The 72,089-nt window shown below is 36.8% G+C and overlaps 1 protein-coding gene across 1 annotated transcript; it reads left to right on the top strand.

Annotated features, from left to right (window-relative positions):
- Window positions 1-40,536: 40,536 nt before the first annotated feature.
- HCRTR2 (hypocretin receptor 2) lies at window positions 40,537-71,570 on the top strand. Its single transcript, XM_015859165.2, has 8 exons — window positions 40,537-41,270; window positions 53,783-53,961; window positions 55,651-55,894; window positions 61,654-61,769; window positions 66,894-67,114; window positions 68,549-68,670; window positions 69,744-69,944; window positions 70,469-71,570. Exons 1-8 carry the CDS (start codon window positions 41,042-41,044, stop codon window positions 70,660-70,662), a joined length of 1,506 nt encoding a protein of 501 aa, XP_015714651.1. The 5' UTR covers window positions 40,537-41,041; the 3' UTR covers window positions 70,663-71,570.
- Window positions 71,571-72,089: the final 519 nt, after the last annotated feature.

Genomic DNA, 72,089 nt, shown 5'->3' with positions numbered 1-72,089 from the left:
AATGGATTGTGGCCCCTGGTTCCAGATAATGACCTGGTCTGAATTTCAAACAGATATATAAATTTATGAAATACACTGTGTGGAGCACACTGCTCCAAACTGACAGTCAGGACATGTACTCTGGCAGAGCAAGCTGTACCATGACTAAATGAAGTGTTACACAGTTATTCCAACTTCCCACAAAATAAATTCAAAGTGGGATTTTACGCTGAGCTAAAAATACCGTTTTAATGTCTACATAAAGTTGTGAACCAGATTATAAAGGCAGCTAGAGCTCAAAACACACTAAAATAATCTGTTCTTCACTGGTTTACAGGTGCAGAGCATTATACCCAACAAAAGCAATGGCAATCCAAAATTTAAGAATTTCAAAGCTGATTGGAAGATTATTCCTTGTGAGAACATTGTATGTAGTCACAAAGCAAACATGTGCATCCATTTTTAAAGATGGAGCTTGATTTCCAAATACATGATTGACAAAATAGTATAAATTCCTCAATTCTTTATCAAGCAGTGATTTAAAAGCATACGTTCCTCTCTGGTGTATGGATTTTCTTAAAGATAAGAGGAAAAAAAATGGAGGTGAAGAAGCAAGGCTTAAAAACTCCTTGAAAGTAAAGATTTTTAAAATAAGATTGCTTTTGCAGTACCTTAAGGAGGTAGGATTGATAGCAACATAGACTTGCCCGCATGTTGATGACTTGTTCAGCATTGTCCTCTCATTACCAAGCAAATATGCTCCATTTGCACATCCATGTTAAGTACTATCTGCTCTGTTCTGCTGCACTAAACTCAGCTCTGCAGATTAATTCAAGTGTATTGTGAGTTTTTCCTATTGAAAAAATAATACTATAGATTTGATTTAAAGTATATTTTAGGGCAGACATTTTATAAATAATTATTTCTTAATTCAATCATGTGGGGAAAGTCCACATCATATGTATAGACCCTTTACACAGATTCACTGTGGAAAAGAAGCACATCAATAAGGAAGTCATTGTCGTCAGTGCCATAGATTGTTAAATGCAGTAGCATAAGGGAGCAAACATGAATTAAATAATTAAAAACCCTCATAAGGTGCAAATTAAATAATTAAAAACTGTCATAAGTTAGTGCAATAAATCAGTGCAATTAAAATCACAAGCAATGCAGGCAGGCCGGATACCAATGATCCTGCATTTCATATTTGGCTGCATTTCAAATCTGTGTCATGAGTGCAAAAACACAGATGAATGTACAGTGAAACAGAGGAAAGTATCTGGTCTTCTGCTGTGACTTTGCTTTGCTCACTCACTGTAGCAATCTCACTTCACACACCACCTTACTGATAACAGTGATCTTTTCCCAGGTGTTAGTTGACACTGGCCTGTGGCTGGCTCACTGGCCACCTGCAGCATCTTTCTCTTATAGACTGTGAAAATTTTATTCTTTATGTATAACGTTACTATGTATTTAATGCTTCTGAACTCTGCTCACATCTGTTCTAAGCTTCTTGTCTTTCTGTAAAGTACAAATGTAGCTTTTGTCTCTTCCCTCTTTCATCCTGTGTCTTTTTGATAAGCCTCCTCCATGTATGCATTTACTTAATTCACCCCAAACTGAGCACAAAGAGAACGCTGAATCCCACAAAAGAGGCTGTGAAAATTAAGTCAGCTAGTGTACTGGTTTGTTATAAGTCATGTGGGCTGATACAGACCTATGTCCGTCCTTGTAATTTACTTCAAGTTCCACAGCACTCTGAAAGAGAAATGCAATTTTCCTAAAATTATATGACCTTCCCAGAAACAGATTATACCTGTGAGTGACACCATTGATTTTGTTCCTGTAGGTTTTTGCTGTTGTTGTTTATTGTTTTTTTTAGTCTTTGTTTGCAAGTAAATAATACTGCAAGGTTTGTCTTGATTTTGTATCTACACTCAACATGGGATGATATCTTGTTGTTTTGTTTTTTGTTTTTTTTTTTAAATTGATTGCTTTCAAGGTTGTGGCATTTTCTCCTTTATAAATACCTAAGATATCTCATCTAGACAATATGCTCAGCCTCTGTCCTGAAGCCTGAAGTCCCTTATCTATCCTTTCTGAGGAGGAAGGGAAAGAAGATTGAACATTATTTTTCCAGAAATCCAAACTGTGTACGTGGCAGTGCCTCCTGCAGTATATATATATATTGAGCAGCACTGCCTGGTTGTGCAGTGCTGAAAAGAGGTTCTGTAAATTCTGCACTGCTTTACATTCCACCTCACAAAAGACAGTCCAATGCAGAATGGAGACTTGATTTTCTTTTCTATTTCATTCCATAAAATATATTCCTAGGAATGAACAAGATTATATTCTAATCATGGCATGCAAGAAAAGACAATGGTGTTTGTCATGTTACTTGCTTCCCTCCACCCCACAAGCCAAAGCACTGCAGACAAGTGCTTTAGCTCCACCTAGGAGGCAAAAAGACTATTGCTGCATCTACCTAAAATCAAATTCTGCACGCTTTTCTTGTCTTTTTAACTGCATTTTGTAGGTTCTAACAAATAAATCCTGCTAAGTAACCCTGAGTCAGAATGGCATTTTCTCTCAAAGTTTTTGTGGATGAAATTCTGCAAGGCATAGAACCTTGCATCAGGGGTTTGCCCCAGCACAGGTGCAGTCAAGTTTACTCCGTAGGTAGCTCAGAGAAGATTAATGAAGTTAATCGAAAATAAGACATTATTTGGATGGAATAAATTCCCTTCAAAAAAGGGAGAAATTAATTCTAATTACATTATTGAAGAGAAAAGAGACATTTTGGTGGAAAAAGTGAAAAAAAATCTGAGAAGAAAAATTGGCTCTGAATGCTTCCTTCAAGTTCATACAGAAAATCATGCAACGAGGTGTCAATCCCCAAATCACCTTCCACCACTTCACCCAGCAGGCAACCCATCTCTTTTCAGTAAGTGGGAGTCTGCTGTGCCAAATGAGCAGATGAAGAAAAGCCTGGAGCAAATTCTGTCCTACAAAGAGACCAGATTTTCCATTTCTATTAAGTTCATTTTATCTTTGAAGTCCTGGGATCCCAACACAGGCACATGTGTATGCAAAGCCCAGCACACTTCTCTTTGACACTTTAACCAGATTGATGCTGAACTGTCATTTTACAGAGGAGTAGTAGGATTTTACCTGTTTACTGTAGCAGTTCTTTGGGAACAGAAACGCCTTCTTCCCATCAGTATGATGCTTCCCATCTTTGCAACACAGTCGATCAATTTAGTCAGTTCATCTCCTGTCATTCTATGCTTTTCTTACTTACTTCACCATACAGGTTCTACCTGCAAATATTTTCTGTTCTTTAAACAGCTAGCAGGCTGTTCATCTTCTATCCTTTTTTTTCTTCTTAGCAAACTCTTCATTCTGCAACTTTTTTTTTTTTTCAAAGCCTTCAAAACATCATAGAATATCTGCAACCCCTTTCATACATTGGTGAGCTAATCCAAATTACAGAATGTTTTTCTTCAAGCCCAAGAATGTGTCCACAGTTTTCCAGTGTCTTAATAGAATGTAATACATGACTTCTGGCATTAAACTCAGAGAGAAGCAAAAAAGAAAAAAAGGCTGTTACCATTTCCTGCCTGGGGCTTCTCTCATAGCTGTTCAGTTAAGCCTACTCTATTGCTATTTTTCATGCTATTCCATCTGTATACACAAAGTCAAAGGTATTTCTCAATTAAGAAGGTTGTTAAGGACCTACCTAATGTTAAGAATTTGTTGTTTCTTTGTTTTTCCTTTTATGCTTATAGTTTTACACTGAGCATCCCATTGCTCTCAAACCACGGTATTTTTGGAGCTCTGAAGAAACTTTACTGGTGTGTGTTTGTTTGTTTTTTTTTTTCTACATTATGCAGCATGGGTTTGTTAGCATGCAACTGCAGTACACTTCCACTGCACCCCAGTATTCTAAGTATATTCACTCAGCTACCATTTTCTTCACTAAGTGTGATGGAACTATTTATGACTAGCAAAGATATCATTGCTGCCAGAAGTGAGCTCTATATTTCAGATCTCTGTTTCATGACCATTCCCAGGCTCCATGTAATTACTATACTTTCAACTTCTTTTTACCACAGTATAGAAAGAATATACAAGAAAGTTAAATGTCACACATGACTAAAAGCAACATTTAAATGTAAGAACAACACTAAGCTGGAATAATTGCACTGCTTCCCTTTAATCTTTTCCAGATTTTAAAACAACACAGCTGAGGTAACAGTATAAACATAAATACTACCTGGAGAGCAAAAGTACATTGGATAATGGAGCTTTAATGTCACTCATACATAAAATTCTGAAGATAAAATATGATTAAAAATATGCATTTGGGAAACAGTGGTTGTAATTATAAACATTTACATGCTAGACTCTGTGGTTGCTCTGAAAGCAATGTGTATAAAACACAACTGACAATACCTATGCACTCTGTAATAGTTGCTCCAAAAGTAATGCCTCCTATTTATTTCCCCGAGAACTACAACAGTTGCAAAGAGCACAATAACAATATTTGGGAGAGCAAATTCTCAGCAACAAAGAATTATTTTTCAACACAGTCACCACCATTATTTGTACATTTTTGTCAGCAGTGAGCAACAGCCTGCATGCTGTACTCATCAAAACTTGTACCCACTTTTGCTGTTGCCACTGCTGAAATGCACCGCCCACCATCTCACTTTGCTCACATCCTGTGTTTCGTTTCTGTTAATTTTCTGAAAGTATCAACAAAGGTCAGTGGGTGCCATCTGGAGTAATTTAGTACCACTGGTTTGTTTCGTATGCACATCCATGTCAAATACCATCTTGCCAGACTGCCCCTCTGCTGCCACCCATCACACAGCAACAAAATGGAATGGAATTTTGTTGAGAAGGTTTAAATCTTTCTGTCATACCACCAACATCCACCTCTGATGTTGTGGGCCAACGTAACAAAATAGGAGGCATTACTTTTGGAGCAGCCCTTGCAAAATGCAGATGGATCCTTTAGGGCTCAGCACTACACAGACTCCACTGTACTGTGGAGTCTGAAAGTTATAAGATGCTGTAGGGATTAAATCAAAACTGCTCTAAACTCTCTGCATGGGAATTAATTGAGATATCTGCAGGCCAAACTCTTAGTTCCAAAATGTATACAAACAACATTTTATTATTTTATTATTGTTTTTTTTAACAAGAGCTCTGCATCTTTGCAGACTGAAAGAACTCTGATATAATCCATGGTTAAGCTTTGTTTTCAATCACTCTCATGCAATAACACTGTATGCCCCCGTACCTCTCCATACAGCCTTCTCACTCTAACCATTAGGGGTAATATCCATGTTTGTACATTAATATCTCTTTACAGCAGTTTTTAGTGAATGTTAGAACTACTGCTCTGGCACAGCGCTTTTTACAGAATATGAAGATAGAAGAGAGGTTAGACTTTAACTCCCTTGGTTTACATAACAAATATTTGATTTCTTCATGAAAGGCGGTAAGTAGGGCCCTTACTTTAAGATCTTATGTCCAATATCTAGAGAATAAAAATGGCTCATTATTAAAAATGTAACTGTGTAAGTTTGTTGTCTACCACATTTTTTTTAAACAAATATGATAATTTTTTTGTTGTTTTCCATCTTACATACTATTAAGGTTGAAAATTTTTAGTGATACTACACACTCTTAGGATCAGCATCTTTACAAATACAAGTACAGAAGAGAGTAAGTCACTTTTATCTTTTGAATAAATATCCTAATTATTGCCATTTAATCAGGAGATTAGACCTACATATGCTAATGCAGATTTTAAGATTTTCTATGAAGGTCAGAGTCATGGAAACGAAATATTGTAGCCAGATTAATCCTATGGTATGTGCAGACAAAGTTAAATGCTAAAAAACTGAGAGTTGTTAATTTGAATTTAATGAATTTATTTCTTTTTTCTCATCCAGCTATCCAGTCTTTCAAACTTTCCGATTTTCATTTTCAAAGAAATATTCTTTGATTTACAATGTTTTCTCAAAATACTACTACTACTAATAATAATAATCAGAATGAATATCAGTCTGATAAACAGAAATACTGAGAATGGACAAAACATAACAAGATCAAGGGCACAGGACTTGTTAGTGAGAAGTCACTTTTCTGATGATGCCATGACCTTTAGATTCATGCAGTAGGAGATCATATCTAACTCTCTATATGCTCCAAATTATCCAGGCCAGTAGAGAAAGAATTACCAAGCAAGAAGAGATTTTTCAGTGGGCTACAGCAATTTTAAAATCTTCTATCTGTCATATTTATGCGAAACCATTTTATTGTGGAACATCTGTGTAAATGTATATTTTGCTGTCTGAGATTTTATGCATTTGTTAGAATTAAACAACTGTACAGGCTACATTTCAACTGTTGTTTGTCACAGTGTGTGCTAACGTTTAGCTTTCTCCACCATATGACTGAAAATTTTCTATAAAATACTAAGCAAAATATTTAAGAGATAAATACTATACACAGAGATTTTGAGGATGCTCCACAGATGTTTGAATAACAGATTTTTCCCAAAATACAATCTGTTTCACTTACTTACTTGCGTGCAGTCACGATTGCCATGATCTGTTTGTTTTTCCTGACACAAAATATCCCAGATTGTTTTTCATAGGGAAAGACATCTGAATCCAATTTCAGGGATCATCAATATTCATTTAAGCATTGAAGAGGACTGCTTCCATAAGAACATATTTTGTTAAAGTACTCATTTCCATTTTCTTATCCTTACTGGGCCAAATTCTGTCTCCTCTGTAGTAGCCATGGTGTAAATCTGAAAGCAAGAGTTGTATTTGCTTTTCACCTTCTGCTACTTATTAGGGATCAGCTATCTGAACACCAAAAAGGAAGTCAGATGCCTGTTAATAGTTTTCAGCATGAAGAGAATACAGATAGGGAAAAGGGAAAGTGCAGCCACAGCAGTCCATCTGGCTCTGCATTGTGTGGTCCCCCACGGCCACTGGGAAGTGCCAAGGGTACAAAGACAAGTACATCCTTCCTCAGGATGCTCTCCACAACACTTCAGTGCTCTGTAACTCAAGAGTATTTTATTAAGTGGTGAATTTGTATTTAAAAAATCCTCAGTGAAATCTCAGTGAATCTTTCATGCAGTTATACAGTCACGCTTCTGACCTGTATAAAATTTAGCATTCACACCCTTCCATCATGTGCACATGGGAAGTTTCCTATCTTATGCCTGCATTGTTGAGAACTGCTTTCTCTTTCTTTCTTTCTTTCTTTCTTTCTTTCTTTCTTTCTTTCTTTCTTTCTTTCTTTCTTTCTTTCTTTCTTTCTTTCTTCTTTTCTTTCTTTCTTTTCTTTCTTTCTTTCTTTCTTTCTTTCTTTCTTTCGTTTCTTTCTTTCTTTCTGTTCTGTTCTTCTTTTCTTTTTTCTTTTTCTTTTCTTTTCCTATTTCCCTTCTTTCCTTCTTTCTTTCTTTCTTTCTTTTCTTTTCTTTCTTTTCCTCTTTCTTTTCTTGTCTTTCTTTTTTTCTTTTCTTTGTTTGCTTGCTTCTTTCGTTTCTTCTTCTTTCTTTCTTTCTTTCTTTTCTTCTTTTTCTTTCTTTCTTTGCTTTCTTTCTTTCTTTCTCTTTCCCCTTCTCCTTCCTTACCTCTCTTCCTCCCTTCTTTTTCCTCCCTCCCTTCCTTCCTTCCTTCCTTCCTTCCTTCCTTCCTTCCTTCCTTCCTTCCAACTTTTAGGTTTACTTGATTTTCTATATTCTTTTGATTGAATTAACAATGAGCAATTTTAATCTCTCATTGTGAGTTGGGTTGCTCCAAGTAATGCCCCTTCCATTACCTTTGTTTTGGCTCCTAAGGCCTGGTCAGGAGCACCCTGGAGAAGGCAAAGTCAGGCAAAGAGGGATGAGGAGATACATCAGTGGAGTTGTAGGAGTGCACAAACTTTCTAATGCCCAAAGAGTTAAATGGATTGAAGTTAATCTACAGCATGCCTCTGTTGCAGCTGGTAGTTCAGGACAGATGATAAGAAAAAGGAAGGTTCCTATTTTACAAGAGCAGTTTCCCATTCAAAACTCTTTATATTCTGTGGGTTGATATTATTTCCCAGCTGCTACTTTCATATAATAATGGTACTTTTATCTCTGAAAGATGTTTCTTATAGTATTAGTACTCTTCACTCTCATCTCAATTTTCTTTTTTACTCTTCTTCATTTACTTCAACTAACAAGCTATCTAGTCAAGAACTCGTCTCTAAAATCAATGCTTGCTTGCATCTCAGTTGTATGTTTTCTGTGCTCTGAATATGGACAGTTTTAAGGATACTCTGTATCCTTAAATCCTAATGCTGTATTGGATCAGCATTGCCTGCAGCTAAATATTTTACCACATCTGAAAATTAACTTAAAATCCTCTGATCCTAAGAAGTAAACAGTAGCAATATTTTTCCTGGTGAGAACACTAGTATGAATGTTAATTATTAACCTAATGATTAACAGGTGCTGATTGCACACTCATCTGAACATATGTAACTTGCTTTTCAAAAGGTAACATCAGATTTAGTGAGCAAAAAAAAAAATAATCTTGTAAATAATTTTAAGAGTTTAAGAAGAAATTTATAACTTAAGATTGTTATCGATTTCCACTCTTAATGCAAAAGTTTCCAGATCTTTTTCAGTGAAAAATATGTGTTATGTTTTAAGGTGATGTAGCAGAAGAGCAAAGAATGTGACCTGAGTTTTTTATGTTCACTGTGTTCCTTTGGCACATAGCCATTGCAAAGCAGAGGTGAAGGTGACCATGCTTCTCTCTCTATAGCTGAAGTGGGGATGAAATGTTTCCATAGTTCATGGGCAGAGTATAATTTGCCCTCATAAAAGACAGATTTTATAATAGACCTAGCTAACTTAGGGTCAAAAAATACAGACACTGGACAAGTTTTATAATTCTTAATTATTTTTTCCATTGTATAATTGTGTAAAGTGCTAAAAACAATTTGTTTCTCAAACTGATTACATTATTTCTGATGTTTATGGTTACTCAGTCATGAACCCTTTTCCACTATTCAGTGTGTGAAAGGGCTATACTATTTCCTCCAAAGTATTTGACAATAGTTTCTCAGTACTAAGTTTAATTTCCATATATTTCTCTGAACTTAGAATAAGAGAAAACTTCTCACTCATTTCTCCTTTAAGGTGACAATATGGGCACGACTCCCACATCTCCTTGCCTAGATCCTGCTTATGCATTATTTTGGTTAATTTGTTTATCCTTTCTTTGCTCATTCAGGTGTACATTTACTAAAAGATCACAGAAGTCCAGTATCTCAGGAGCTATTTTACTTATAATATCACTGAACTGAAATAAAAATTCTCTTCATTCTTTTTTTTTTTTGAAGTGGCAGCCTGGACTCTGCTTACGAGGTCCCTTCCCAACTTTTTGCTCCTTATTTTTGTTTATGGTTGTCTCAAATTGGTGTGTTGACACACTTTTTTATCAGATCATCTCTTCAGCTCTTTATCTTATATTTCATGATTTTGTGTCAATGAACAAATACTCAGAATGGAGTACAGACAAAAGAGACAGCTGTGTAGCACATTAAATGTGTTCACACTATCTATTCACCTTTTAGTATGTCTTCTGTCCAGAACCAGAGCATTATTTAATTTGGGGGCTCCTGCATTCAAATGGACAAATTCAAAACCATACTGGGTTTTATTACAGCACTGTAATGTAGAAGAGCCATGTTAATGCTGCTAGTGTTGTGCTGCTGATATACTCTACCTCCTTCTGTGTGTGCATTTAGCTCTTTATAAGGGCCACTGCACAGATCCAATCACTACATTGCTATTGTACTATTATTCTCAGCATTAATTTCTTAGCATTGTCCCTGGTAGGGCTGGACATAATAGCAGTCCAAAAGCACGTGAATGGTGTGGGGGAAGAGGGCTTGCTTGTTTTTAACAGACAGCCTGAGCAGTTACTTTTTGGCCATGCATGCAGTTGGAGATAAATGGGAGTATCCCAAGCTGAGAAGTCTTATTGTCCAAAGGCTAATGGCAGTGACAGGAGGAAATTCGAAAGAAGCCTATAGTGCCCCAAAATCAAGAGTGTTTGAAACAGTCTAGAATTAGGCTCCTTTGGGTTTATTAGCAGTGTATTAACAGTCCAGGTTGGGACTTGCTATGCCAGCTCCAGGGGGAATAGCTGGTATTGGGCTCTCAGGCAGAATGAGAGCGTAGGATATTCAGGACTCTGACCCAGGCTAATGTGCTGTGTCATTATACTGGGAAAGTTCAGTACAGACAAGTTCAAGTATTGCTCTGGGACTACATGGCGCACTGCTCAGGCTCACTTTGAACACTGGCTACTGGACTGCTCCCAGGAGGTGGATCAACGATTGGCTTTTAAAATGAAACTCAATATCTTTGTGAGAGCTTACCATTCCCCCAATTCTTTTGATGAATCATTCCAATGTTTAATTTTCATCCTCAGGGAGGCGGCCTGGATTCAACTTTTAGCAGCTGTGCTTTCTCATGCTCTCATCCTTTGGACTGAACTTCTCTACTTCCCACAAGGAGTAAGTACCTGTTATTCATGGCTAGTGACCTTCGTAGCTTCTTTCTGACTTGATAGATAGACTAGACAGTTAGAGTGTGATTTTCAGTCACCACAGCATAAGGCTCTATTTTTTCCCCTTTTTTTCTCTTTGAAGATTCTCTCTTGAGCCTCTTGCAAGGGTCAAACTTGATTGTATACTGTTACTCACTCTATGCTTGTCAGGTATGTGCTAATTTTTTGTTGCTAGCCCTGGATTAGCTATTTTGTTGCTTAAAAGTGATGCTCTGATTCACCCTTCTACTATATCTAAATGTTAGCTATGATCAATTTGTTAAATACGTGGCAAGACATCTTCTGGATTTTTGCAATTTGCAAAAAGTTAATTCCAGCTGTATCATTCATTAGTCTATGTGATGATTCAATAAGCTCTGATTATTTTCTTCAAAACCATCTTGTGTAATTTTTCTGGGTCATATGATGTCATGACCTGAAACTATATTTCTGCCACTTCATTTTTGCTATCTGCAAAACATAAATAGATAAAAAATTATTTTCAACGTATAAAATTAATTTGTTATGTATTTCAGATGTAGAACTAGGGTAAAGTCTTTTTACTTTTCTTATTTTTTAACAATTCCTTCTCCTGCGTTGCCCACTGGGTTTTGTTTTCTTTACTAGGCCTTCTCAGAGTCTGTATGCTCTATATTATAAAGTTAAGCAACATGGTGGAAGGACAGGCATGGGAACCTGACTTTTTAAACATGGCTGTCTTGACCAGAGCACAAATCCTGAGTACAATTAAGAATTTATTTCAGTCCAGAATCTGTTCCTGAGGGACAGCTGAATGCAATGGCTCTCTTCAGTGGTCTTAGAATAAATAATATGGATGTGACCAATAATGTTCTTGTTTACCTCTGAATGACAAAAATGTTTAGTTTGCTAGTTTGGAGGTGTAACATACTTGTCAAAAATCACCAGCTCCAAGCACAGGCTCAGGTAAGAGTCCCAGGCTGTGACAGGAGAATTTCAATTAGGATATTGTAAAGAGTTTCTTCATAGAGTGGGTGGTCCAGCATTGGAACAGATTGACCAGGGAAGTGGTGGAGTCCCCATTCTTGGAGGTATTGAGGAGTTGTGGTACTAAGGGACGTGGCTTAGTGATGGGACACAGTAAGTCAGGTTGATGGTCAGATAGATCTGATGATCTGATGATCTTGGAGATCTTTTCCTGTCAAAAGGATTCTGTGATTCTGTGAAGTTCCTCTTTTTTTTTTTTTAACTGATTTCCTGTGTGCAACAAAAAACTCACATATATTGTCACATACATTTTTTCTTTATTTCAAGATTTTCAGTGCTATCTTAGTGTGCTTCATAGCTGGTGTATTTAACAGTGTGGGTGTGTTTGTGAGCAAATGTCATCAAATGGGGAAAGAACAGAAACTGGAGGAAAAAAAAAAAAAAAAAAAAAAGCATAGTGTTCTTTTGTTGGTATTTCTCCAGATTGGACTGGTGAAGGAAAAAAGAATAGCAATTTCTGAACAGATTAATTTGTAGTTAGTGGAAATGCAACCGCCATCAGTGTTTCTACACACAAGGCCAAAATAATTTTCAGTGCTATAGCAGTCATATGGTTTAATGTTTTTCATAACAAGAAAATAACATTTTTGTTGACCACGGCACTCAACAAACCTTGACTGAAAATCACAGCTTTGTGGGTCTTTTGAATTTTTCTATTTTCTTTGTATTCAACACAATGTATAGAGTAAGAGCCTCAGGTTACTGTCACAATGGACTCTGACTCAACTCTCAAGATTATAAAAATAATTTTAAAACATGCTCATCAAATTTTTTTCATCCTTTCTTGCCAAAATGATACTTTCCTCCTTATCAAGGCCAATAAAATTGGTCCAGTCCCTGACTAGTTTTCAGTGGTCCAAGACATTTTCCAAGAATTAAGGTAAAGTTAAATCCACAGTGGTGTAAATAGTCTCATGAGCAGAGAACATTTCCAATTAGTGTGCCATCTGGATTTTTCTTCTTCTTCATCAAAAGGGTTAACTGGACTTCCATTCCAACCTCAGAGCAGCATATTTATCAGGCCATTGTAGAAGGCTAGCAAGTTTGTCAGGGATGATCTCCCATTTGTAAGTCTGTTCTTTATAGACCTAATTCTTGTTTTTCATGTTTGAAAATGCTCTGCCACCTTCTCAAGAAGTGAAAGTAAAGTTGACTGTGGCATCTGTAGTTCCCCAGATATGTCTTCTTGTCCTTCTTGAGATAGGAGTGGCATTTGCTTTATTCTAGTCTTCAGGATAGTCTCCTCATAGCCATGACCTTTCAAAGATAATCAAGAGTGGTCTCACAGTAACATTGGCCAGCTTCCAAGCACTCATAGATGCAACACAATAGGCACCACAGATTGCACATGTCTTGTTTGTTTAAATATTCACTAACACAGTCTTCCTCTTCCAAGGGTAAGACATCATTTCTTTATATTTTTGAACTGGTCCTAGGGACCTAGGATTCTGGAAGGCCAGTCTTACCAGTAGAGACGCAAACATCCAGTAGTCCTGCTTAGAATCAGCTGGACAGTTTCATATACTTGTAAGCTTGATCTTCTGGAGTGCTAAGAACTGTCAGCTCCAGAAACTTTTCACTAAATTTTAAATACTTACCTGTCCTCTAATTCTGCGGGTAAGATTCAGTAATAATTCCTGAATGTTTTTAAATTCCTGACATTGCTCTCAATTAAATATCTCACATGCTTCCAGTATCCTGGTGCTTTGCAACCCATCCTAAAGCACCGAAGAGTTATGCTGACAAAACACCAGCCTTCAGAGAACACATTTACACATGTACATACTTCCTGTCTTTACTTGTCATAGCACAACTCTTGCACATAAAAATAAATGTATTCTGTGTATCTGTACATCTAAAATTCATGATAAATCATAGAATTTTGTAAAGAAACAAGCAATGAAAAGACAGACAGAATAAAAACATTTATTCCAAGATAACTCTCAAAGACCTTTTTCAGGACTTGTTCCTCCAATTCACCCCACACCAGTAGGCCACATTTGCAAAAGAACATAAGCTGGAGGTATCTGCCATGTTCTGTATATCTCCACTTACTTAGGTTGTGTATAAGATAAAACAGCTACAGAGAAAATCTAGAATGTGCTCCTATATGCAATGCTCATGTGTCTTCCTGTTCCATATTTTTAAATACAATTAAGTAGCCCAGGACACTAAGGCTGTCATCCTGGCACTTAGAATTTTTTATTTCTGATTGGCTTGCTGTGTCTGGACAACTGGAAACAAGTCTCTAAAAGCAAATTAGGAGCAAAAAATTAAAGAAAATAAATTACATAGCTTCTATGGATCAACTAATCTATGTAATAATCTATTGCAGTGAATTATTAATAAAAGCAGAAACAAGAGTGAATTAATGTTACAATACGTAGAAATATTCCTTTTTCTATTCTGTTTTCCTGGTAATTTTTTACTATGGCTCCCACATTACATTGAGGGACTATTTACTTTTGATTAAACAAGCGTTTTTGAACTTTTGTCCAACATGATCTTAATTTAAGGTTGACATTTCCATTTTTCATACAACCTTTTCATAATTAGATCTACTGTAAAAATAATTACTTTTCCCTTTCTACTTACATACATGATATAGTATAATTATTTCTAAAAATAAAATTTATGTGGACTAATGTTTTTTTGGAAAGGTTAAGGACTTTATTCCAAAAGTAATTTTGAAAACATGTAATTCATCAAGTATGTTAATATTCATTCTTATTTCTCAAATGACTTCCATAAAGAAGAGCAATTATTTCTCAGAGATTAATAGAATATTTAATGGACAAAAATTTGTCTTACCAAACTGGCTGTGTAATATCCCACTGAAGGGATATTAGAAGTGTCTGTTTCATCCAGGGCACACTCCCAGGACTCCTGCCCAGCTGCAAGAGCAGTTGCTACTTTCCCATTTGCTAGTTCAACCAGTACTGAAGCTGAACACCTACCAGAAACACACAGGGCACTTACAGGGCAGGGACAAGGCCAGTTACACAGAGCAGGTGCTGCCTTCAACAGCAAGTGCTGTTTGATAGGGTTCTCAGAAGCTGAAAGTGCTCCTGCTCTGGTGCAGACAGAGTCAGGAGGTCACGGTTGCAGACACACAAACACACTATTCTCTAGGTTCACAAGCAAAAGCAACATCATGGATTCCTTGAGTACTGGTGTGGTATCTCTGTATGTCTAACACCACCAGCCAGACTCTAGACACTCTTACCAACCAGCTGGTCAGCTCAGTGCTTGCTGCAGACATACTCATGCCACAGGCATCACATACACACAGGTTCATAAAATGCCAGAATGGACACTGCACCCACCTGCTACCCCTGTCCAAACCTGGATCCAGACCCAGATCCAGACTCAAACACACAAGGTAGAGAGTGAGGTAGTCAGGGAATGAGTTAGTAAGAAAACAGGAGAAACTTTAGTGCTTTGAGGCAGTGCTCAGTCAGATAAGCATACTAACTGGCCCCATTAACTTGCCCTCTTATTTATCTCTGTTCCCTTCTTCCATTATCCATGCTTTTCCGTCCCCTGGAAATTCCCTCATCAGTTTGCATATTTCACCAACTGTCTCCATCATCCACAACACTCAGGACTGCCAAGTCCAGGTTGCTTGCAGATTATCGATGTTCTACCAACTGCTTATGAGGTTGTTCAGGCTGGACAGGGCTCTGAGCAACCTGGTGTAGCTGCAGGTGTTCATTGCAGGGCGGTTGGATTAGATAGTCTATAAAGGTGCCTTCCAACTCAAATGGTTGTCTTTGTTTCTGTTATTTTGTTCTGTCAGGTTTGTGTCCCTGTTCAGAGGTTCCTACTTTTCTTATTATCCTAATTTTTCACTGAAAAAAATCCTAATCCATACAAGCCTAGAAGAGCAGATGCTCTCTCCTTCCATACAGCCGTGTTGCAATGGATTGGCTGGATAATGTGCCTATTCCTAGCAAGCTTCAAAGGGAAAGAGTCCAGAACAGTGAGCTGGAATTAAACTCTACTGCAAGGTATATTAATTATAAAAGCATTTATTTAATTTACCACTGCCAAGTATTTCAGGTGCTTATATACATGAAAGGAAGCCCCCTGGCTTGAAGCATTTATGTTTGAATAGAAGGTAATTAAGGTAATTGGAAAAAAAGCTCATTTAACTGAAGTGGGGTTAATCTTGGGATGTTCTTTCCTTGGTAAATGAAGAAGGATTGCCAGAAGGCTATTCAGACTTTTTCTTAACTTCCTTGGTAAATATTCTTTCTTGCTGGAGAAAGGGCCTTGTAAAACTAGCCCTGTGAGGATAATGTCCACTACCAGGTCAATGCCAATCAACTTTACCAAAAAACTGTTTGCCTCGATATTCACCATTTTGTCTGTCATCCCACATTTACAGTAGTTTGTGGGCCTGGATATGAAGGCACCACAAAGCAGGTGGCAAAGATGGTAGATATACAAAAGATATAGTTGACTACATCTATTTTCTATTAAGACATCTTAGTGGAAAAAAAAATAAAAAATAAAAAAAAAATCAACATCATCCTGATGAATTTGGCAATAAAAGTTATGGTACAAAGCAAAGAAAATTGGTTGTTATTAATAAGTGCTTTGTTTTTCATAATAGCTATTCATTCTCACAAGTGATACCAATTTAAACTAAACATCATTTCTAGAAGCAACTTTTAAAGTTGCTTTTTTTAAAAGAGCTTTTTTTAAAGCTCTCACTTTAGCTATGAAATTTTCAGTGTATATCAATTTTTGTTGGGGGCATACTGGAAATCTTTTCAGTCTTAGAAATCTGGTATCTGTGAAAATCTGCCCAGAAAAACAGTGCTTGAAAACTTATATCCAGCAAGGAAATCCATGCAGCAGGCCCCTTGAATAAGAAATTTCATTTTCTGTTAGATTGGAATGAAGAAGTTGGGTTGTTGTTTTTTTTTTGTTATTAATCAAGAAATAGAGACATGTTGCTTTTTTCAGAATGAAGGCTTTTAACTTTAAACTTCTGCTTAGCAGGATATTGTTCCAGAAAGGATTTTCCTTCCCAAAACTAGAGCTAGGCTACTGTAGCAAAATAAGAGTGGAGTGTACCAGAGAGCAATGAGCAGAGGAACATGGTAACTGCCTCGTGTCATCTAAGAAATGATATACGTGCCCTCTAATCTGATAGCAGGCACCATCAACATCACTTGTACTTTCAAGAATGCTCCTATGAGTTAACTTTTTATGAATTGATGTAGACATCTCATTTTAAGAGTCTGGGCTTTGTGCCTCCAGCAGATAAAGAGGGAATATAACACTGGTATTTTAGTTCATTTCAGGGATGTACTTTAAAAGACAATACTTGAACCTCCCTCACTGGCTTTGTTTTGATTCACACTGCATACATGCAAACTCATCTCATTTTGGGTGGGACTGAACTTGAAGGCATTCTTCAAATACACTTTGGGCACTAGTGAGAACTCCTGAACTAGTGAGAACTTCTGAAGAAACATTCATAAAAACAACTAAAGGTTTTGATTGAATGTCAGACTGTGGTCAGTATATTTTTATCAGAGCCTCTGCAATGATTCATCTGACTACTGGCTTGCTATTTTCTAGTTGTTTCTTCCATGTATTTCTTTTGCTATTAAACTAAATGCAGTGACCAAAATATCCATTTCTTTTGTTTTATCAATTACATTTTGTGAATGTAGGATAATTTCAGTAGGCCTAATTCCTAATTCCTAATTCCTAATTAGTCATAATTTGACATGGATTTCTATTTATATTAAACATTTACAGCAAAAAATATCTATTTTCCCCTTCATTTTAAATTCCTTAGTAATGATCCAACTTTAAGAAGTCAAAATATAGATGTTACCTTTTAAATGGAGAGGTTATATTCTCTTTTAATTTCATACATCTGTTTTATAAAACCCACACAAACAAAATGACTGCTTTCTTCTGCTGTTTGCTAAGTCACTGAATTAAGAAAGCTACATAAAATACGAGCTGTGCTCTAAGAAACATTCTTTCAAGGAAGTAAATTCTTTCAATATTTGCATGTGTTCTTTCTGTACACTAATTATAAATTTCCATCCAGGAAATCTCCTCCTCACTGTATATACGTGCAAGCACGTGAATGTACAAATAAGTAAGAAAATCTGTGTTCTTTGTCACCTGCAAGTGCTATGCTATAGGTTATTCAGCCTCCAAGCATCTGAAACTTAAGTCTGTTTTACCACTTGAGATACATGATCCAATCTTACAAAGACTGGAGCTTTATTAATACATATAGATTTTTAGAATTATGCTGGATACACTTTTTTTTTTTTTTTTTTCTAAAAAGATTACATAAAAAGCCAAATTAAATCAACAGCTGACAAAGTTTGCTATTTGTCATGGAATGACTTTATTCCGCTCAAGAACAGGAAAAAAAAAAAGAAAGCAGATGTGGTCTGGAAGTGTGCTTGTAAAATTTAGCAGTGGATATTTCTAAGTGCTGCATCCTCCTTTAGGGCACCATTACTCATCAGAATTCTTGTTGATGCTGCAAAATCTACGTGTAAGTAGTAGGTGGATCGTCAGCCCTTAGAAACTCATTCTATCATGGTTTCTTTGGCTAAAAAATACCTCAAATCCCTAAAAATCAACTTTTCTGACTTTTGGAATATTTAGACTTTAAAAAATGTAAGCATATTTTTAAATTTTTGTGAGGTTTTTCATTTTTAATTTTGACTTTTTTCTTTTTCATATACATAACGTGGGAGTAAATCGAGCATGATGTATTAGAAGAGTATTATACTTATTTATTTACCTATTATCAAATACCTATTTATTACCTATTCAGCACTATGTTTTTTCAAGTGTAAGGATGTGAGTGCTGTTTTCTATCATGCAAAATTATCATTTCAATTGTATCTATGCAACTCCGCATTCATTAAACTGAGATCTGCAGTTTTGTCTCTGAATTAACTAACCTGCAAAAACAAGCACTCTGCCTGTGGAATTTAAAATAAGTATCACCAATAATAATGTCTCCTCTAGTTTCCTTATGACCAAGACAGACTGCAAAAGTTTTTCTACTGTCACAGAACTAAATGATGTTCATTCCACTACTTCTTCCTTATTACACCTCTTGCTCAAGGATAAGAACTGAAATAAAAGAAAATACTGCACAACAGAAAATGTGAGAGGGTACATTCTGCTAGTTTAACGTAAGTCCTTACTCAGAAAAAATACTTGCAAAGTCAAAATATCTTGGGAGACTCTTGTGAATATGGGACAAGATCTACCACCGGTGTCTTACAGTTGTGTGAACAGAAGTAGGTCTTTCATAGATTTTAAGCCCCATATGAGACTTCAGTAGGTCTTATACAGCCTCATCAGAAGTTTTAGAAAACTGCAGTCTTCCCAGTATATTCTTTATAGGGATGTAGGCAGCATCATTCAAAGTCCCTGGACACATCTAGGCAAAATAGTTTAGATGCTAAAGTATACAACACAAGAGGGACTTTTTACTGCTTGTGAACCAAGAATTCATATCTAATTTGGAAATATAGCTCTAGTGCTTAACAAATTTGGTAGAAAAGTTTTGGCAGAAGGTATTTAATGAGCCCTATTTGTGAAAGTCAGAGGTGTTCCACAGTAGCCTAATAATATTGAGGTGAATTAATAGATCAGTAGTGTGTGACCAATAGAGCTATGATGTGTTTTATTTATCCTTCCTATACCAATGCTGAGATAAGGCCAAGGAAGATAGGAGAGACTGTCTGAAAGCTTCCCAAATACAGCATCTTTGAACACTCTATCTGTAATAGAGGATGTTAGGCATTGTAGCCAATACTGAGTGTTTATCACAAGGAAATGTTTACTCTTTCATACTTTTATGGACATACATGCTTGCTCTTCCACAATACAAATTTTCCTCAGTGTATTTTCACAGTACTTTGTCAATCTGTCTGCTTCTTTTTCAAGAAACAAAATGATTAGCAAGTCATTGAATAATATGAATTTTTACTGTTCTAGACAAGCCTTTAATAAGTTCAATCCCTAGAAAATAAAATAATAAGGGTGTTTTTGTTGAAGTATCATAACTAAAACTATTCCTGAAAAGAAGATTACCTTATCACAAGATGAAGGAAGAAGAAAGTTACAAATTAAAAACTCAGGTTCTGGCGTAAACTCAGGCGTAAACACTATTTGGTGAAGTGTCTCAATAGAAATAAAACGGTATTAATCAACATGGTATCTGAATCATAACAAGTTTACATAGTGTGAAAAGTCACACTCAGTCACTGAATTTAAATCAGTCCTCAAAACCTGAATGTCTAACTTTGCTCCATTGCTTCACACAGTTACAGTTGTTACATTTTATCTTATCAAAGATGGGTCAAAAATGACATTAACGAAGCAAAAATCCTGATGTCCTGGAAACTTCCTTTTTCTTTGCAAGGTGTTATAGAATATTGCTGAAGGAACAATTAAGCTGCCAATGACTGGGAGCGCATGCTAAAATTTCTTTTATGCAATCAAACACCAAGATAATTCATTTTGGAGTTACTATATGCATATGTTTATAAAATGCATTCTTATGTACCATTTGGAAAAAAATGGAAAGAAAAGCCAAGATAGTGTTAAACTGGGTACTAACAATGTGATAAACTGTAAAGCAGTATAGATTATAATATGTAAAAGGTACAATATGATTGCATCCAGATCTAGCTGAGGAAGAAAATAATATTTTACAGATAAATGCTTGCAGCCCATTATATGATTGGATTCATGTGAAAAAAAAAAAAAAAAAAAAAACTAAAATTTTGTTAAAGAGATATTTATGTACTCTTTCTAGGATTTTCTACTCTGGACCCAATGAAGAACATCAGTTATTTATCATGTGATTTGATACTCATGAGAAAAGATCCTATTGCAAACTAGAAAGCAATGAGAGCTTCAGTGAAGATTTGATGGTAAACTCTAATGTTAAACTGAGTGATCAAAAGCTTATTCACTTGGAAAAAAGATAGCTAAAATGTTAAAACTACATTGATTTTGCTTTAATTTAATTTGTTTGGTGTTCTTGTTTTTGCAAGAAAGAAATTGTGACTAAAGGTTTATATATCCCTGTAATGCTTTTTTAAAATTGAAGATGTGCTTTAAGATCAATTGGTCCCTTGTCTACCATCAGTCACACATTCATGTCCCTTACCTCTTCACCTCTCCATAGAAGTTGGAAACATCATTCCTGGTGCCTTTTGAGTTGGCAATTTACTTTGTTCTAGACTAGATCTGTAAAGTGACATGATTAGGGGAAAAAAAATATCATATTGTTATTGTTAGAAGACTCACTGAAGCCAGCTGAGGTCAGGCTGCATGGAGACTTAGCCATAAATTGGCATGTAGAACTTTTGTTCAGCAGAATATAAAACTTTGTGGTGCTTGTAGCTTACATTAATAGGAAAAGACATCGAAACTCTGAGTCTCCATAAATAAAAAACTACTCCATACAGAATATTAGAAAAAAATAAGAGACTAAAAGAATTAATGAGAACATACAAGTTAATGAAGAAAGCTGAGTAGCATCTTGCAAAATCAATGAATCACTCTGCATTCAAGTGGCATTAAAAACACACACACACACACACAAACAATAGACAAACAAACAAAAAGGAAGTAGAACTGGTCCTACAGTGAAAAGAAGGAGGATAATCTAGACAATGTGCTGAAACAAAAGAATATTTCGTCTTGATTTTCAGTGAAACCGATGTTTTAAAATACCAGACTGTTATTGGAAATAAGACAACTGAAGTAGAAATAATGGATTTAAGGAAAACATAGATAAAATTATTGTATATGATAATCTTTGAACATTGAAAGAAGTAGCAAATGATGTCCATGGTCAGGTAGTTAATATTTTTAGTAAATCTATCAAGTATGAATTTATGTTGTGTGAGGTTAATGTAATGTCCATTAGTCTAATGTCAAATTTTTAGAACCAGGTATAAAGGAAAGACCATCTTCAGTGGATTTTGTCATAGATAAACAAGTTTCTGAGCCAGAGAAATGAACACAGAGAGCCCAAGATTTGCCTAATCAAAAGCCTGATCAGAACTTCATGGCATGAGCCTATCTGTAGTTGAAATCAGCCTCAGTAATGAATTTAGAAGGAAGAGGGAGAGTAAGACTAGGCTAGCTAATTGAGAAACATGAAGCAATAAGATCAATAAGCATAAAATGCTCAAATATCAAAAACTACTTGAAGAGAAGGAACAGAGTGAGACCACATTGAAGATGGAAGTAATCTTAGGAATAATGAGGGAATGAAGAAGGATCTCTTAAAGGGTCACTGCTAAACAATATTCCAGAACTTCTAAATGTCTTGGATTTTATTAGTGACCACATCAGTGGTTAAGAGCCCATTACTTTGTTTTCATTAGAAGTCAAAATCAGCTTCTAAAACAATCTGAGTTTCTTTCTTTCCTACCTATTGGCTAGTATTTCCTACCTATCTTTTAGTATTTTAACATTTTTGTGAGGTTTTCTATTAAGCTCCTTTTCTGGACTCTTTTCAACTAGGTCACAGAATTACACAGAATAAGATGGAGAGAATAACTAGCTTTCCATACCAAAGTACATTGGATCATGCATAGTGCCTGACTGGGATCCTGAATTACAAGGAACATGCCCAGTGTCTATGAGTCACTGAGTGACATGTGAGTTTTGGAGAATGAGATTTCCAGTTTGGTTTTCTGGGTATAAACTTCTGCTTTTTACATTGAAGTTACCCAGAAAGAATAATAATAATAATAAAAAGTTATTCAAGGGTGTAACTTGCCATATGTTGTATTATACATAGAATTTATTTTTAAGGTAACAAGCATCAAATAAATGCTCACTGTGAGCTGCTCAAGCAAAATAACAAAGAATATCAGTGTCTTCAGAGGTTGAATACGTTTCTGTCTCTTTGTTCAAAATTTGAATTCACCAAGAGCTTCTATGATCCCTCAGATTATTCATTCCAGAGTAGTTTGCCAAAGCTTAGGTATCTGAAAGGGACTTTGAAGCAGTTACTCTACCAATTTATTTTTATCTAACAATAGCTGACCTTATTAATTTTTTTCCAGAGTAATTCAGAGCAGGTCTCTAGCAATAATGATAGCTTAAGGATGTGCTAAACTGTTCTGATTTGTGTCTTCTATTGTGTCAGTACTGAACAGTCAAGGTCCAATGGAGATGTAACTGTTCTTCCTCCCTAGCCATGTTCTCATGTTATTGAAGAGGAAAGAGAAAAGTACTCTAGTTTAAGTAAGGTTCATAACCATTCCATGAAACCATCTGCTAGCTAAATTTCCATTTTTATCTCCTGCATATTCTGGATATGTTGGTCTTCAATTCTCTTGTTTTCTAAAATGGAAAGACATTTTTAAAATAAAGGCAAGTAAATTCAGTACTAGAGATCTTCTTTCCCATTTCTTCAGAAAAAAAGCATTCCATTGTTTTCATGTAGTGCAGATCACAGCTGAGTATATAGACTTTATTTACTAAGTCTTTCATTCTTGTATTTGTGCTTCTAACTCCAACAATTCATTCTGCTGCAAGATAAAAAGTGAAAGAATCCAAATATTCTCAAATTTTCCTCAGCCTCAGTAAGATATTAGAAGCTAAGATATCCTTTATTTATTAAAGAGGCAAACAGATATATATCCATATATTATGTTGTTTTTATCCGTTTGTTTGCTTGTTTTTAACATAATTCCCTGTCAGCTACCTCTGTGTCACTTTTAACTTGTTGTGTTCATGACACACTTTGGAGAAGTACACTCAGAAACAAACACTGTATTTGGCATAAATGCCCCCCCCCCCCCACCCCCCCTTTACTTCATCTGAACAGCAGTTATTTCTTGATATGAGTATTTGTTATGAAAAACGGCTAAGCACAGTACACTGCCTCTACTGATAAGTCGAGCAGGAATCCTGCTATGCTAATGAATAATCAAAGATTTGCAGGCATATTGGAAGCTTTTATTTTATTTTTCTCAATTGTTCCTTTTGCTACCATTGTATATTGTACTGTAGCAGGACAAGGGGAAATGATTTAAAGTTGAAAGTGGGAAGATTTAAGTTGGTTGTTAGAGAGAAGTTCTTTACTAGGAGAGTAAAAGGGCCTAGGGCCCTTGGGCAACCTGATCTAGTAAATGTGGAAGTTTGATGGCCCTGCCAGGCAGGGGGGTTGGAGCTTCATGATCCTTGAGGTACCTTCCAACCCAGGTCATTCTGTGATTCTGTGATTCTATGACATTTGTACTTCCTTGCTCTTTACTAAGGGTTTTCTACCTGCAGGGAACAAGAAGATTGTTGGTCTTTTCAAATGCATTATCAGTTGTGGATATGCTTAAATTTGTGCAAAGCATCCAAATTACTGACCATTTTCTTCACCAGTCTTTATGGTTAAGATGATCTTATGATTCAGGAGTAGAACAAGTTGACACCAGCAGAAAAAAAAAAAATAATGAAAACATCTTAGACATGAGAGACACTGACTTCTTGTTCAGAGTATATCTGCACCTATTTTTGCTCAACTGTCATGTTTTTTCTTTTTCAAACAAAATAATTCATTTTCAATAATATTTCCTAAATAAAACCTAGGGAAAATATTTAGAAATACAGGCTCCAAATTCTTATCTTGATAGTAGAAACAAAAGTAAATCAATCAAGAAATTGGAATATGCAACATCTTTCTGTCTGTCAAAATAACTTTTAGCCTCTTTATTAAAGAACTGGTTACCAGCTAGAAATATGCCATATGCATTTTTTAACAATTTAAGGACTTAATAAATTCTAAATAATCACAATATTTTGAATTAGTTTATTAGTTTGAATGAATTTGTTAATACTAAATAATGAGCTTACCATGTATCATTTTTTTTGTCTTGCATGCCAACTAAAATTGTCTGTCATAGATCTCACTCACATGTAAAAATTAGAATATACTTACAATTTACATGTATGCCTAATGCTACATAGGTTGCTAGAAAACAATCTCTTCTATTTATTTCCATGGAAATTACAACAGATACAAAGAGCAAAATAACACTGTTTGATGGAGCAAATTCCCAGCCAAAAACACAAAACATTTTTCAACATAGTCACCATCTCACTTGCACAGATGAGATGATCGATGTACTCTTTGTTTAATAGCGTGAAAGTTTTTCATGACCATCCAAAATACAGCTTGTCTTTCACATCACTGTTGCCACCCGTAAGCACACCACTTGTAGCCTCACAGCACTCACATCCACTGTTTGCTCTTCAAAAATATTTGGCAAGTATCCATGAACATCAATGAGTGCAATCTATTCCGCATGGAGGAATTCAGTTCCACACCTTTTCTTCATACACACTTCCATGTCAGATGCAATTCTGTCAGACTGCCTCTCTGCTGCCATCTGTCATGAAGAAACAAAATGAATGGAATATTGGTGGGATTGTTACTACTTCCATACCACCAACATCCGCTTCTGACATTGTGGGCCAACACAATAAAATAGAAGGTAGTACTTTCAGAGCAGCTATTGTACATTCAAAAGTGAAGGTTATAGCCTCTGACTCAATGATCCAAATCCTACAAGATGCAAAAATAAGGTTATATAAATGGTCAGTCTTTGAAACATTGGTGTAAATAATTAGCAGAAGAAACAAAGAAAACACCATGTACTACTTTTTGTGTTGAACTGTGTTTACCAGTTTGTGTGCACCGACAGCTTGTGAAGCTTTGTGAAGCACTAGTTTGTAGCTAGTGTGACTACCAGGTGAATGGTTCCTCCTGGCTTAGGAGGAGGGAGAAATGAAATTGAACTTATAATGTCATTGTCGACATCACTTTTGAGTTCAGCTCTTGTTGAGTTACTGAAATCCGGGTTGTCTGGAATTTGGTCACTATCAGGTCCTTTGAAATTGTTAAATGGCTGATCTACCAGAAAAACAAGTCTCTGTAAGAACTTCTAATAATCAGGAAGTGAAAATTTGATTCAATTTAGCTCCCATCAAACTTCCAGCAGATTTCTAACATCATGACTAAGGACAGGAAATAATGAGAGGCACATGGAGGCATACTTCCTGTCCTGGAAGTTATTTATTACTGTGAAAGGAAGTGTCTTTGATCAAGTGGCAAGCCCAGTTTAAACAGACTAATGTTTACTTCAGCCTTCTTCTATCTTAAATATTAAACTCTGTCTGTCTTAAATTCTGTGAAATAGAATCACGGAATCACAGAATCATAGAATGGATTGGATTGGATGGGACCTTAAACATCATCTATTTCCAACCCTCCTGCCATATGTAGGGTTGGCAAAAGGTCAGGCTGCCCAGGATCCCATCCAATCAGACCTTGAATGCCACCAGAGATGGGGCATCCACAGCTTCCCTGGGTAACCTGTTACAGCACTTCATCAGTCTCTAAGTAAAAGATTTCTTTCTAACATCTAACCTGAATCTCCTCTCTGTTCCTTTAAAGCCATTCCTCCTTGCCCTATAATTATCCAACAGTGTAAAAAGTTGTCTCCCCTCCTCCTTTTAAGCTCCCTTCAAGTACTAGAAGGTGGCAATGAGATCTCCCTGGTGTCTTCTCTTTTCCAAGCTAAACAGACTCAGTTCCCTCAACCTATTTTCATAGGCCACCTCACTTTGATGCCACCCAGGATACTGTTGGCCTTCTGGGCTGCTAGAGCACACTGCTGGTTCAAGTCCAGCTTTACATCCATCAGGATCCACAAGTCCTTCTCCACAAGGCTGCTCTCAATGAGTAATTCTCCCATTCTCTACTTATACCTGGGATTGCCCTGACTTAAGTGCAACACCTTGCACTTGACCTTGTTAAACCTCATTAGATTCTCATGTGCCCACTTTTCAAGCTTGTCCAGGTCCCTCTGGATGGTGTCCCTCCCTTCTATTGTGTCAACTGCACCACTCAACTGCAGCAAATAAAACTTTTGTATATTGATGCCATGCTATCAAAATTAAGAAGTCATTTCCTAAATAACAACCAGGGTGGAGATGAGCTGTAGTTTGTGAGAGATTTACCTTTGGTTGCAAATGAGCAGACATTTAGCCCGTTCAGAAGAGTGCATGCATATGAAGAGAAAAAGACAAGAAGAAAAGCAGTCATGCACTTGGGCATAAGAAGAAGAGAGCTGCATAAATGCACTGTAAGGAAAGCAGAGGAAACTAAACACAATGTCCTGTTCCTTCTCTGCTCAGGGAAAAAAAGAAAAAAAAAGAAAAAAAAAAAAAGATTTTGCATGTAGGATAAAGAATCTTAGTTTTATAATTCATTACTTCTCAAAAGGGTTGGGAGTTCCCATCTACAGAACAGTGAGATGAATAATGCAAATCAGAAAATTCACACTAGCTTGTTCTGGGAAACCAGTCCTGTACAAATATGTGACAGTCAGTCAGTGGATAAAGGAAATGACTTAGCACACATTAGCAGATGTGCTACTGATCAGTTCTTCTTGCAGAAATACAATTCTGCAGCAGGTGAGAGGATTACAAGTGTTGCTTTTTATCATGCCTAATGACATTACCTTAATGGTAAAGTTAGCTCCCCTGAGCTCTGGCAATCTTTTTTCCTACAGTTCTGGCATCTTACCTATCAGCTGTCTTGACTTTTATTCTCAGATACTGCTTGCATATTCAAAGGGAATCTGAAAGCTAATTTTTCTGTATGCCAGTACAAATGAATGATAAGGTCAGGTTTTAGACAGATTACTTAAATATAAATTAAATAAATCAATATTCATGCTATGCTCTATATATTGTCAAGTTACATCTATGTTAGTAGAGTAACAATGTCCAAGTTAATCTTCCAGTCCTAAACTGTCTTCAAGACAGGAGGATTCATTATTCAAATACTCTACTGGGAATATTCCCTTGCCTCTGCTACCTCCTGAACTATTCCCAGGCCTTGTTTAATAAAGGAATTCTATAGTATGGGTGAAAATCAGGTCAAGGATGGTTTTAACAACTATATTGTGAACACTCAATTCCAGAACACAGACCATGCACTGACACTGATTATGTTATGTGAGGACTGTAGGTGGGATCTTTCTTTGATGGTGTGGTGCCTTGTCTGAAATGTGCAACATCAGCATGTTGGAAATGTTTCAAATTCTCCCCAAATAGAAAATATTGGTAAGCTTCTCATGAGCTAATGGTACTATCTTATATATTTGTATCTGAGCAGCTATAAACAAAGAAGAGATATAGCACAGCACAGAAAATTTGTGGGTAGTGAGTTTTTGCACTCAGACTAAACTATAGCACTTTGGGTTCCATTCTTTATTTTTTTTTAATCTACAATTGTGTCTTGTGTAAATAAACATTCATAAAATAAAAAGAAAGACAGAGGTTTTATTTTCCTATATGTCCCAGATAGTGTAAGCTTGTGACTCGCACCCATGCAAACATTCTCATTTTTCAGGGTCACCTTGAGAGAAGTTGAGGTTAGGGCAAATAACTCTCAGTGTGCTAAATGTAGTATGCATATCCTCCCAGAGCCTGGAGCTCTTTGTTGGCAATGTGACTCTTAACAGAACTTCAACTATGTTTTGTCTTTTTGGAAATTAAGATACTGAGAAATTTTAAGGAAACTTCAGGGGGAAAAAAGTATTTTAATGGTTTAAATTTTTTTCTTTTTTTTCCTTGAACTGTTCCAGTGCAATTTTATCATCTATGATTTTATAGTGCAGATGTACATGACTGAAATCAGCATTATCTTTAGCTGTGCCAGTGCTTGATAAGGCCTGTCATGGCTGGCTCATTTATTTAGCCTACATCTTTATAAGAGGCAAACTGTAATCCTTTAATTAATTTAATAATAGTCCTTTGTTTCCTGTAAGCAACTCAAGTGGGAGAAATATATGTGCTATAGCACAATTTACAGTACTCCTCCCTTGAAAACGAATCAACTGCCAAATCAGTCTTTTCAAGTCGCTCCCCAGAACCTTCATATACCATCACCTCTGTCACCCAAGAAAAAAAAATCTGAAATGCTTGGACAGTAACCAAACCAAATGTGAGTCAGGACATTTTGTTTTCCTGATTTTATTTATTTATTTATTTATTTTAAAGAAGTACGTTATGGGTACTGCTGGGAGAAAAGGTAATTCCTTGTACTTAACTAGACCTGCTGGCACACTTGTGCAAGTGCTTCTGGCTTTGAATAGGCCTTGAGACTGTGATCAGGTGGAATATTGTTAAATGGCCTTGATCTATCTCTTGCTCTGTTAATTGCTGGATGACTCCACAATAGAATTTTTTTATTTATTTATTTTTTTTCAGTAGTTGATCCATCTAGTCATGCTCAGGCATCCAAGGAAATATTCATATGATGTTGTGCCACATGCCTTTCTCCAGTCAAATAAAAATAATTAGTGAGTGTAATCAATGAACTTGAAATATTTATGCAGAAGTGTGCCAGTTAATTTGTCTAATTCTTTGAGTTTCATTGAGAATGGCATCAAGCTTGTAGGGAATACTGACTGACAGGAACTGTGTGCATTCAGGCTACACCACTGCTTGCAGTAATGAACAGTTTGTACATGGGTGCCTTCATTAGAAAAGTGTAAGAGTTAAATAGTATGGATGCAACTGCTAGAGAACTGTGTTGAGAATACTAATTTATTAGTATAGACATAGACTCACTTTCACAATAAATACCACTCCTTTACTCAGATGAAAGCTCCCATGCCAGGCTGTGAGTTGTTGGCAGCAGCAGTTGGCTGCCTGCCTTGAAACAGTGAGCTTCTGTACCAGTGCTTAGGATGAGGAACATTTAAGCATCACCCCGTTAGAACCTGACTTAGAAATCACTAAGAGACTCCCCTATGTTCCAGGGAGCCAAAGTGAGTCTGTGAGAAGCCTTCACAGGTGCAGATGAAAATCAGTGTTTGTTCAAACCTTTTTAGCAACCTCCCAGTAACGTAATTCTCAGCAGGTACCCAACACGGGGAATGGAGGCTTTGACTCGCAGTCAGAACTACAGAGCACACGGTCACAGTTCTGCTCTGATCCACTGCTCCTACAGAAGTCTATAATGTTAGATATAAAGAGTAAGTTGAAATGCTTGGGGTTGTGGATGCCTCATGTCTTAAGAGGCCACCTCGATCACAGTCGCATGTACGTGTCTGGTGTCAAAGATGCAAAATTAGGAGATATGAGTTGGATTTCCAACTTTGTAATTTTCTTTGGGTCATTAGAAATATTTGCACATCTCTTTAATTTTATATTTGCTCTCCTACATTTCTTTCATGTCTGTTCCCACAGTTACCTCTTCAAGGATGGTCATTTTTTTAACTGTGTATTCTTATTTTTTTTCTAGGCTGCTGTGGTTTTCTTATGGGTTCAGCCTTTTGGAATAAGAACAAGGCAGTTTGTGCTAACTTTCATGGGCTTTTATTGATTTATAACTGCTATGATGTATTACTTGCACTGCCTAATTTAATTTAACTAAAATCTCAGTCCAACCGTAATGCATAGAGCACTTGTCACAGAAAACATCAAAGTAGCTTCTCTTCCTGGGAAAATCCATCTTAACTAAGTAAATAACGTGTTCCATCAAGAAAAAAACACACATATAAAACACAACAGCTCATTCCATGGACTGGCAGACTTGCAGCTGAATTCCCTGGAATAGTTAACCAATTATCCCCTTCAATCCCTTTCAGATATATTTGCAAGACATAAGACATGCTACAGCCATCATCAGTCCAAGAGCTGAGCATTACTGGGTCATCTGGCAGTACCACCTGCAACCAAATGAAAAATAAGGACATGGATGTAGTTCCAAAGCTTCAAGGAGAACAGAGGTTTTATTTATGTTACAATAACTGTGCATATGACCCTTGATCTACATTAAAAATTCTTCACAAAATCCTGAACACACTTTTACCAGAAGTGTTTCATGGTTAAGCATTCCAGCATAGGTGACAATGACCATTTTAATGCCTACTGACTGAAAAAACTAAAATGTCACATGCATTTTCAAGGACAAGGAGGATCCAGGGCACCTAAAACAAGCAAGGAGTCTTTCTTTGATGACACCAGTTGACATGACTCACATTGGCACAAATAAACTCTTTTCTTGGAGAATAGGTAGCATTCCAAAAACTGCCAGTTGGAAATGTCTCCTGCCTTATTTTAGCCTCCAAATCATACTCAAATATAGCTCAGGTCTTGTTTAGCTTTCTACATAGATTTAGCCAGTACCAGAAGTGATGTAAGTCAAAGACACTCAAAGCAAAGAGCAAAGTAATGTTGATGTAGCTATCCTGTGGCACGTTAACACAGGGGCCAAAGATGACACCCTGGCATACGTTAAATTACATATTAGCTAAACACATGCACAAACTCTTCAAGGGACAAGCAAGTAAAAAAGTGGACTGTAAATACTTTGCTTATCTGTAATCAAATTCCACTCTGAACAGCAGAACTTTTCTGAGACTGTTCAAAGACTTTTTAGTAGAACACATGCATATGTTTACCATGGTTATTTAAACAGTCTTTGTCTTACAATAAAAATACACAAAATTCAATTGGGATAAAAAAATAATAAAAGTAAGTTTGTCAATATTATAAATTCAGATACAGAGTTAAACTTTCTCGGAGATTCAAGTTCATTATTATTACTTAAATGAGAATAATTTCATTATTCTTTTCTTAGCTGCTTATGAATGAATGCCCACCAAAACGTTATTCACAGAGCTCACATATTCAGATATTCCTTCTAAAGTGTGTTTCTCCTCACAGAGAGGATAAACATGATCTGACTAACTTGTCTCCTGTCACTAGTAAAGGGACGCTATAGTTTTTGGATGATTAGTTAAATACTAGTTGCCTAGGAGACACTGATGCACAAGAGGCAGCATCAGCCTCTTCTCTGGAGCGTTACTTGCAATCCAGCATGCCCTCAGCCTACAGTATTGAGCTCTGTTAATGAGTTTGGGAATAGGAATAGGAAACTTGCTTCTATGTAAATATCTTGAATTACTGTAGAATAATTTAGTCAGTTTATAGGTTATTAATCTTGGTCTTACATTTTCTCTGTGGGAGAGAGGAACAAGGGGAGTTTGAGAATGACAGTGTCACTAGAAGTTTGCAAAGTTATCTTGACTACATACGCTGTGCAGAAACATTTTTTTATTTTTTTATTTTTTTGTGGCTAAATCTGCATATCTGAGCTGTAGCTTCTGTGTCCTGAGATGGGCATCAATGCAGCTCTTACACCAATGCTTCAAGACAATGGGAAACCCTTTTCCAAGGAGACAGATACAATGCTGTATTCAAGAAGTGATGTAATTTTGTTTTATTGTTTTAATTTGAATAATTTTATTTTGAACTGAATGTAACTTAGAAAAATGCAGTCAGTTCAGAAGTCTTTCCTGTTGAAAAGTCGTAGATGACAGTAGTATCTGTGAATACTATGTGTACTCACATTAGATGGGTTTTGTGTAGGCAAGAAATTTGGCTTGTTTAAAGGTACAGCTTAACACATTTATTGCATAGATTTTATATTGCATTAACACATGAGCAAGATGACCCCAGGCATATTATTTTTCCATGTGAAACTTCAGAAATTTTGCAGAAGTTCAAACAGGAAAATTCAAAAACCTGAAGACTGAGGATATGCCAAAGTTTTTATTAAAATATACAATAAAAACCGTGGAAATTCTTGTTATTTTTGTAAACAGTGAGAGCTTTTGTAAAATAGCTAAAGGTTTGGCCTTAATTAATTTTACAGACTATTTTAACTTTGTAGGAAGAAAAAAGTTATTGGGTCTATACATATTTCCCACTACTAATTTTACTTTGTTGTTCCTTCTTTTTGAGCCATGAGTTAAATAGAGCAGAAATACACAGGCTGATTTCCTCTTGCTGCTCATTATTTGGCATATATTCACTGATATCCTATCTGATCTGCATCCTGTGATAAACCACCCTTATTTTTCATTTTCTTTTCAAACATGTTCTCATTGTCTTTATCACTCTCACCACCCTTTTACAAAGATCTTCAGAATCTGCAGCGTGCTATTTGAATGATAGATTGACTAGCACATCCAACAGTATTACTTGTGAGACAACGCCACTGATAAATTTAATGATACCACATTCTTTTAAAGTGCTCTGTGCTTTCTCACTGCGAATACATACAAATTAGGGACCTGCAGTGAACTTTAACAAGAATATAACTTACAATTTCAGGCACTTACACCAGCTCTTTATACAGTGTAAATTCTCCATCTCTTGATCTACCTCATACTTATTATCTAGCAAGGTGAATAAAAAATTTAAAGAGTAATTTATTTTTCCTAAAACATGATACATGTATTCTTACAAAAGGTTAGGAATCAACTCCATTTAGGCATCCAGGCATTTGTAGATGTGAGTAGATATTCTGAAGCCAGGCTCATTATTTTGATGCTAAATGAATTATTAAGAAAATTAGCAGAAAAAAAACAAAACAAAAATCTGAAGGACAAAACATTCTTTTGAAGACTCAGTATAGTTTGGACTTAATTAATTTAGTATGGGCTTCAGTCAGTGCAGCAGCAGGAGGAGTTCTGCAACTAAGGTAGTTTATACTAACTTGGTTTACCATCCCTCACTTCCTTCATATACAGCACTTCCATTTTATGTTTTAATAAATATTAATGGGAAGGAAGTTCTGTGAGTCAAGATGGCAGACAAGGATTTAGAAGCTGTTCTTAGGTGATGACAGAATTTTCTATAAGTGGTTACAACCAACTTACTATTAAGTTTATAACCATTCTAAATCCTCATGAAGCGCTTTATGTATAATCCTGTTTGCAGTGAAAGCATTAAGATCTCAGCTGGTATTTCCAAGGATATCATCTACACTTAGAGCACCTGTAGTTATAAAATTCAGAAGACAAAGACAACAAAGGAAGTGTAAGAGATGTCTGAGGAGGTGTAAACATTTATAGACTGGAAACTTGGGAGGAAAAAAGTGAATAATGCTTTTTCCAGGTAACACTTTCCCAAGCTCTGCTCTACCATGTCTTTAGCTGCAGATCTTAGCTAATTATGAACCAACTAAAAGTAAACTGAGACAAGGCTGTTCACAAGGTGTTCTAAAGCAGTAAATGAAAAATGGGCATCCAATATAATTATATTTTTCAAAACAAAACATTCAGGAAGTGTTTCCATTACTAACACTGAGCTTTCAGATTGCTCATAACACATGAAAATGCAAGGTTCCTATGCTGGGTCATCCTGTGTGGAGCTAGAAGTCAGATTCAAGGATCAGCTGTTGTACTACAGAGCATGGGTTAGTGGGGAAATATTGATGGTAGGTGGATGGTTGGACTGAATGATCTTGGAGTTCATTTCCAACCTTGGTGATTCTACAATTCTGTGATCATTATGAGCTCCTTGCAGCTCAGGATATGCTATGATTCTATCCTGAAGGGTTTCCTGTCCCTTGGGGTAAATTAGGTCATATCTGTTTTGGCACAAGACTCAGCCAACTCAGGACACTGCCAGCTGCACAGGAGGTGAGTTTGCACAAGACTGGTGACCAAACTGATCCTTTCCCAATTGTATTTGCAGGTAGCAAAGTCCTTAAATGACATCCTCCTCTCTATAGATAATAGTCTCATCTTACAAAGTACATGCATGTCTTTCTTTCTTTTAAATCACTGATACAAAAAGACTTTAAGAGTAGAGAGAGTTATAATTATCTAAGGTTCAAAAGCAGTCAAGTGGCAAAGGGAAGAGAGAAATATTTGTCTCAAATCATAAGTTCTGGTACTCAGGCATAAGAATTGTATATTTGACTCACAAAATGCAAGGTGACTTGACTATTATGATAATATGAGTTTAAAAGTCTGATATTCTGATATTCAGGCTGAGATAAATTCTGCAGTACAAAGTTGATCTCTATTAAGGATTTCTATCATTTCCTCTCCTTTATGTCAGTCTGGGTTTGTTTGTTTGTTTTGTTATTGTTTTTTCTTCTTCTTTTTTTTTTTTTTTTCTTCTTTTTGCAGATTGACTTCTTAGTTGACGATATTTAGGAGAATAAATATCTGAGCCAGCTGCTATCTAACAGGAAATTGGATAATGAATAATAATGATAGTGTTCTTTGATGCACAGCCAAGCAAGGTAAGACTTAGTGAAACATGTAACTAACAATGACAAATGAATACAAAATACTATATTCAATACTTGGGAAAAGGAGGTGACCACTAATGGCTGTAGTTTTGATGATTCTATAGGAAAGGCAATTGCTAATTCAACTTTTTGTTGTCGTTGGCAATGAAATCCATTGATGAAACTAGAAAAGTGGATAGTTATAGGACTGGACTTGAACCAGGCACCATGTTCATTGATTTAGGAAGAGGCATAAATAGAAAAGACAAAAATCTTTTCTGATACAATTAATAGAATAACATAAATATATTGACTGCTGAAAGTGAGATCTATTCAAGTAGTGATTAAGCAAAATAAGACTTCTTAAAACTTGACAGAGGAAAAGAATATTGCAAGTGATAAGAAGTGGAAAGGGAAATATTCTGTTCTGTAGCATATGTGAAAAACAAAAACAAACAAACAAAAAACCCACAAAGAAATTTATCCAGCAACAATTTAAAGGGCAGCAAAGGAACAACACTTCTGCTACTGCAGAAGCCAGGTGTTTGGATGGCTTCAGAAAACAGTTAAACATAAACCATAATGCCTATTAACCAGACAGTTAATGTTTTTCCTCAGGAAGCTGCTAACTTGCTGATTGCTCAAATTTGTAAAGTAGTAATTGTGGAAAGTATCACTATAAACTTGTCTTTCTCTTATTTTCTCCTTTAAACACTTATTTCTGACCACTGTTGGAGATGTAACACTGTTTAGAGCAATCTTTGATCCCATGCAGTATGATCTGCTTTTCTGAGAAATTAGAAAATGAAGGAACAGCTTGATGAAAACATAAGGACAGTGTGGTACTTTTGGACTGCTGTTATGTCACTGAGTGGCAGTACGCCACTGAATCTGAATACAGTAATGCATTAATACTGTAATGCAAGTCAATACCATTTACCTTTCATAGAACTGAAACTTCCTTAAAAACTTCCTTGACACTGTTTCACTTCCCACTATTAATCCACATTACCTACTTGGAATTTTCATTCTGAAGAACATAGATTATTCCTTTCTGAATGTTGCAAAGGATAGATCCAGAGCTCTGACATTAAATGTAATAAGTAGATGCATTTGAAAGACTTTTATTTCCTTTAATTAAAATAAAAAACAATCAAAAAGATCTTTGTGCCTCTACCTTCTTATTTCTCAATATAGTCTGTGTGAACATACCTATCTTGTCTTAGATCACAATAAAGACCCTGTGCTACTTCCAAGTGGATCAGGAATAGATGCCAGGGAAATTATTTTTAAAAAAGCAGTTTATATTTGGAGTTTAATTTTATTTGGCTACAAACCTCTCAAGTGAAAAGTTTAATCTGAACAGCACCTGGTGGAAGCTGAAACAAACTGAACAATTTTGTAATACATTTACCTTGGCTTCTACAATGAGTTTCAGTATTCACATAAACATGAAGTGAAGAAGAGCTTTTTCGTTATTAGTTATTTTACCCTGATGACTGAAAGTGCACATAGTCATCCCTTCTCCAGAGTATACGTATCTTCAGGAAAGGCATGTCGTAATTTGCTCCATTGAGGCTGGATCTGTATCCTGATCATTAAACATCACAGAATCACAGAATGACCTGGGTAGGAAGAGACCTCAAGGATTGTGAAGTTCCAATCTCCCCTGCCTGGCAGGGCCACCAAACATACACATTTACTAGATCAGGTTGCCCAGGGCCCCATCCAACCTGGCTTTGAACACCGCCAAGGACGGGGCATCTACAACCTCCCTGGGCAGCCTGTTCCAGGGCCTCACCACTCTCCTAGTAAAGTACTTCCCCCTAAGATCCAACCTAAATCGACCCTCTTTCAACTTAAATCTATATCCCCTTGTCATTCTATTATCAGCCCTTTCAAAGAGTTTACTCTCCTCCTGGAGTGAGGGGAACATGCTTGCTTTTGAATGTTTGTAGACTTAATGGAGGAGTGAATATTACACATGGAGCACATTCCATTTCCAAATCAAAACTAACAGTTTTATGAACTCCTTTTAGTATTTGGCAGTAAATAAGAAGTAGACCCAAGTGAAGCACAGAGGAATCATGTGCGTACACTAATACATTTTTTTTTTATTAATTGCACCAAGTTGTAAGGCTTGAATCAGACTTTTTTTTTCTCTTGAAATACCTTTGTATTGGTAGATATATAATAATGATGGCAGTGTGAATTAGCCATCTGCTGACCTTTCTTATCTGATCATTGCTAGAATTAGAAAAAGTCACCCTGGATTTGACTCATTGTAATGGTGCTAGTGAGCTAATAAATCAATAGGCTTAGCTGCTAATCTTAATATATCTGGGTAATTTAGTTTTGCATGCTGTTGAATTGCATAAAGCAGGATCCTGTTCTGGTTTCTATACATAAAGAGAAAAATGCCTGAAGTTGGCTAAACAAGGCTAATTGCTGAACACCTTTTATATCAACGGTGGTTCCAAAGATTTAGTAGCAGATTTGAATAATATTTATCATGCTAAAACTAATTTTGCTCTTTTAGCCTACAGTTGATTAATGAATTAATGATAAGACAAAAGGTGGTCCTAAAGAAAAAGTGGTGCTATAAGTGTGTTGTATTATGGAACATCATTATGCTTATTTATAAGGTTTTCTGATTAATCCCATTGTTTTCACAAGCCTACATTATTATTATTTTATTTAGTGGTTCTTTGGTAGTTATTACCTTTATTACCCCTCTGAATTTTATGGTTGCAGAGGTTTCCAAACCTGGTCTTTTACAGCTGTCTCTCTCACTTGCTCTCAGCTTCTCCCTGTTTACCCATTTAGCATCTTCCCTTCTTCTCAATATTTAGCTGATGATAGTCCAAATTATTTCAAGAACTCTTAGTGCTGCTGCCAGGGAAGCAGTAGTTCCACCTTGAAATAACATTACAGGAGGAAAGATACCACAGGGATTTCACAGACAAAACATGACATATGACTGAGCAGGACTGCTCAAGCAAATAAATGGTAAGACTGTTTTTCTATTGAGCAATCATGTGGCATATTTCATAACAGCAAGAAAGGAGGCAGAGAAAAGTTGTTAAATCAGAGTAGCGAAAGAAAAATGGAAAGGAAGGACATATTCACACAATTCATCACTACTGCCAATACCACAGTCTATTTCTCTTCAGCAGACATGTTTATGGGTTTGCTTCCCAAGAATGAAAACACGTTAAGTGTTCAGCCAAGAGATCCTAAGGCTCAGCTTCCACTTAACCTAAGTCTGGATCTTTAAGCCACCGTGCTTTGATAAAAGGTTCTAAATATGATATAGTAATAGAATAGTATGAAACTAATCCTCTGAATAAAATCAGTTTAATATGAAAGGACTAGTCTTTAACACAGGAGAAACTGCTGCCAATTTGTGCAATTAATAAAATCATAAGTCAGCAATAGAATGTTTACTATGAAGAGAGAAAATGTGCTTGACAAACCTTTAAGTTTGGATGCTGAAGCACAGTCATTTTGTTCTCTGTGGACTCCAGATCCATTTAGCTATCAGATGCAATGAAGCATAGAGTGGTGTTTGATCTATATTCACATTATCTAATATCATACAATAAGTGGCACTGAAAGCCACAGGACATATCTTTCAGAGCTGATAATTTCAGTATTTGGGGATTACTAATGGAAAATTATGGATTAGAAATGATATCAGTGTATGTGAAGAATTCAGATAACTAAAGTATCACATCATCATCATAGTATCATAGTCTCGTGCGGGTTGGAAGGGACCTTAGAGATCATCGAGTCCAACCCCCGGGATTCGAGCCTCCTGTGTAGCAGAGCGGCACTTCTACCACTTGCACCACAGGGGGGATTCGAACCCTGGGCCTGCGGTGTTGCAAGTGGCATTCCTACCACTGTGCCACCAGGGCACACGCAGTACTAGAGAGTATTCCAATTAGATAAACATTTTAATAGAGATACACCTGAATTTATTCCCCTCCCTCCCCCCCCTTCCCCTTTTATTTTTTTAAAGTGCTGAACAACCTGTAAATTCTTTGTAGGAGTTTTAAAACCACAAGTTACAGAATTTTAAATTGTTAATAAAAAAGGGGGGACAGGGTAACAAAATAAGAATTACTTTTCAGCATTTATTGTTCACATGCATATGAAAGAAACAGACTTAACAGACTTAAACTCTTGCACTGGTCTTGTTATAAATAATATAATTAAAAGATAAATCAGCTGTAAAATTCATCAAATTAATCTATTCTACAAACACATTTCCACAAATTAGAAAGCCGGAAGGGACTACTCTAATCATCCAGTCTGACCTCTTGCATACTACAGGTCAGACAACTTTTCTGAATTAATTCCCATTTCAGCTGGCACTTATCTTTTAGAAAAGCATTCAATCATCTTGATTTTCAAATATACTGCTAAAATGACTCACTTTGAGAAGTACTTCCCCAGTACCAGATTTTTGTGGCTGAAGCATATTCTAGCTCAGTTGATTTCTTCTCACATTTCTATGTATCTTCATCTTTTTCTATAGGCATACATCAGTTATCACACAAAGTTTTCTGCCTACAGAATTGTGATGGTGTTTGTGCATAGCTGATTATCGCTAATTTTTGGATAACTTGCCAGCTTCTGCAGGGTCATTGACTGATGAGAACAACAGAATCCAGCACTGACATCAGAAATACATGAGCTCAGTGATGGCTCTATGTTCACTGTTTCATTCTGGAATCTGTTTATTAGCCACTTTTTAACTTTTATAATGTGTGGCGTATTGATTTTTTACCATATATTCTACTTGATCAGAATGTACTGAACCAATAAGAGTAAATGTTTTACAGCACTCTAGGAATAGCACATTTGTGCTAAACTTATAAATGTGTATAATCAATCATTTATGCCTTTATCAATCACACTTACAATCTAGTTGGAAAAAAAAAAAAAAAAGAGCTCTAGGATCTATTTTTCATTAAACCATGTTGTTTCTTAATATTTGTCTTTTTATTCAATTCCTTACTACTGCTGAGCCAGTAGTATGGGTCAACTTTTTAATGTATGAAACAAGCTGAAAAATGTGTATAGCTTCCTTCTACAGATCACCAAATGGCCATATTCTGTCTGCTGTAAAGACCACAACAAACTCCTTAAATGTGTCTCGTTCTGTGTGACAAGTAAACCTGCATTCCCACATTCTCAAGAGAGCTTAAATGTCTTTTCAATATTCATACATTTACTGATAGAACCTCAGCTGTTTTCATTAGTTGAGGAGTGTATAATCTTTATTTATGAGGTTTGCAGTATCTACCTTTCTAGTTTGTGTGAGGTGTTGATCTTACCTCTGTATCCAAGTTTATCTCATTTTTTAATATCTTTGTCCTAAAAGGTTCATGTAACTTCCCTGTGGAATAGAAATGGGATTTTTTTCTTTATTTTATGGAAGGAAAGCTGTATTAAAGAGAGCAGGTTTATAAAAATGTGTGCCCAAAGGCAACATCTGGTAGAAGAATGCTGGATTAGACTTTGAAGGCATTAGGGAATCCTGTACGCTTATGAAGGATTCAGGAAGCTAAAGCGCTGTCTAGAGCTAAGCACTGTAGTGTTTATGAATATCTGGCTCTCTCTTAAGTTTATGCGTTGGAAGTACAGTCAAAGCAGAGTCACTTTCCTCTGGAAGTGCAGATAGATACTGAACTGAGTGAGATGTATCATTTCATAATGGAAATGGTGCTTATAGCAACTGAGATTTTCCCATTCATCTGTTTTAGCCAGTGCCCACTAGAGCTAGGTGTTCATGAACATCTGGCTCTGTGTTAAGTTTATTCATTAGAAGTAGCATCACACAACTTTCACAAAGAGACAAGAAAGTCTCGTTTTTCATAGCTCCCTTTATCCTGTGTGTCCTCTGCAGCAGCACGTCGAATTCACGTCCTTTCCCCTAGAGGTGATGCTCTTTCACGTCCAAACGCGGAAGAGCTGAAAAGTGAAGCAGTGGATTCAGAAGAGAGCATTGCAACCGTCTGGATGCCTTTCCCCTCGGCCGCTGAGGCTGCGCTCCCTGCCCGCCCGGGGAAAGGCAACGGGGCGTGTGGGGCCGGCTCGAAGCCCCAGCCTGGTCCCGCATTGGTTCCCGAAGTTCCCGCGTCATTTTCTCCCCACACCCCGCTTGGCACTGGCAATCACAAGTCTCAATGGAGGGGCGGGAGAGAGCTGTGGAGCGCTGAGAGGGTTCCTCCAGCCCCCCGGATCACCACCAGGGATGTCCGGGACTCAGCCCGAGGATGCTTCGCCTCCGTGCAGGAACTGGACGTCCTCTCCAGAGCTGAATGAAACGCGGGAGCCCTTTTTAGCCCCATCCGCCGATTACGACGATGAGGAGTTCCTGCGCTACCTCTGGAAGGAGTATTTGCATCCTAAGGAATACGAATGGGCGCTAATAGCCGGATACATCGTCGTGTTCATCGTGGCTCTCGTCGGGAACGTGCTAGGTGAGTCTGGCTCCCGAAGTTTGCCCAACCTGCCTTCACTCGCGGGGGAGATTTCGCCTCTCCCCGCTGCAAACCGCGGAGAACCGGGCTGCAGGGAGGGGGCTGCGGACCCCGGGGCGGGTCGGAGCTCGGAGCTCGGAGGGGCCGCCCGGGTAGAGACACCGCGGGCTCCGTCGCTGTCCGCGAGATGAGGTGCTGAAACAACGCGCCCCGGCTGCGGCCCCGCCTCTCATTCCTCCCGGGGCCGCCGGTTCCCCTCGTTCCCCGGGCTGGAAATCAAGAACGCGGGCATTTTCCAGCGGTTGTCTGTTTCTACAACCGTTTCTACAATGTTTTCTAACGGACGGGCACTGGGGAACGGCCTCGGGTTGACAGACGCTGGGGAGCGGTCGCGGGACCTCGCTCTGCAGCGAGGGGCCGGAGCGGCTGTCCGCCCTCAGGTCCGGTAGTTGGCGGCTCTTGCGCAGCCCCGGCGGCGGGGGCGGACTCCTTCCCTCCGCTCACCCCCCCCCTCCCCGCTCCCATGTACCCGTGTGGGAGGCGGCGGCGGGGGGCTTCGCCGCTTCCCCCGGGCAACGCTGACGGGGACAGGCGGGGGCCGTGTGGGGGCCGGGGGTCAGCGGCTCTGCGCTGCTCTTGGTCCCCCGCCTGATCTGTGACCGTGCCGTGACAGCCGTCCTCGCCTCGGCGAGGGGGAGATGGCCGCGGGGGTCCCTGCGCCATCCGGAGCCGCGCGGAACGCTTTGAGAGCGATAAATAACGTCTTTGTGAATGAACGTGCGCGTAGGGAGCGGAGTATGCCGTGAAAATCCTCTCCACCAGAGCCACGGCCATTTGCATTTTTCATTCCCATCACTGACATTCTCATGAACGGAGCGGCTCACTAGCGCCCAGCCCTGCCATGTGGGCCCTTCATTCATGAATTTCAGCACGTCATGCGCTCTGCCGGCGATCCAGGCTTCCCGAGGCACGATGCAAATAAAGCTTCAGCCAAAGACAACGTTTTTCACGGCTCTTTTTTATTTTTCGATGGACTGATGGTGCTATTTTTGTCTGGAGCTGCCGGTAAACACCTAGAGTGTACTTTGGCCAACCCATGGAGCCTTCACCACAAAGGCTGTGTAACAGCGTGTGTGCTGGTCAGCTGCTCTGCGCTCACAGTGAAAGACAGCTGCCTTCGCACAGAGCCTGTGCTTTGTACTAGAATGAAAAGTGCCTCCCGTCTGATCCTGAAAGAGGACAGCTTTTAGAACTGTCTGTGTTCAGCCGCCCCCCACTACCCATTCTGCAAACAAGCTGTCCTCTCGCCTTTCAATATTCAAGGTCAAATCTTCGGCTATTGGAGCTGTTTACACTTTTTCTTTTTTTTCTTTTTTCTTTTTTTTTTTTTCTCCCTGAAGCACGAGAAGAAAAGATTTCCTCTCTTTTCACTTGCAAACAGAGACAATATCATTGGTTCTCCTCCTTGACATGCCTACCTTATCTTTGTGCCTAGGGTGAAAGCTGGCATTTAGCTGTCCGCCCACCTCTCCCTTGGCAGGACTGCTTCTATCCAAGCCATTTGCCTTTGTGTATCACACAGATCTCACCCTTCAACAATGCTACCACTGTTCACTACCAGCTTGTTGGGATCTGCAGGTGCAGGTGCTCATTAGCTGAACACTGTCTCATCTTTATGCAAGAAAGCTGATTGCAGGTTCATTGGTTTTTGAGGAGAGAAACTGATGTGCTCTTGCCAAAGACATTTTTGTGAAACCTTGTTTATTTGATCAGCAGTGAAAATCTGAGAATGGTTCGTGTTCTTAAGTATCCAAGAAGAAAAATTTCCTGCATGAAAAGTTCTTACTTAAGGTTAATCTGTAATTTAATCTTGGATCTCCTCAAAGTAAACCAGATGCAGTTTTAGTGACTAACAGTGTTTCAGTAAAGTTTTAGCACTTTATCACATCATCCTTAATGATGTAGTACATTCCTCTGCTTAGATTTGACTAATGCATTTGGACTAGTGTGAGATGAGAAGTCAGAGTTTTGCTTGCATTTGTCCATATTTCACACAGTTAGCACTTTGGAAAGACCCTTGAAAATCTTAATATATGGTTATCATTTTCAATTGTGCATTCACACAGAATGAGGTCACTCACTGTGCTCTCAGAATGACATTTGTGCAAGTGGAAAGCACAGCACAACCCTTAGGTATTAGTAATGAACTACAGTTAAGCATTCTGACACTTAATTAACAGCTACGGTAGAAAGTTCGAACTTTGATTGACATTTACTGAGCTTTGGGCTGATCTGCTCTGCAGGAATTGTCCTGCTAATAGTAGCATACAGCAAGATCTGCATTGCTATTTTGCTTCCAGTTTAATTAGGAGAGTTGACACACTCTGTCCAAACTGCTGCACAAACCAGCTAAAATGAAAGGTGTTTGCAAGCCTCTGTGTTTGAATGCAGGTTTGATTACAGCATTCAAGTACTTCACATCAGTAATTCTTGTGTGTGCCCACTCTAGCTGCTCACCAGTGATTTCACTGGAAGCCACTAAAAAGGAACAGATTTGAAGGTTTTGAGACATTCAGATAAACTGAAATCATGGTGATAACATCAGTATGTTTTGTCCTGTTTTCTTTTTCATTTAGGCATGGTTTATCAGTAGAAGCAGAACAGTCACTGAGGATGAGGACTTTCTGTTTTTCATATAAGACCAAAGTATTCCCTTACACAGAAACAAAATCACAACTTCTTTGCAAAGCTAGAGGAAACCAAAGTACTTCTTAACAGTTGACTTTGAACTAATCGTCTACTTCTTCTCTATTTAAAACAAAAGTGCTTGAAATAGAAATGCGGGAAATTAAAGAAGGAAAGATATACTTAGTATGCATGGAGGTCACTGGTTATGGGCAGAAAGATTCCTCATGAAGTAGTTGCAGTGGTTAAAAACTGGAATAAGACTAAAAGGGATAAATAAGTAATGTCCAGCCCCACCAATTCAGCTGCAATTACACAGATAAAGAATGGGAATAGTTCTCATTTAATGTATTTATTCAAGTAGGTCAGAACTTTTCTAATGAAATGTTTTTCCTCAGGGAACATGCACTCATCACAACCAAATGGTACGGCAGAGATCACTTGATGTGTTCAAGGAAAGGACACAACACAAGCAGCCTTCTAGTGTCCTGCCAGCCGGGTTGCTGGCTCTCTTGGCACTCTCACTGCTGGCAAGGGCTGAGAGCCTGAGCAACCTGCCAGCACCCAGCATGAAGCTCTTCAGCACTGCTGGCTTCTGTGCATTGGACACCATGCAGAATATCATCCAGAGGACTCAGAAACCTTATTTATTCACAAAACATAGTGATATTTGTTTCTTTTTCCACCTAAGAATTAAATCCTGCCTAACTGACAGAGAACTAGTCTTCTCTGGATAGTTCTATTATTTTCCATCTTTTATAATAATCTCTTTTGCCATGTTATAGTGACATCAGTACAGAACCCAACTGTGGTCTCTTCCTCAGAGTTCACATTCTGATTCATAAACTCAGCACCATTCATTTGATGTTTACCTATTATTATTTGATTTTAGGACTATTTTCTTTCTGAGTGTAGAAGAAAAAATTGAATGTAAGGTTTTAACAACAAACTTCTAGTCAATGCTATCCGTAGGCAACTGTAACATTTCAGTGATTGCTCTGTTATCACTCCCCAGGTGTCTGGAGAATACTGAGATCTATGCGTACATGAAAGTGTTGGCAGAACTGGATGAGCCATGCATTCCTGTAAATGATGCCATGATCTTCATAGAACTACAGGATCACAGAATGGCTTATGTTGGAAGGGACTTTAAAGATCATCTAGTTCCAATTCTCCTGCCATAGCCAGAGTTGCCACTGGTATCCACAGATTCTCTGGACAACCAGTTCTTCACTACCTTCTGAGTAGGGAATTTCCTCCTAACATCTAATCTATGTCTCCCCTCTATTCATTTAAATGCTTTCCCCCTTGTCCTACCACCCCTTGTAAAGTTGGTCCCTTTTCTGCTTATAACCTCCCTTCAAGTACTGAAAGGCCACAAGGAGCTCTCCCTGGAGCCTTCTCTACTCCAGGATAAACAAGCCCAACTTTTTTCTTCACAGGAGAGGTGCTCCAGCCCTCTGACATTTTTGTGGACCTCCTGTAGACCGTCTCCAATACTTCTACATTCTTCTTATGCTGGGAGCCCCAGGTCTGGATGCAGTACGTCAGATGAGGCCTCATGAGTGCAGGGCAGAAGGGCACAATCAACTCCCTTTCCTCTCTGACCACCCCTCTGATGAGGACCAGAATACAAAACAATAGTTCTGCTGTAAACTCATTTGATGACAAAGGAGGAGGACTGGAATCAGAACAATTGGGAAAGTACCCAGTCTCAGTGGTCAGAAACCATCAGAAGGTGCTGAAAAAGGAAAAGAAAAAAAAGTATTCCTTTTCATACGGACTTCCATAACCTGTTTTATTCATAGCTGTTCTTCATAATATTGTGTTGTTTTGTTTTTGGTTTGTTTTAAGCTAAAACTTTAAGACTCATCTGCCTTCCAGCAACTGCTTTCTACAGTACTTCTGATGAAATATCTCCTATCTGATATTATTTGATATACCACAAGCTTTGACTTAAAGTGCTGGATATTTCAGCAGCTTCTGCAGAAGAGCAAACTATCAGTCAGTAGTCAGAATTCCCATACTCACATGCATTTGGCAGATTGCCTAGGAAGCAAATAGCAAACTTTATTGTTGCTTTTTTTGTTGTTGCTTTTATGGCATTTTTACTTTCAAGATGTCCTCCTGATAAATACATGGAACTCTTTTAGAAAAAAACTCATCTTACTTAATTTTACATTCCCATAGCTGTAGGACTGATAGATCTGAAGACCAGACCGTTAAATTAGTCTAAAAACAGATTCAGCCTTGAGAGTTATAGGGTGTAAGGATATGTTGCCTAGTGTTGAGTGAGGTTTTGAAAGAATCATATAGATATGGAAGAAGGAAAATATCTCATCATGACTCTTCAGCCTCTATCCAGCTCCACAAGACTTCCAAAAACAGTAAAGCCCAGTCTACCAGGAGCTGAACAGGGACTAACACACCTTTCCCTCAGTTTTCCTAATGCAATTCCATTTTGTACTGATGGATGCATTTTGAAATATATAATTCTAGAGTTGAACATCTTTTTAGCTCTGGAGCTTACTTTGATTTTAACAAGCCACGCAGGTTTAAATTTGAATCATAGTGAAGTGTGAAATTTTTTTATCATAATATTATGTGCACTGTGACAGCTACATTAAAGGTCCTTCTATATCAAATATGAAGTGTGTGTAAGGATTTTGTAGGTTTTTATCATTACTATGAATAGATAAAGAAGTATAAATGTGTGTGGTGAGGCAATTTAAAACAGATCAGTCTGTGATAATTCATGCAGTGAACTCTGGAAACTGCATGAAGACAACTTCTGCTTCATCCAGAATTGACCGAAGCTAATATATTTGGCAGACTGTTTGCATAGTGTAGCTGACCTTCCAGTAAAAACTCCCATTCCATTAGACTGTTAATTGCCTAAGATTATGTAATGCAGCTGAGTTAGAAAATGAATTCTGTGCCAATTAGATGATTACTCCCGATTGTAATTTGTACAGATAAGCTTCCAGAAAGCAGAACTTAGTTCTTATGTTCTTCTTTTGCCCTGTAATGAGGCAGTATTTAAAATACAGAAATGGACAGCCAACGACTCCATCTCATAATTCTTTTTAAAAGTCAGAGTAGAACAGAGCACTTGGTAGCTACAAAACACCTCAAAAGTTATATTGCTGCTAACTGTGCAATGTATATGTGTAAACAGCACATCTAGACTTGTTTACATGACATACATGGGCTGCACACCTAACACATGCTCCTTTTGTCAGGCTTCATTGATTTATGTTGATGGGTGTTTAGTCTGTCCTATGAGGAGAATCTGTCACCTTTCATACCTTCCTTTGTAGGTGCAGCCTAGAACATAATCCATCTATTCTGCTTCCAATTAATATATTCAAGGATAGATCTTTGCTGGGCTTTATTACCAACTGTAGGAATATTTTCAATATTTTCATTAGAATAACTGCTGTATCAGAAGTATCTGGTTTTTGTATCACTCTTTCTACTACTTTTTTCAATGGAGCCCTGATCTTATTTTGGACTGTTTCAGTTCAGAGCTTAGTAGTGGGTAAAAGACTGACAGCATTGACTGCATAGGACCTAGATATCATCTTTCTATTCACAGCAGAAATCTCTTTGTTTTAGATCATTAGTTCTCACTACTGGTTAAAAAAAACCCTGATTATATATCCTCTGCAATTTACATAAAGTACTTCTCACCCCTTAATCAAGATCATCAATGAAGGTATTGAAAGTCTCTTAGAAAGCTTTCCTAAGATAAATAAAATAAGCTTGGACTTAGGCACCTAATTTTTAGACACTTATGTTAAAGCAGAAGGATTCTCAATCAGGAATAGAACATAATGAAAATAATTTCAGTGATAGATTTTTCTACCGGACAGTATGCATTGATTTATTGTTTCAACAGGAGCTCTGGTGGAATCTCATTTTCTAGCTTATCTACTCAGCTTTTATTTCAGCTTGATCATGTTGATAAGACACTCCACCACTGAGGTTTTGATGCACAGTAATGTCATTACATGCAAAAGAACAAGGGAGATATTTCATTGAATAATGGAATACTCTAAGTTGGAAGGGACCCAGGTGGATCATTGACTCAAACTCTTGGCTCCTCACAAGACCACCCAAAAATCCATGTAAAGGACCAGATTTTGATGACTAGTGCTTATAATCATGTAACTTCTTTGTGGCCATATTTTTAGTCAAAAGATTGTGATAATGAGTTTCTAAACTGAACTAAAGCCATTGAAGCGTAGCATAATGGAGAAAAAGATATAACACTTTATTTATATTCAGGTGAAATTTATTACAAATATATATATATTTCTGTTTTGACCAAGAAGTCCAGTTGGAGGATGACCCATTAAGTGAGGTTGACAAGACTTCTGGAGTGTTAGGAAAATAATTTAGGTCTTCCATAAGGCATCAATTGACAGCTGAACCAGCTATTCACCAACGGAAGGAGATCAGCATAGTGTTTAATATGCTCAAGACAGTGTAAGTGTTCCAGGAGGCAAGCAGCTGCATTTTATACCAGCTGGAGCCTCTGTATTATTTTCATATTCATCTTTAGATACAATGAGCTATGTTCATTGATTGAATAGGTGGAATTACGGTCTCTAATTAAAATGCCCTGGAGCACAAAATCAACAGGGATTCAATTTGAACATGAAAAATACCAATCTAAAACCCTCACTACATTGTCTTATCTTCAGGACTACGGAGTATATGGAGTTTTCTTGATGAACTCAAAATAGCATCTTTCTTAAATTTTAACTCTACTTTTAATTGTTATGTTTAGTCTTTTTGGATACTTTCCTGAGAGCCTTTAGGGGATGGGAGAGGGGAGGGCACGGAAGGGGCGTGGGATGCTTGGAGCGTGAGTGCTGAAAACAACTTGCTTAGAGCAGAACTGCCCTCAATGGGGAAAACCTCCTGAAGTTTTCCCAAGCGCTGCCTGACAACTCGAGTTGTTTGCAGTCTTTCACTGACACTGTGTGGCCGAGGCAAGAATAGCAGTCGTTTTCGTTTTGATCAAAGCTCTTCTTTTGAGTCTCGTGGAGGAAAAACCAAACAAAACAACAAAACACCGCAAAAGGATCTGCTTGCTTGTTTTTGAGTTGAGTTATTAACGGGAACCTTTAATAATTTTATAAAATGAAAACTAAAATACAGAATTTATTCAAATAAATAAGGCAGGTATTTATGTTCCAATACAGCATTCTCTCAGTCTGGAAGCACGATACAGGATAATTTTTCTGTTTATCTCCCATTTTTATTTTTTTTTTTTAATTTTTGAGCCTCTCTTCTCCCCTGCCCATATTAATGCATGCTCTTCCACACTATTCCTCTCATAGTTGGGAATATCCAAAGTTGTGCAAAAGGTTTGAACTTATTCAGAGATGTCTTTACTGGTTCATAGATCTACTGAAGAGCCCAGTTTGGGCCACTACAAGATGCTCTAAACAGGCAACCCATTAAATCTGCTGCGTCTCCTATTTTTTATTCTTAGAAAGACTGGTGCTGCTCTCACCTTTCATGACTTTAGAGTTCTCCTTGGCAAAATCCACTTCCATTTGAGAATTGTTCTTACCTTTCTCATCATTGCTTGTCTTCTCCAGGGTCAGCAAGAAAGCTGCTTGATGTCTGCCATTCCCTCTTTGTAGGCAGATATTTGCACTCCAGCGAGTCTTTCTATGGCATATTCCTGTAACACCTGAACAGGATTTGCATGCCTCCACTTTTCCATTGAGCTATTTGAGATGAAAATGCATATTGAATGGGATGAGAGTGGCTAGCATACAAAATTATTTTGCTGGGATATTTAATTACTTCTAATATATTTTATGGCATAGTCACACTACTTTGAACTCCCATAAAGTAATACATTTTGAACATCCCATAGAGACCTTCTCAGTGATCTACTAGATCACTGGTGTAGCTATAAAGCTACCATGTCCAGGGCAACTGAACAAGCTTGTACCAAGCAGTGGACTCAGAAAGACACCCAGTCTATAAGAAATACATTGAACTAACTTGCTGTCACTTATACTATTTTGCCCTGTTCAAAGAATTTGATTCAAATCCTTGCAGCTCTGTTTAGCCTAGCACTGAAAACACTGGAAAACATAGCCTAGCAGGAAAACATTGTCAATGCTTGAGCCGGTGAATGCCGTACGTCAGCCAGCAGAGGGCAATGGGTAGAGGGAAACGTTTTAGAATCCTTTCTTTTCAGGGGCTTTTTTAGCGGCCTTTCTTAAACATGCCCTTTTTTTGTTTGGTTTGGTTGTTTTTTTTAACAGAGCCAGGGAATAACTCTCTGGGAGACTTCCTAATTACTATGGCAGTATGTAAGCATGCCAATCAAGTTGCTATTGCACTATGCATCATACAAAGAATGGAAAATGGGCTGTGCAGCAAAGAAAGCATGAGTTCAGACAGGTAAACATACAAACATATAGAAATTATCTTTCATTTCTTTGTTTGTAAATTATTATTTCTTTCAACTTTCAGGACTCTCTTGTCCCTGTAAATTAGAATTAAAAGGAATTCAGACCTACTTTGTGTATATTAGTTTTGCCTCCTGTGTACTGCTACTCCCTAAGTAGCAAGAAGCACAGTCCTTTTTATTTCCCTGAGGAGCAGCAAGTGCTGAAGTTCATCTAAATCCCATCTTTGTTAAGTTAGTGTGATCTGGAAGGCTTAGCACAGAGCTGAGAATTAGGAGTCTAAGTTCCTTATCCTATATCTGATTTACTGTATGACCTTTGGCAACTTCTGTTCTGTGCTTTACTTCCCTTACTTCAGAGATGAAAATTATTTATTTTCTTTTTAGCCCTCTGAGGTTTTGTTTGCAGACACTTGTAAAAAGCTTCAAACACAACATGCAAAATGCAATGAATTGATTTCTGGCATGATTTGTTGCCAGTGAAATGGAACTCGCATTAGCTAACTTTGTGGATTATCTCCTCTGTTAGTGCTGACTGTGTCTGCATTGTCATAATGTCTGTTACAATTGTAGACATTCTACGATTCTATGATAATTTTAGTAATCCCATGCAGCAAGTGGCAGTAGCAAAGACCTGGATAGTTATAATTATCTTACAGTGGTAGATAAATAATTACTTGAGTAGATAAATTAAATCACCCAAATGAGCAGTAAATACAATTAATGTGTTTCCTATTGATTTATAAGCCTTGCCTCTCAGATATCTAGGGTAACAGCCAAAAAAAAATACCTTTCTCAGAAGAGAAGAACTACAGATCCCAGAAGATTTAATTATTCCATTTCCATTTTCCATTCAGGGTGAAAGATACAACTGTTTCAGAGTCATGAGACTGCCCTTTCTTTTTCTCCTCATCTCTGCTGTGTGTGCTCCCTAGCCATCTCACCTTCAGCATTAGAATAAGGCCTTTGGATTTGGACACTCAATCATTTTATTTGATTTGTAGCTTCAATTCTAATGATACTTTATTATATTGTGTTATTTCACATTCCACTACCATATTTATTAATTAATTACTTAATTGCTTTCCTCCCAGCAGCTCATTGATGCTGTTTTGCTTTTAGATCCATCTTGGGGTGAGTCCTCACACCTCATTCAGTCATGGAGCCAGGCCAAACCAGGTCAGAACCACTGACAAGAAGATATTAAGAACATCTATATTAACAGAACAGAGGTTTTCACAGATTCACAGAATCACCAAGGTTGGAAAAGACCTAAAAGATCATCCAGTCCAACTATCCACCCATCACCAATAGTTCTCACTAAACCATGTCATTCAACACAACATCCAAACATTCCTTGAACACCTCCACGGTTGGGGACTCCAGCACCTCCCTTGGCGGCCCATTCGACTTACTGACCACTCTTCCAGAGAATTAGTATTTCTTAACGTCTAGCCTAAATCTCCCCTGGTTCACCTTCTAGTCCTATCACCTGTTACACAAGAGAAGAGATCTCCCTTCAGACAGTTACAGAGAGCAATAAGGTCTCTTTAACTTTGTGACAACAATGATGTGATCCAATCTAAAGAACATCCAGAGAGCATCAAGGAGGATGTTTGCAGAAATTCTAAAACTTAGCATCAGTTAAACAAAATATAAATAAATTTTAAAAATCAGAGTTCTGAAGTTGTTCAATATGAAAAGAAAACTGAGTAGACATATAATAACAATCTTTATATATCATATCTCACATATATGAATCGAATGGGGAAAAGCTGTTTGGCATTGCTGCCCTGTGTACAGAAACGCTATGTAAAGAGCAGCAAAATAGAAGTAGATTAGACATTAAAAGATTATTTTCTTCTTTATGAAAGGAAATGTGGTTTATCATTGCAGCACATTTGAGAAAGATAGATATTTTCACCTGCAACAGCTTTTGAAATGCAAACTTGCCAACAGCAGCTTAGTGGTGCTTCTGGTATAGTTGGGTTGGTATAAAGACTTAAGCAAGACAAGATTTGTGAAGAAATATGTTTTATTAGAACAACCGATACTAGTTGGGAGTTGGGCACAAGATTTCATGCACACCATGCTTCTTAGGATCTGAAGAAGCATCTTATCTCAAGAACTTCTGTGACTTCAAGGCTGGTTTTTTTTTTTTTGTATGTTTTTTTGTTTTTTTTTTCCATCTGTGTTATTTTAATAAGAGAATGGTTTAACTCTAGCTGATTCTGTTTTATAGCTCTTGAGAACCCTTCAAACTCCTTTCTGTGGCATTCTGTGATCTGTTTAGTATTTCTAAATTAAGCATAGTGCTATATCCTGACAGATTAAGGAGACTTTGACTCTTCATTTAGATTTGTATGATGGATGAAATAATGTTTATAGGAGAAGAATCTTTGATATAGAGGTAATTGTACTGTTTCCTTGCAAGAATTATATTGTGGTATTTCAAGAAAATGCTGAGTATGAGTCTTTAAAGAGCTTTTGGTGAATCTACAACATTCAAAAGCTATATTGATTTTTATGATCTCTGAGGAGCTAACTATTAAAATCATTACAAAATCTATTTTAGGCAAGTTTCTCAGACTCAATCTTGGCATTTTTAGTGTATTTGATTATGAATGTATCGCATCCACGTTAAATAAGGGATTTGTTTCATTTGAAAAAGTCTTTCAAAATTGGAAAAGATAAAAAGAGAAGACAGAAAACAAAATTCAAACGTACATCTTTTAGAGTATCTTTTACATACTGCTTTTGATTATAATACTCATGGTAAAAAATATACCACATTTAAAGTGCATTGCTCTTAATACTGAAAAAATTACATTCATTTACTTACCTCAAATCATAAATACCTTCTTCCCAGCTAGATGCTACAGATTATCTGCAGGTGCAATAGACACATTATGTCCAGCAAAATCGTTTTTTAAATTGTTGTTTTCTTGATACAGTTTATAAGACTACATGTAGCAATTTGAATCAAGCATCACAATAGCATAAGAGAAAGATAAACCTTCACAGAGGTAGATATTTATTGCCATAGAATAGAGTCAGTGGATAGGCATGAAGGATGTTGTGAGAATAGTCAGTGAAAATAGTACTTGAAGTACAATAAGCTACTTTATTGTAAGTCAGTCGTTTTCCCTGCTGTGGTCTGTGTAAAACTACTCTTTGTTTATTGAGAATCAACCTACATGAGCAATTTCTTTTTTTCCCACTCTAAAAGGAAACACACAGCTTCTACACCAAACAACACACCCAAATGTTCTGTCCCCCTATTAGACAAGGGAAAACACTTTCTTAATTCTAGCAACTACAAAAATTCCTGTTAAAATGTTCCCTAAGACACTTCCAGCTTATTAACTTCTCTTTCCTAATTCAGTTTGTATTGCAGTGTGGAAGAATCATCACATGCGAACAGTCACCAACTATTTCATAGTGAATCTATCTCTGGCTGACATTCTGGTCACAATTACTTGTCTTCCAGCAACTTTAGTGGTGGACATCACAGAAACTTGGTTCTTTGGGCAGCATCTCTGCAAAGCAATTCCCTACTTACAGGTATTATTCTACTGTGTTTGTATACATGTTGTCCATGTTACAAAAAAGAGAAGAGCTACATTATCTTGCTCATGGTGATCATGCAGATCTGTCACAGCTACTGAAGTAGGTACCTCAGGATACCTACTATATATAATCACTGTTCCACTATGAATAAATATGTGCTTAGCAAATGTTGTTAGACTTGGGCAATGCACCTTCTGGATCGTTTGTCCAATACTCTTCACTTTTTGTGATCTTTTTTAATGATTCAGAAGAGATATGAAACAATCAAACACACACACACACAAAAAGCCTGGTAATAGAATTATGTACAGAATTATACTCTGTAAGGGGGCCTAAAAAGCTACTCAAGTATCCATGACATAGATTCTGAACTTCTGAAGAAGTCTGAAGGGACTCCATGCCTACACACGTTTAATGACTTGTTTTTCTTTCTTTAGAGGTAGTCATAGTGTCCTGAGACCCAGTCATAATGGCTACCTTTAATATACTTGATCAAGTCTTCTGTCTTATTGCCACTCATTACCAATGAACTTAAGTAGTTGTGAGATTATTTGCACCAATATGATTGGAAGATACCTTTCCTAAGTATAGATGTTCAGGTGAACACACTGGGAATACTAGAGTGGTAACCTACTTGGCCTTACAGTCATTATAAATCAAAAGAATTAATTATAACTCTGAATGCATGTAGTTGGTCATCTCTGTGCCCCAAGCACTATCTGTGTTTTCAGCAGAGACCTGCATGTTCAGGCTGAAAACCCACTCTGTCAAGAGCAACAGTTCTCCAGCAAGTAAGTCTTCTGCTGGATAGTATGAAAAGCACAAATCTTGTTTCAAAGCCTCCATTCTAGTGGGAGAAAATCTGAAGAGAAAATGAAATGAACACTGAACAATGAAATCAAATTGTTGGGCTATTTTCTATACTGAATAGAAGGCTAAAATAACATAGTCTGCTTTAAGTTCATTGGTTTGATGGTTTGTTTTTTTTTGGGTTTTTTTTTTTTTTTCATGAGATTTTAGATTTTTAGATTTCCATTGTTCCTTTGAAAACTGAGAAGGTAAATCAGTGCTACTGATAATCAAATATAGCAGAAATAAAAAGCACATTTAAAAAAAAATTGTTCATCAAAGAAATAAAGATCTAAGTACATGACTATTTTAGAATAAATTTTTCACATATTTTGCAAATTCTAAGTTGCATAAATATATTCTTTCAGAATCTGACTGTTATTCCTACTGTGGGTATGTACCCTAGGATGTGCATTGTATACACATGTAAGATATAGAAATACAGATAAATGGAAAAATGTATTTACTGAGGGGGTTGTCAAGCACTGGAACAGTCTTCCTTAGAGAGCTGTCTGATGCCCCACAGCTGTCATTTAGAGGCATTTAGACAATACTGTTAATAATACACATAACTTATATTTAGTCCTGCAGTGATCGGGCAGATGGACCTGATGATCTTTGTAGGTCTTTTCCAATTGAACTTTTCTATTTGATTCTACAGTAAATGAGTATATCTGTTAGAATTCCATAATAGATGACTTAAAACAAAGTCTTTTTCTGAAAACAATTTCCATGTAGTATGTTCAAATAGAAAGCTAGGTATGTTGAGAATTGAAATCCTTTTTAAAACTGAATAATTACGTTTACATTTACATAATATTTCCTTCTCTTCAGACAGTTTCAGTCTCTGTGTCTGTGCTAACACTTAGCTGCATTGCTTTGGATCGATGGTATGCAATTTGTCACCCTTTGATGTTTAAAAGCACAGCCAAGCGTGCAAGGAACAGCATTATAATTATCTGGATTGTGTCCTGCATCATAATGATTCCTCAGGCTATTGTTATGGAGTGCAGCAGCGTGTTCCCAGGATTAGCCAATAAAACCACCTTGTTCACAGTATGTGATGAACACTGGGGAGGTGAGTGTGTCATTGATCATAAAGACTGAATTTTTCCTTCTGTTATGTAATAAAAATATCAGAACATATTAAAATGCAGTCAAGTTTCATAAACATATGACAATGTTCACAATTCTATAACATTTCCTAGTACTACTGTTTTTGAAATACTCTGAATTTTGATTTTCTTTTATACTGCTAAGAATAAAAGTACATTTTAAACCAAGTTTAAATGAATGAGGCTGCCCAGTGTCTTGGCCATGTTGATGTTTGCCAAAGGGTAAAAATATTCCCATTTTTAAATGCTTATGCTTATATAATTCTCAGTGATTGATGGAAGTTGCAAGTTTAGAGAATTTAGTCTTCATAAACAATTACACAGAGACAGATCTCTTATTTACCTGATATAGAGATTTTGCTAATTGATAATATTTAATTAGATCTTCATAGACATCTCCTGTGATTTCAGTGCAATTTGCATGTAATAACAGAACTTTACAGAGACGTCATGGGTATGGGGTAGCAAGTTAGCCTACAGTTTGAGATTTGTCATGGACGAGATAGTTTAAATAACTTTAATATTACAATCAGTTACAACTTATTCTATGCAGGAAGTGTTACTCTGCCTTTTGAGATTAACTTTGAATCTAACTAGTTCTGTATTTGAATTCAGATGCAGGAAGTCATAAGCATTGCCTGGGAGTATTTACTTCAATTTGTCTCAGTTCACATAGCAAGATGTGTAAGACACTCATTCAAATGGTTAAGATTCAAGTCTTATGGGCCTTGGCATAACTCCAATGCTAATAGAGCATATGCATTACATGCTATCACTTTGACACTGGATATAGTGACCACTAGTAATACCATTATTCACACACAGGAAAATAAAGCCAAGTTCGCCAAAACACATAATTGTTTAATAGTCTCAAGGCATTCTATAAAACAATGGTATTCTACATCAGAGCTGTGTCTGCTGAAGATTCCGGTCCTGTGAACAATTAAGAAAAAATGCAACTTGACCACTACTACTTAATTATTGTGATAAATAATTTCAAGCAGCTTAAACTGCTGAGGGCTCTTCCATATGCTATTCTGAAAGTTCCTCCCCTTCTAATGGCCTCTGTATGGCCATTGTGGAATTAATGAGAAGACAATGGCTTTCACATTCCCTGTTCTTTATCTCCTCCATCCTCATTAGTCCTCTGGGACAAGGCAATGAGGCAGAGATGGCCATTAGCTAGCTGGATGTCATTCCAGACAAAATTGTGCAGAAGCTATGTAAGTTAAAGTAAGACCTTGTTCAGATGGGAGTGGCACATTTGTACTTCTAATGTTCTTTATTCACATACAAATTTTGAATCCAAATCTGCCATATTTTTGGTGACTATTTTCTTTCACAATATTCACTCTGAATACAATATGTGTCCAATCATTTTGGAGTTATTTATCCATGCCTTCTTCACTTGAAGGTTAGGTAGGAAGCAAAGATTCTTTTAATTAACCTAGGAACTGAAAATGATGGAGAGCACTGTAGTTAATTAATTAGGGTGCCAGGAGAGTATCTCATCATGGAACACAATCTCAAGATTTCCAGATCTCTATTGGCCTCTTTTTGATTTCCAACAGGAAAATTTATCTTTCAGACTTGAATCCATAGTAACTGTGGAAATATTTCAAAGATTGTCTCATTCAGTTCTGAACAAGAATAGTTGTAGCCCACAGATACATCTGAAGTACCCATTATCTAAAAGAAGCTCCCAGGCTCTACTCCAGTGGAGTATATATATACAAAGTGAAATCTGTTTCTCTCCAGGTGATGCTGTTAGCCTTTACTCAGACATCAGGAGAGATGAAAAGAAGAATAGTAAAGGCAGGCACTTGCCCGCAGAATTGAGTTATTTTTGTGTGTGAATTCAGGACTGAAGAGTCAACACTCCAAAATATATATTTTTTAAATTGATGTTGAACATAAAATGAAAATTATTTCACATTAAAAATCCATTAAAGTTTTCTGAAATGGGAAAGTTTTTCATTTTACTTAAAGACAGCAGTTCTATTTTTATCCTGATGCCTTTCCAATGAATTATTCTTCTAGAGATAAAACACCACTATTGCTAGTTAGTCTGCTGGTGCATTTCTTACGCTTGTAAAAAATAGTCCTCTAATCACTTTGTAATAACAGCATACCTTAGTAAGTAGAGAAGAGGACCTTTCTCTTTATTAAGTTACAAGTAGGTTCTCGAATCATGGAATGTCTAAGTAAATGTAGAGTTAACTATTTATTTGCCATGAGGATAAAATATAATACATTCCTTTCTGATAATGCAGAATCATTAGCCACAAATAATTCTGACTCAATTTAAATTGTCTAAATACAGTTACTTGGGCCACTGCATGGAAAAAGTAATTTTTCATCTGAGAATATGGGTTTGAAATCATAAAGGCCCCCAAATAGGAAAACAAAACATGCATAATAGGACATCAATTTGAAAAGATAGGTGAGCATTGCAGCCAGAAGAATAATTAAAGAGCTAATATTTTCCATGAGAACACTTGCATTTTTCCTTGGGTAATATTTTGCCTTTTTTGACTATGGAGTATCTAAGATGAAAGAGATCTAATCAGGAGGAGGTTGAAGGAGAAGGAAATTTGTGTTTCTAAGAAGTCATACTTGCAAAGAAAGAGTAGATACGCTTCAAACTGCAGACACTCAAGATCAAATTCTAAAGGAGAGTGAAATCGTGTGAAGAGGAAAGTGCTTATATTTGTGTGTTAGCTGCTTCATTTAGAACTGAAAATAATTTATGTTGTCTAAAATTAAGATACATCTAATGAAAACTTTTCAGAGTATCGTGAGCACCTTATATCCCAAGGATGTTAAACTGTGAATCATCAAGACTGAAATTTTAACAGGAGGTGCTTGGTGACACTTTCCAACGTATTTCAGAAGTCTATACTAATTCCAGGAACTCAGGGCCATTGAAACATGAGGTGCTATGATGGACTACCAGATAGGAGGTTGTCTGGAACAGTCCAGGAAAATGTCAGAGATGCCAAAGCAGGAGACAGCACTGTACCCAGACTTGGGTTCAGCTACTGAAATCTGTACAAGTCTGGTGTGTGTCTGGAAGGTCTGATCCACACTGCAACACCTGGGCTCCTAAGTGGAGAACAAATAGTAGCCACCCTGACTAATAATAAGATTTCAAACATGTGGTTGGATGGATGTCAGTGACTGCAAATGGTGTAATAGTTCAGTCTAAAACAAGACTCAATTTCTTTTTAATTGCTTCTGGCATTCCTGAATATAAAATTCATTGCCAATTCTAGGCTGATGGTTTTTCATTTTGAGTACTGTCTAATAGCAATATTTTATTTAGGAATGCAGAAGGATCCAACTCACTTAAGGAGCCAGCATTGGCCACAGTTCTATAATAGTCTGTAATTACTATGTGCCGAATTTGATGATAAAGTGCCAAAATAAAATAAACATATATTAAAATGAGTTTTTAATGTGTCCAAGCCAGCTAAACACATTCTTTTAGAGCTGTTCATGAAAAAGGTATTAGCCAAAGTGCGCTAGCCAACCTCTTTGCATATGTTAAAAAGGATACAGAGATAATCCTTTCCAAATACTATGTAGTTGAATGGAGACAAAAGGAAGACTTTGTGTTCCATTTCCTCTTAGATATAGTACAAAAACACATTGTCTTAATTCTGAAAAATAATATAGCTGGAAATTGCATTGATACAAGAAGGTTTGTACATCCTGTATTGCTACCTGGTGTGTAGAAAAGAACATACAGACCCTGAATGTTGATCAATGCTGTAAGTTATTTAAGAGCACCGTGCAGCAGTTGAACAGACACAACTATATTGCATAGTGTTAGAAGCTACTTGAGTTAGATAAGACCTGGAACAGTGTGTGAGTGATACTAAAAGCACAAATGAACTATGCTGTTATGTCCAAAATAAATGCAAGGTGTGAGAATGTTTGAACTATATTAAGTGGTTTAAAAATGCAGAAGGTAAAGGAAAATGTAAAGAATGTTTTAATGCAGCAGGAAGTCAGATTATTGCAAATACTAAAATCATGCTTGGCTTTGTGATGGATTGATAGCGCAAGGATGATATAACTGCTTAGAAATATTATTTTAGTATTTAAATAGTTGTAAGTACTCCGACACAGGAACATAGTTTGAAAGCAACTGTGTTGTGTAATGTAATTTTCTCTGCTATGTGTGGGTAATTTCTAACATTTTTACTTATTGAGGTTCATTCTAAAAGAATACTTATTAAGCTGTTTGCATCTGCATATTGGTAAGTCCAAAAATGAATAGGCATCTTCCTAAGATTATAGAATCTGGGAATGTTCCATGGATGCTCTAAAAAGTTGGTAACTTTGCTATTTTTCCCTGTTCTGTGGGAAGCTGACATGGGTACCAGTTTAATTGTGCATTTATGACTGATGGGAATATTTTGTTTATTAGCCATAATAAAAACTTTTGAGTCTGGGTTGTTTTCAGTTTATATGTATGCATATATTCATATATAAAATTCTGGCAAAACCAGGAAGATGTAGTTTCAAACTTACGCCTACTTACTTAACAAAAGTCTGGGACTACAACACAGATCTGAGAAGGAAACTTTACAATAAAGTTAGAAGTTTGTTTAGTAACTCCTGCAACAGAGAGAAGAAAACTTTAGCATATCTGTCATTTATCAGGTGGAATAATCATGCTATATGGGAATGCCAGTCCCACCTCAATTCCAGTCCCTGTGACTATTTGTTTTCTCTTTTTTCCCATTCCCTCTTTTCAGCAAAACAGTAGCCAGTGATGTGAGAATCATTAATTTCTTATTAAAGTGATGGTTACTCTGGCTAAGAATTATCTTGTCCCATCCCACAGTCCATTAAGTCAGTTGTGGATGGCAAAAACAGCTTTCTGCTTTAGAGTAAGATAATCAGTGGTTCCAATCAGGCAGCTGATGTATTGCCAGGTCCCACAGACTGATTGATGCTCTCATTCAAGGAGTCTGCAACTCACTTGCTTGATAAATGAACAGTACCCCAAACATGCCCTTCCTCCTCGTTGCTGCTGTGATTGTCAAACAGCTTTAAAGCTTTTCATTGGCTTGAGAAGCTAAACAGAGTCATGCTTCTTTGGGAAAACTTCTCCAAAGAGCTTTGCTGTGGGTGGAGGAAGGACAGTTTTCCTTTGATGTTAAGCAGCTGGCACTTTCCAGGTGGTTAAACTTCAAAGGCAAGTCTTAGGATTTTCCTCCAACCTGGTTCATCAGTTCTTTGTAGATAGCTAGGCTCATTTAATGTTTCACTTTACTTGGAATGGTAAATTGGAAGCCATAAACTCCAGATGTCCTTTTAAATATTCACTGTCCTTCCACCTGAATGGGGCCTGGCTGCCTGCAGAGTACTGAAGAGGCGGGTGGCACCTCCTTCTGAATAGCAGGAATGTGCTTTCAGCTCTGACCTCCTGTGATCCCAGTAAGCCACGTGCCTTCAGTTTCCTCTTGATCTCTCCGCTTGTGGAGCCTGGATGTCAATATTTCCCTGTTTGATTGGTCCGTGGTGAGGCTGCCTTTTCTGAAGTACAAAAATAATTTAACAATATTGAGATCATCAGAAAATATAGAAACTCAAGTTACTGCTAATTATCAATCAAATAATCAACTACCAATAATGGCACAAATTGATTTTGACTTGTACTTATATTTAAATACACTTCTTTTTTTTTTTTTTTAAACTATCTTTCCAGCTGAGGTTTACCCCAAAATGTATCACACGTGCTTTTTCCTGGTGACATACATGGCACCACTTTGTCTTATGGTGTTGGCCTATTTGCAAATATTTCGAAAGCTGTGGTGTCGCCAGGTAAGTTACTTGCATTAGTTCACTTTGCTTGCTTTTATGGCTGTGGCTGATTGCCATGTGAACCCTTTTTCTATATATGCTCCATTTTGTCACATAGGATCTGCCTTGCATGGATTTTTACATTGTCACCAGGTCCAGCAACACTGCTAGCTTACAGCCACCTTGGATAGAAAACGAGAATTCAAAAATGATGGTAGTCAGGCTAAATGTTGCTAAAATTCCTCTGTAACGGTCAAAAGTTAGAATAGTCGGATCCTCATTTTGTTATTAGTTTGTACAGTTGCTTTTGTATTTTTCATTCTGTAAAGTCTCAGTTTCGGAGCAGGTCTGGTCTGAACAGAAGTTGGAAAAGAAAGTTCATCTATCAGAACTGTGAGATTGGACTTGTCTGATGTGAGCCATGTTAACCTGGCTAACATCGCTAATGATAGATGTGAAGTACTGGGAAATAACTGGCATAATTTATGACATGAACATCTAGTTTTTCAATTTTCATTTAAAAAATATGGAAAAATAAAAATGGAAAACAAAACAATATCAGACAAGCAAGCGAGCAACATGCAAGCCAAAGTGGTACAAATCATGTGATAATTTTTCAGAAATGCTTTTCCCCCTCCAACATTTTGAATTATGTAATACATTATATATATTACATTTATATTATAATGTTTTGGATGTGAACAGTGCCATAATCTATCGTTTATCTATCTCTGTAGCCTCCCACCATCCCCTTACCTATCATTCTATGAAAGATAATCAGTTCATCCTATTGCAGAGATAATGAAAGCTACTCCTTCTCAAATGGCCTTGACAGTGACTATCAGAACATGGACATTAACCCTTTCCCTTTCACCATTTTGTCTTATACTGTCTGAACTTGAGGCTGTCCTGGCCAGAGTATATTATCTATCACAACAAGAGCTTATTCTCATTGGCTAAGTCATTGTGGAAATCTGAAGGGGATTTCAGATTTCTAAAGATATATATGTTTAAAAATTAAAATCAAACCTTATAGTGACAAAAAATTCTCCTTCAAATAACTAAAATACAAAACCCAAGCTGTCCTTAAGGCAGATGATATCTCACTGGAATAGGAATTAGTCTCATTTTTAATGATGTTTGGTTAATCTAGAGTAAAATCTAGCTGTTTATCTTTGAATTATTATTTTTACTTTGATTTCTTACATTTGGAAGTTTAAATAATAAGTTTAAATTGTAAGATAGTTTCAAGATAAGAATCTTCAATAGGAAAAAGGCTTTGCTGGGTTACCACCCAATGGCCTTACCACTGCATTCCTTAACTCTCTCTTCCGTATTTTCTTTACAATCTTCCTAAAATCTGAAACTGTTAGTTTAGTTAATGTAAGCTACTGTTCTTAACTTGAAAGTAGTTTGAAAATGCTAGTTAAAGTTTAGTTAAAGTTCAAAGCAGACGATGAGTTGCTAGAAATAAACAATTTTGGTGTTTTTAATTATGGGGTTTTTTTGTTTGTTTGTTTTCCAGTTATTCTAGTTGTTTTTTCTTCACAATATTTTTTCCCTCTATACACTCTGTACACTAAAAAGTGTACAGGGTTTTTTTGGTGACAAAAGGACAAATATTGCTATGTACTTAGTGCTGTCTCTGATGTGAAACTGCAGAGACCTTGTTTCCTAGCTCAGATGACAAGAGTACGTACAATAGTCTGCAGTATGTATAATTAAACCAGTTCACGTCTATTAACAGCTGCAAGTTGGCTGCAGACATCAGGCATTTTACTAAGTGCAATAGGTGTGCCACAATCAGTCACGTAGAGCAAATTAATGCAGTGCTGTAAGTCTATTATTTGATATCTTCAGTTAAGTAATGATGCTGTTTATGAAAACTTTAGTTAAATATGGTGATCTTGTTGCAAGGTGCAATGCATTCCAGGTGAATGTGATAGAAAAAACATAAGCAGTAACTTTTTCTTGTATGCTTCACAGTTTTTCTAAAGGTTCATTGGTGGGTTGTTTTTTTTTTTGTTTGTTTGTTTGTTTTTGTTGTTGTTGTTGTTTTTTGGTTTTTTTTTTGTTTTTTTAAATGGAGTGTTTTATGCATACAAACATTCCGACGACTGAAGATAAGAGAAATTTACAAAGTATCCTTATTGTACTTTCTACAAGAGCTCTTAAAACTACTGACTGTGTCTTTCAGGCAGATCTTCACATACAGTCTTTGCAGTCTTTGATTTAATGATTCATCTGTGGAAAGGGAAGAACAATCATGCCACAAACACCAGAATTTTGAGTAATTTATTTTATTTATTAGAAAGGAAGTAGTGACTTAGTGACAGTGTTCTCTTGTGGATTTTAAGTGGATAAAAACTGACATCTAAACAAATAAGTAGGGCTGAGTGGACTTATGGTAAAAGTGTTAATACATAATTTATATTATCAAGTCCTCCATACTTGGTTTTACTGATGTCCAAATGCACTGACACTGAAATCTTTTTATATTAACAACCAGGAACCCTGCCCATTTTTATTTTGTCATCTGAAATACCCCTTCCTACTCTTCACAAGCTGTTCTTACAATTGGGGAGACTGAGTTTACTCATAAATCCTTTGGTAATAATTTGAGGAGATAGAGCAAAGGTGCATATGAGAATAACAACACAACTTTTTGTGCTTGTGTGCTCCACAAATAACTGTATAAGTGATTCAATAACCAAAGCAAATACATGCATTTTACTAAGCTGTTTATATGTATACATATGTAACACATGTGCTTACCTAAATACAGATTTGTAAATCATTCTGTATATGCACACCCCTCTGATGTGTTCTGTCCCTTAGATGGTCCTGGTTTACCTTTGCATCTAAGGGTAGATGGCCCTTTTTTCTGATAAAATTCTTACTTTATCATTGGTTATTGGACTATCAGTAGCAAAGCCTATTTCTTTGTTAAGTAAAAACAGACATTAAAAGGGTAGAAAGGTAGAAAAGATAGAAAGGCTCTCAGTGTAAACTTCTGAATATTTGTCATTTTGATGTACAGTGTCATTGTACATTGTACACAGTCATCTCTTGCTATTGAAGACTGCTTGTAGAGCAGAGAAGCTCCTTCTACCTGATCAGATCATACATACCTGAACAAGCCATGTACGCAGTCATGTCTAACACTAGCCAGTCACAGTTCTGAGCCAAACTACTATTTATCTTCTTTAAAATTGCATCTATTTAAAATGATGGTCACAGAACCATTCATGTGAATCTTCAGCATCATTAGGAGGGAGCAATCGGTAGAGATTCAGCTGATTTTTTGCTGCTTACATCTCCATTATCTGATGAGTTCTTGCTACAAAAAATGGTAATTCAACATATGAGAAAAGGAAGGAAAATCTTCCACTTCAAAGTTAAAAGAACAGAAACACAGAACACCCCCTATAAACCAGAATCAGAATCTTAGTGTGTCACCTTTGTAGTGCATAGCAAGTACACAATGCAGAACTACACCCACAGATAAATAGATTAAATCTTTTAAACAGAACAAGGTATGTCCAGGTATGAAACTGGCATTTTTTATTTAACTGAATAAGTAGGAATATTCATTAAACTGAATGAGTAGAAGAAAGTGAATAAGTGCAAGTCTTGTCTACTTTTTCTGTTTTCTCTCCTCTTCTTTCTCTTTCCCTTTCCCTTTCCCTTTCTCTTTCCCTTTCCCTTTCCCTTTCCCTTTCCCTTTCCCTTTCCCTTTCCCTTTCCCTTTCCCTTTCATTTCTTCATTTCTTCTTTTCTTTTTGGTTTGTGTTCATACAGACTTTTGTTTAAAGAAAAAAAATACCAACAATAGAACAAACTGGTTATTATGTATCTCTATCTGGTTTGCTTTGTTGTTTTCCTGTTCATTTTAACACAACACTGCCAGATAATCCAGTTATTGTAAACCAGTTTTGATGGTGCACATAAATGCTCAGTTAAGAGCTCCTATATGCAAGGAAGCTATTCATGGAAAAATACATAATAACTATTCTAGAACAATTCAGCATGTGCGTCTTTTTGGTTTAAGCTGTTTCCATTTTAACTTCTTGTTTTTGAGTGTGTGTGGGGTTTTTTTGGTTTTTTTTTTTGTTTTGGTTTTTTTGGTTTGTTTTTTCTCCCTGAAAAATGTATCCAAAATTTCATTTCCTTCTGGTTAGTTTCTGTGGATAAGACCTAATTTTAAAATTCTACAATAGAGGATGTGAATTCTTCAGATAATTTTTAACAAGAATCATTTTACACTCGTGGGACTCTTCATCCTGTAGACAATTGCATTACTCATTATATAATTATACTTCTACCCAAAAGGTTTATATTGAAAACATTATAAATGACATTTATTTCTCTGAGAAATCCTTGCGATCCATGGTCTTGCACATATGGCTGCACACAGGAAATAATTTTGAAGAACTGAAACAAAATTGCTTTATTTCACTTGGCTTGTATAAGAACAGAGAAAGCAAACACTGTGATGTCTTTTTCATACCTTGTTTCTACATCAACCCATTGAGAGTTGTCTATGATCAACTTAACTCTTCCTATGTCCTGACAATTTCTGTGATTCTCCTTTCATCATTGCATACTCATTTAGTTCTGAAGACTCTCATAACAAGATTCACATTTTAGCTGTAATATCTTTAAATGCTTCATTGTCATCTAGATTGTGTATTTGAAAATTTTATGGCTAATGTATGTTTTATATCCTCGTTTTCTATCACTGAAAAGCTGTGTCATAGCCTAAATTAGCAATATATTAATAGAATAAAATACTGTCATGTAGCAAAACAGTTAACGTACAACTTTGTAGCAAAGTAAGTGTAGTAGTAGGGTTGTTAAGTATGATAGTTTGAAGATATCAAGGCAAATCAAGTGGTAACTAAGGGTAATTTTAGTGCATAAGTTAGTATATTTGGACAAATGGCACTCCTTCAAACTCCTTCAAATGTGTCTGAAATCTGATTTTTTTCTCCCAGCTGTGTAAATTAATATGATAAAATAGAATACTTCTCCATACAAGTTGTCTTGACATGTCAATATGTCTATTTTTCTTGTTACAGCTACTTACAATCCTCATTTTTCAAGTGCCAATGACAAGGATGCCCCTTATTCTGTCCTTTTTAGATCCCCGGAACTTCTTCTGTTGTTCAGAAAAAATGGAAGTCTCTGCAGTCATCATCACAGCAACGAGGGCTGGGACAGTCAACAAAGTCAAAGATCAGTGCTGTGGCAGCTGAAATAAAACAGATTCGTGCAAGAAGGAAAACAGCACGTATGCTAATGGTTGTCCTTCTGGTTTTTGCACTTTGCTATCTGCCAATTAGCATCCTCAATATCTTGAAAAGGTAATGTTTATCATAAAATATAAACACTTAGTAAGGTTTCCTGTCTAAAATCCATCATCTGTTATGAGAATCTTAATATTCTGACATACTTTTGAAGGACAAAGCCTACTTAATTCATGATAAAAAGACTGAAAATGAGCATATATTTGCAAGAAAAAAATGTACTCAACTAATCTACAGTACTGAAAATCTTGGACAGATTGTATGAGCCTTATTAGTAATCTCTTCCTCATGAAAGTGATCTATCTTATCTTCTCATTAAAACTTGCCATTTACATGGGATTACAGCTTGTTTGCTGTAAATGAACCCTGGAAGTGCACTTCCCTAAAACAGCAGCTGAAAGCTGCCAGGAGAAAATAGTGTAATGGCTTAACCCCAAGGACTTTTACTCAAGCTTCATAAAGTACTGTTTTGAAACGCAGTTTTGAGTCTATTTTTAGGACAATCCCTCAGTTTTTCCATTAAGCTCTTGGTTTTTGGGGGGTTTTTTTGGTTGTTTGTTTTTTTTACTTTTTTACCCTTTTCTCTCCTGCTCATTTGAGACATAATTGTTTACACTCTGTTTTTGTGCAGAGCTTGACAAGTTTTGATACAGTTACATCTCTTGAGACCACTGGCATACTGATAAATAATGACATATAGCAGATGGTTAGATCTTGAAGCCATTAACTGTCTTCAAGAGGCAAAGGATCCTTAAAAAAAGAAACACTGTTTTGTTGGTACTTGAGAAATATTTGATTTTTAAAGTTGGATATGAAGGCTAGAATACATCCCACTGAATTCTGACATTTCTCTGAGGTGTGATTTAAGCAGTTTCCATTCTCAGATCACTTAGTAGGCAATACAGAAATAAATATTTCCAGAAGACAACTCAGGTCCCATCTGATCTAAACCACAGAGTAACTACAGAGACTGCTTCCACCACACCAGCAGAGTAGGCCTGCAGGTAGATGTGCATTTAAGTAGAAAAAATTAGGTGTAAGGAATCAGGGCAGATTTCTCTGGAAGACAGAAGCTGCTACTATGGATTCCATAGCTCAGTTCTTGGCCATTTCAATGCCTTTCTAATTCCACAGAGATCCTGTTGGATAATGGTTCCAGAGCTGGAAACCCCAGTGATATGAACTGGTCAAAAAACAACATTTCCCGTCTTATCTAGCACCCGATGATGTTGCTGCATAGCAGAAAAGTTATGCATCTGCACTTTTCCAAAGTGCTTATGCTCTCTATTTTGTGCAAAACCACCAGGAATGGATGCTGATGCACAGGGATAAGACTCTATTCTCTCAAGCAAACACCAGCATTGAATCCGCTTTTCTGTGATACTGCAAATAAGTCATCAAAAGGAAAATTAGGCTAAAATTTGGCAATTACTTCTATTTATATGATTTCTAATTTTGCCATCTTTCAGGTTTACTTTTCTTTTTCTTTAGGGTTTTTGGGATGTTTAATCATGCTGATGACAGAGAAACCGTATATGCCTGGTTCACATTCTCACACTGGCTTGTATATGCAAACAGTGCGGCCAATCCTATTATTTATAACTTCCTCAGTGGTAAGTTGCAGTTATATAGAATTCAAATATAATGTATAGTTTAAATGTAATAAGCCATAGCAAATAAGAAAAATGGCTATATAACATCAGTTGAGCTCATCCAGGGATAGCTAGATCCTCTTCTTGGAAGAATTTTCCTGATGAATCCCTTTGTCTTTAGACTATCTACTTATAACTAGCCAAAATAGTGCCAGGGCCCAAGTCCAAGGGCTTGAATTCAACTGTCCGTGCCATTAATTTGTTGGAGTAGTCACTGGTATGACTTCAGTCTGAAACAATTACCATTCTTCTAAATCACTGGATAATGTCTTGAGTTAGCACAGTCCAAGGGCTGTCCCCAGTTGGTATTTTGTATGCAGATATCAGGCTTTGGAGGTTGCAAGTGTTTAATAATATGTTTGTCTTAGTTTGTTATTTGTCTTATTTGGCTATGAGCTGCAGAATCATGACCAAAACTGGTAGTATTACAGCTAAATACAGGGAGAAAAGAGTTTGTTAACCCTCATTGCACGTTTTCCTTTTGTGTTGTTGGTTTTTTTGTGTTCTCTGTGTGTGTGTGTGTGTATGTGATGTCTAGTGTGAGGATGATCTGAACAATTTATCACAATCTCTGAAAGCAGACTAATGTGCTGTTGAACAACATTTCAAAAAAATTATTGAAATTGAATTACAGAATAACCTCTCTCGTTTCACTTGTAAAGATGCAGTCATTTAAGCTTACTATGGCTCAATTAGTTGTTTGGGTTGTTTTGTTGTTTTTTTTTTAATGCATTGTTAATCAGCAAACTATCCACACATTACCTTCATAGATTGTTCTACTTTGTTCATCCTGTCTTGAAAAGAATTATTTAGACTTCATACCATACCTCAAATACCTTCTTATGAAGGTTGTATTCTGTGTTTCTCCAAGCCATTTAAAATGTCATTTGCTGCTTCAGTAGTGCTAGAAAAACATGTTAATGCTCTGGATTAATTTTTCATTAGATAACTCCATTTTTTGTAAGCTACAAAGTAGATTGAAACATGATTTACAGTATAATTTTTTGTCATTACTCTTTTCTTCTGTTTGACAGGGAAGTTTAGAGAAGAATTTAAAGCAGCGTTTTCATGTTGCATCTTTGGTATTCACAGTCATCATGATGAACGGCTTACAAGAGGTCGTGCCAGTACAGAGAGTCGGAAATCTTTGACCACCCAGATCAGCAATTTTGACAATGCTTCAAAGCATTCAGAACATGTTGTACTAACCAACATAAACACACTTACTACAAATGGTAATGCACTTACTTCTTACCCACTGATAGTATCCTTGTCCCCATGTCTTTTGATGCTGTGCTAGTAAAATCTAGTTGTGCACAGAACAGTCTTTGAGCATAATGAGAAAAAGTGTTCACAATTAAGAAAGTAAGAAAAGTCAAGTTACAAAATATATTTTACGTAGTAGGCCAAAAGTTAGGTTATATATTTAGAAATCAAAATTTCATTTAATCTCCTTCAAAATCTGAGCTGCAGTTAGAGAAGGCATAGAGTAAAAATATTTCATTTAAATATTTTCTTTGGATTTTTGCATCCTTTAATTTCTGAAGTAAATACAGAGCAGATAGCTGAAGATGTGGAAATAATTTTCTGTAGGGTTGCAGTCTGTTTATAAACAGATATGTTTTACTCAGAGCTAATTAGCTGAAGTTATAGAACATTTTATAACAGATATCCCCGTGGTATCTGTGAGCCAGCCAGGGTGAGCCAGCCAGATACCTGTTGAAAGCAGTACATTCATCTTAAAAATCTTATCTTACAGGTATTACAGGTGCACTGAGCCCTTTGAAGTCAATGGAACTGCATCTCCACATACCAGGGGTGAATATGTCTTCAAATTTAGATGAAGCAGTGAGAATTTCCGCAGGATGCACTGACAATGCAGAGAATGCAGAATGGGATAAATTTGTCCCTAATGTAACTAAACTTACCTCAATGGAATTACAACAAGGATGACTTTGGCTCAATACAGCTGAGAATGGCATTTGTTTTTAGCTGTGTTACAGACTAGAACAGATGGACAAAAGGATTCCTGCAAAACGACTGCCTCTTCTACTTCTTCTCAGTCTTATGGAAACCTACTTACCTCAGTATGAGCTAAAAAACACATCTTTACAAGTCTTTTTAAAGAGTGGATTGTATCATACTTTGTAAATACTGTAGATATTTATTTTTATATATTTTAGATTCTGTGGAATGTTCTAAAACATTGTACCATATAAAGAACTCTACATATTTGAAAGAAGTCTCAAACATTTATTTATATCTTGTTTCTATTAATGAATGACTTATTTACAAAGAATACTTACTTATGCACTAGTGGTATCCTGGAATTACTTTGCACTTCTTTTTCTGCTTCTTCACTTGTGGTAAATTCTGTATTAAGGAATTTTCACTTCAGATTGATTTTAGGAGATTCCAGACTACTTTTCTAAGCACAGACATGCTTCTGAGACATTAATTCAAAGTGCTGAAAGTCATGCTACTTTAAAAAATAATTACATTAAATAGCTGGTCTCTTTTTCTTCAGATGAGTACCTCAAAAGGTAACTACTCAAATAAAACTTGCATGATGTTCAAAGGTGCTATTCCTACTCAGGCCGCTAGGAATAACAAGTATCAGCACTTCTGAAGAACTGGATGTTTTAACTTTGGTAACTCATTTTAGTCCACAATGTCTGCATGTGCAGCTCCAGAAGATCTCTGAAGACCCTTAAGATGGAAAACACTGGTTATTTTGCTTGCTCTCACAGTTTCTCTCTCAACTGCCATTTAATACCAATGATACAAACACTTAATAATTTTATGTGCCAAGAAAATGTCGATTTTTGAACAACTGAAATAAAGTATTTCTTTCTGGAAAATTAGAGGAGATATTTCATTGCTCTAGCAGATGAAGTACTCACTCATCTACTTTTCACTTATGGGAGAAACTCTTTGTCCTGGGGCTTCCTACCACACAATGTAGTATTTTTCCTTGGTGAACGAAGATGATACATCAATGGAGATTGAGTGTACTTGGGGTAAAGGCCACTGGCAGTTTTTGACTCCTGTAATCTCTTGGTGTGCTGGAAATTGAGGATATGGCCTTAATTTTTGCTTTTGTAAGAAAAATTTGTTTTTTCTCCTCTTTGCTCTCTTTTCTGATTTTCACTCAAAATATTATGGCACTACTAAGAACTTATTTTATTCATAATTAAAACTTGAATATTCTTTTGAGTGAATGCAATTTATTCACTGACAAAATTCTTGGAATTTTTTTTCAAGCCAGAGTGAAAGGCATATCTTTCGGACACAAGTGATACAATCAGAACTTTTCTAAAGTTCAAAAATGTAAAGTTATGTGCAATGCTAACTAATTCTAGGCCAGAAATATGGTTACC

The sequence above is a fragment of the Coturnix japonica genome, chromosome 3 (genome assembly GCF_001577835.2).
Source record: "Coturnix japonica isolate 7356 chromosome 3, Coturnix japonica 2.1, whole genome shotgun sequence".
NCBI lineage: Eukaryota > Metazoa > Chordata > Aves > Galliformes > Phasianidae > Coturnix > Coturnix japonica.
The sequence above is the reverse complement of the archived record's forward strand: the minus strand, read 5'-3'. Positions and strand labels throughout refer to the sequence as shown.

Excerpts from the sequence above, each read along its gene's own strand:
- HCRTR2 (XM_015859165.2), top strand. The coding sequence starts at position 41,042 with ATGTCCGGGACTCAGCCCGAGGATGCTTCGCCTCCGTGCAGGAACTGG. Across the intron at positions 61,770-66,893 it reads GAAAGCTGTGGTGTCGCCAG|ATCCCCGGAACTTCTTCTGT; the intron begins GTAAGTTACTTG and ends TGTCCTTTTTAG. Across the intron at positions 69,945-70,468 it reads AAACACACTTACTACAAATG|GTATTACAGGTGCACTGAGC; the intron begins GTAATGCACTTA and ends CTTATCTTACAG.